This window comes from Phoca vitulina, unplaced genomic scaffold, assembly GCF_004348235.1.
Source record: "Phoca vitulina isolate PV1807 unplaced genomic scaffold, GSC_HSeal_1.0 scaffold47, whole genome shotgun sequence".
In the NCBI taxonomy this organism is placed as follows: Eukaryota; Metazoa; Chordata; class Mammalia; order Carnivora; family Phocidae; genus Phoca; species Phoca vitulina.
In genome coordinates this window covers 10,914,899-10,985,896 of record NW_022589750.1, presented here as the reverse complement: position 1 = coordinate 10,985,896, position 70,998 = coordinate 10,914,899, and the positions used below count along the sequence as shown (strand labels likewise).

The following is a 70,998-nucleotide window of genomic DNA, read 5'->3' as shown; positions in this document are numbered from 1 at the left end:
TCTTCCTGTCAGGGTTCTCATAATGCATATATTGATACATTTGATGATGTCCCACATATCCTTTAAGCTCTATTTTTCATCATTTTTTCTCTGTACTCCTTAGATTGGATAATTTCAATTGTTCTATCTTTAAGTTTGTGGATTCTTTCTTTTGCCTGATCAAATCTGCTTCTGAATCCCGCTAGTGAATATTTTCTTTCAAGTATTGTACTCTTTAGCTTGCCCCAGTACCTTAGGTAACTGACAGATTAGTCAAAACATACAAGCACAGTATTTGGAACAAAGCCCCTGGTCTAGCAAGTTACGACAGGAACATGGGCTGCCATCCCCACAGCCAGAGAAATGGATGATGGTTGGTGGGAAGGAAAAAAAAAAAAAACCACAATCTTTTTATTTATTTATTTATTTATTTATTTATTTATTTATTTATTTGTAATTTTACCCATCCCCCCACCCGCATCCCCTCTGGTAACCATCAGTTTTTCTCTATAGTTAAGAGTCTGTTTCTTGGTTTGTCTCTTTTTTCCCCCTTTTGCTCATTTGTTTTGTTTCTTAAATTCTGCCTATGAGTGAGATCATATGGTATTTACTTCTGACTGACTTATTTCAAGTAGCGTAATTCTGTCTAGTTCATCCATATTGTTGGAAATGGCAAGATTTCATCTTTTCTTTTTTTAAATATTTTATTTATTTATGTGACAGAGAGATAGAGAGAGAGAACAAGTAGGCAGAGAGGCAGGCAGAGGGAGAGGGAGAAGCAGGCTCCCTGCTGAGCAGGGAGTCTGATGCGGGGCTCGATCCAAGGACCCTAGGATCATGACCTGAGCCAAAGGCAGCTGCTTGACTGACTGAGCCACCCAGGCACACCAGGATTTCATCTTTTTTAAGGCTGGATAATATTCCATTGTATATATATATATATATATATATATATATATATATATATATATATCACATCTTCTTTATCCATTCATCTATCGATGGACACAATCCTTTCTTACTAAAATTTAATAATTTTTTTTTCCTTCACTTAGCACTTTCTGGTGGCTGTAAGTTCTTGATTGGATTCCAGAGCTCCAGAAAAAGTTGACTCTGTCAGTTTTTGCTTAATGGTTGCTTCAGTGGAGGGACTGACCATTTGACTTCTTACACTTCCATTTTCTTTTGCTATTTTTCTCTCTTCCTCTGCTTTTTCAAGATTTTCTCTTCTTTCTTTCTTTTTCTTTTTCTTTTTCTTTTTCTTTTTCTTTTTTTAGAGAGAGAGAGTGCATGAGCGGGGGGAAGAAGGGCAAAGGGAGAGGGAAGAGAGAGAATCTTAAGCAGGCTCTATGTTCAGTACAGAGCTCACAACCCTGAGATCATGACCTGAGTCGAAATCAAGAGTGGGCACTTAACCGACCTAGCCACCCAGGTGCCCTTCAAGATTTTCTTTCTTATTAGTCAGTTGTTTTGTTTCAAATTACTTCTTACCATGGATAGTGCTATTAAAACATCTGCAGAGAAATTACATGTTTTCTCTTTGTGAATGGATTTCCTTGGAATTTATTCCCAGATGGGGAAATTCGGGCCAAAGAAAATAACAGTTGTTCAGCTCTGGTTTAAATATTACCAATCACTCTCGAAAGATTGGCTTGACTTAACCATCACACACACACACACACACACACACACACACACACACACTCCTCCAATCTTTGTTTTTCTCTTCAATCTGTCAACAACTTTGTTATTTTTATTTTTTGAATACCTATCTTTACTGAGTATCTAATACATGCCAAATGCTTTGTCTGGTATTTCTTAATGCATCTTCTTTTTTTCTTTTTAAGATAAGAGGTTTTTTTTTTTTTTTAAGATTTTATTTATTTCTTGAGAGAGAGAAAGAGAGTGCGAGTGGGGGGAGGAGCAGAGGGAGAGAGAATCTCAAGCAGACTCCAAGCTGAGCACAGGCCAATGCGGGGCTCCATCCCACGACCCTGAGATCATGACCTGGGCTGAAACCAGGAGATAGACACTTAACCTACTGGGCCACCCAAGTGCTCCACTTAATGCGTCTTCTCAAAGTGAGTGTTTGCATTTACTAATGAAGAAACTTGGCAAGTTCCAGTCATTTGAGGTTACACAGATGAGGGTTGACTGGCCAGAACATTCCTACAGTTTCTATGAGCCCTGCGGGTCCCATATTCGCTCATGACCTGTATCACCTCAGGAATGAAGAAACTATACAGACACAAATTAAAACCCAGACGGCAGAGTCTTGGATGATGGTGGTGGTGATGGTGATATAGTATTTCAAAATCTCCAGATTCCTACATAAAAAACAGTTGAACCAGGAGAGCACAGCAAAATCTCACTGACTAGATCACAACAAAACCAGCTGACAAGGACTCAAACTACCATGAAGTTGCAAACACTCAGGGTGCAGTGTGTGTCTATGAGCCCTTCCCGGGGTGTCTGTCAGAACCTTTTGGGAGGATTAAAACGGCCCCAAATCTTTTAAAAATCCCTCTCATTGAGGGTTATGTTATCTTCCCTTGAATTAGAGTGGGCTCTGTGGTTGCTTTCTTTTTTTAAAAAAAAGATTTTATTTATTTATTTGACAGCGAGAGAGGGAACACAAGCAGGGGGAGTGGGAGAAGCAGGCTTCCCTCTGAGCAGGAAGCCCGATGTGGGGCTCGATCCCAGGACCCCAGGATCATGACCTGAGCCGAAGGCAGACGCTTAACAACTGAGCCACCCAGGCACCCCTCTGTGGCTGCTTTGATTACTAAAATACCAAGAAATGATAATGTGCCAATTTCTGGGCTCAGGCCTTTAAGAACCTTGAGGCCTCCACTTCCTGTCCCCGCCTTCCTGGGGAGAGCTAGCTGCCAATGTCAGAAGTCAGACTACTCTAAGAAAGCCCATGCTAGCCACGTGGAAAGGCCGCCTGGAGAGAGGTCAAGGCCTGACAAGCCCCAGTAGGTTTTAGCCATCCTGGTCCATGCGAGCCAAGGCCAGTAGCCTTTGGAAAATTCCAGCCCCAGCCACGAACACACCAACAGAGTGTGAAGCTACTCTGGATGTTTGCTGTTTTTTCTGTCACTTGCCCTGAGTATGTTCCTACTGCTACACTCAGGAGGGTGGGTTGTTTTTTGTTTTGTTTTTTTAAACCCACATATCATAAAACTCACTATTTTAATGCATACAGTTCAGCGGTTTTTAGTATATTCACAAGGTTATGCCACCCACACCACCATCCAATTTCGGAACGTTTTCTTCACTCCCAAAAGGAGTTAGTAGTCACACGCCATCCCTCTCTCCCCCATTCTCTACACCCCCTGCCTTTTGCAACATTTTTTTTTTTTAAGATTTTATTTATTTGAGAGAGACACAGAGAGAGAGCATGAGCAGGGGAAGGGGCAGAGGGAGGAGAGGGAGAAGCAGACTCCTTGCTGAGCAAGGAGTCTGCCAATGTGGGGCTCGATCCCAGGACCCCAAGATCATGACCTGAGCTGAAGACAGATGCTTAACTGACTGAGCCACCCAGGTGCCCCTCAAGGCTAATGTTCATTTCAATACATAGTTTACCAAATCTTTGCTGCTGTATTATAACTCCATTCTTCCCCTCTGTTCCGCTGTGATTGTCCCCAAATAAATATACATTGTGTGCCCATCCACATAGATTTAAAAGTCTTGCTTTATGTAGTTGTCTTTTAAGTTTATTTATTTACTTTTTACTAATCTCGACACCCAACGTGGGGCTCGAACTCACGACCCTGAGATCAAGAGTCCCACGCTCTTCCGAATGAGCTAGCTGAGCACCCCAGTGTAGTTTTCTTTTAAATCGATATGAAAAGAAGAGGAGTTACAAACCAAAACTGCGATCTCACTAGCTTCTGTATTTACCTATGTCATAACCAGGATTTGGAACAATGCAGAGAGGGGAGTGGAGAATGACGGGGGCAGGGAGGGGAGGGCATGGCAAACAGAATAGCTTTCATGATGATTTGGGGGTAGCCCACTTGATGCTAAGCTCGGGATGGTTGCCCATGGTTGCAGAAACACCTTCCCACCCTGGACTGAATAAGGAAGGTTGTTTCCCTGGTGACTGCTAGCTGGCAGGGAGGAAGTCATTCCAAGGAAGAAGCTGACACACGAGGAAGGGCAGAGCAGATAGAACAGCAGAGCCTGATCAAACCACTCCTGAAACTCATGTCACTGGAGCCCATAAGTCCCTTCTCTTGTTAGGATTTCTCTTGCCTGAGCCTGACCATACCCTGACTGCACCTTCTTCTTTCCCCTTCTTCTCATATCTCCAAGCCTTTGCATTTGGCCTCTCTCCACTTCGAATGCCCTTCCCTCATGCCCACCTGGTGCAAACCTAGTTATCCTTCAATATTCCTTCTCCGTGAAGCTTCCCCTGAGTTCCCAGGTGGGGTTGGCCCATCCTCAGCGCAACCAGAGGTCCCAGGGCACACTGCTATTTTGTATACACTGGGCTGTCATGATTAGTTCTTGGTCTGTGTCCATCACTGGACTGAAGACTCCTATGACGAAGGACTGACTCCAATTTTTCTCTTGACCCCCAACCTACCCAGCACAGAGCTCAGTATATACTCCTGCAGTTGATTTATCCATGTTGCTAAATGTAGCAGGAGCTCATTCATCTTCATTGCTATGTAAGATCCCATGACATCATGCCATAGTTTGTCCATTCTCCTTTACCAACTGATCATTGAAGACATTTCCATCTTTTTTGCTATAACAAATAATGGTGCCCAGAACACTCCTTTACGTGCCTCCTTTTCTTGTTACTAGGATTTTGTTTCACTGCTAAGTGATAGGGACGTGAATAACGGTGCCCTAGTTGTATGGACAATGGTCTCTGGAAGATACCAAGTCTTAATCCCTGGAACCTGTAAATATTCCCTTATTTGGAAAAAGAGTCTTCATAGATGTGATGAAGCTAAGGATCTTGAGATAAGATTTTACTGGATTATCTGGGTGGACCCTAAATGCAGTTGTATATATCCTCGATGGAGAAGGCAGAGGGAGAGTTGATGCACACACAGAGAAGGCAGTGTGTAGATGGAGGCAGAGATAGGAGTGATCTAGCCGCAATCCCAGTAGCCACCAGAGGCTGGGAGAGGCAAGGAGCAAATTCTCCTCTAAAGTTTCTGGAGGTGGGGGCTCCTTGGTGGCTCAGTGGGTTAAGCCTCTGACTCTCGGTTTCTGCTCAAGTCATGATCTCAGGGTCTTGATCCCAGGACTCCAGGATCATAACCTGAGCCGAAGGCAGACGTTTAACCCAGGTGGCCCCTGAAATGTTTAAGTAAAAAAAAAAACAATTTTTTTTTAGTGTATAAAAATCACCATGCATTATTTGTATGTTTTTTAACATGTTTGAAATAAAACAGAGAGGGAAGCTGGGATACAGTAACTTACTGTGTCCAGGGCCGTGCCCTCTGTGGGGGGGCTTGTCTGGAAGCACCCATGGGGGGGCTGATTCTAGGAGAAGACAGACTGAACACCCAGGAAGCCATTGGGAGCAGGGGCTATGGTCTAACAGACATCATGGAACAGCCCCGTCCCAACCCATGATAATGGCGGTCATACCAGAGCCAGCAAAAGGCTCCGAAGCCGGCAGAAGGGCAGTCACTTTCCGGAAAACTCCTGTCGAGTGCTGTATTGGATTGAATAATGTTCCCTACCCCTCCACACACACACGTGTGCAGAATTCATGTCCACCTGGAACCTCAGAATATGACTCTATTTGGAAATGGTGTGTCTTCGCAGGTATTCTTAGTGAAGATGAAGTCATACTGGGGTAGTGTGAGCCCTAAATTCAACATGATCGGAGGAGAGGAGACACAAAACACAAACACGAATATGCCCCGTGAGGACCAGGCAGAGATTGGAGAGATGTAGTGCGAGCCAAGGATCAGGATGGATTGCCAGCAATCATCAGAAGCCCGAAGAGGCAAGGGAGGATCCTGCTTTGGAGGCTTCGTACGGAGAGGGACCCTGCCCACACTTTGACTTCCGACTTCAAGTCTCCAGAACCGTGAAAGAATAAATTTCTGCTGTTGTAGGCCCTCCAGTTTATAGCATTTTGTCATGGCAGCCCATGAAGCGAACACAAACACCTACTATGTGCTAGACACTGTGTCAAACCCTGGAGACACAGTGAAAAAGTGGGCCAAGACCCTTGTCCTTAAGAGCTCTCAGTCCGGTGGGGGAGGCAGACGTGTGCTGGAGTCCAGGAAGTTCTGGGTATAAAGGGTAGAGACCCCTAATCAAGCCCCTGGTTGAAAAGTTCTCCAAGCAAGGCCCGGAAATCTGAGCTCTTCTTTGGAGGGACATTTTCCCCCAGGTGGTGGCCAAGCCGATTCTCCTTCCCTTCATTCCCTCTGTGGGCAATTAAAGCTTCAGAAACCCTCAACCCTTTCTGGGTCACCACACATACCATGCTGCTCTGTGTCTCCCCTGAACCACAGTCTGTCTCTCTCTTGGCTGCAAGGACCAGGTGTTACCGATTGTTTTTTTAAAAGATTTTATTTATTTACCTGAGAGAGAGAGAGAGTGTGAGCGGGAGGGAGAGGGAGAGAATCTGAAGCAGACTCCACACTGAGTGCAGAGCCCGGCGCCTGGCTTGATCTCGGCACTCCGAGATCATGACCTGAGCCGAAACCAAGAGTCAGATGCCCAACCAACTGAGCCACCCAAGCACCCCTTTCTGATTTTTAAAATCACTGATATTGCTTAGCAAAGTGCCTGGCACTTTGAAGTCCCTAAAGGCTATTGAAAACAATGAAGGGGCGCCCTGGGTGGCTCAGTCGTTAAGCGTCTGCCTTCGGCTCAGGTCGTGATTCCAGGGTCCTGGGATCGAGCCCCGCATCGGGCTCCCTGCTCGGCCAGGAGCCTGCTTCTCCCTCTCCCACTCCCCCTGCTTGTGTTCCCTCTCTTGCTGTGTCTCTCTCTGTCAAATAAATAAATAAAATCTTAAAAAAAGAAAAGAAAAGTAAACAATGAAGTTAAAACCCAAGCGAAAATGGGCCTGAGAGATCTTTCTGGAGTGATGGAAATTTTCTATAATCGGTTCATGGTGGTGGTTGCACAACTCCATAAATTTACCAAAAATTGTTGAATTGGACACATAAAAACAGGTGAATTTTACAGTATGTAAACTATACCTAATAAAGCTGTTAAAAAAAGAAAAATGCCTAGGGATGCCTGGCTGGCTCAGTTGGAGGCACATGCGACTCTTGATCTTGGGGTTGTGAGTTCGAGCCCCATGTTTGGTGTAAAGATTACTAAAATAACTAACTAATGTAGAGACTACTAAAATAAACAAACAAACAAACTTAAAAAAAAAAAAGCCTAGGGCGCCTGGGTGGCTCAGTTGGTTAAGCGACTGCCTGCGGCTCAGGTCATGATCCTGGAGTCCTGGGATCGAGTCCCGCATCGGGCTTCCTGCTCAGCAGGGAGTCTGCTTCTCCCTCTGACCCTCCTCCCTCTCATATGTTCTCTCTCTCTCTCATTCTCGCTCTCTCAAATAAATAAAATCTTTAAAAAAAAAAAAAAAAGCCTAACCTATTTGAATGGCTAAAATGGAAGAGACAGAAAACACCCAGTGCGATCAGAATCCTGTTGCACCAACACTGGGAGTATAAATCAGCTCAACTAGGTTGGAAGCAGCCTGGCAGGAGCTGCTTATGCTAAACCAATATATATAACCTATGGCCCACCAATCTCATTCACAGGCATACACCCAACAAAAATATATATAATCTCCATCAAAAGATAAGTGAAAGATTCATAACAGAGCTATTCATAATGGCCCCAAACCGGAAATCACCCAAATGCCCATCCACAACAGAAGGGAACTACAGAACCAGAATGAGCTGTGTTCATTCAAAAATACAACTACGGGGGGCGCCTGGGTGGCTCAGTCAGTGGCGGGCTTGTGACTTCAAGCCTCACCTTGGGGGTAGCGTTTACTTTAATAATAATAATAATACAATTACCCATGACAGCATGGATAAAGCTCACAAACGAATGTTGAGTGAAAAGGCCAGACCCAGGGGGCGCCTGGGTGGCTCAGTCGTTACGTTAAGCGTTTGCCTTCGGCTCAGGTCATGATCCAGGGGTCCTGGGATCGAGCCCTCCATGGGGCTCCCCGCTCAGCGGGGAGCCTGACTCTCTCCCAGCTCATGCTCTCTCTCTCTCTCAAATAAATAAATACAATCTTAAAAAAAAAAAAAAGGCCAGACCCAAAGGAGCACATACTGTATGATTCCATGAATATAAATGACAAAACAAGAAAGATTAATCTAGGGCTCTGTGAATGAGGACAGTGGTGATCTTCGCACGGGGGGAGGGGAGAGTGGGTGGAAGAGGGCATCTATATTCTGTCTCTTGAGATGAATGAATGCTGGTCACACAGGTTTGTTCAGTTTGTGAGAATTCATTGAACGGAACCCTTAAGATGCACTTTTCTGTATATATTTTATACTTCCCTAAAAAGTAAACAACATAAACCCAGACTGGTTTCTCACCTCTCCATCTCCATCTCGTGGTCACTTTGTGAACTACTACACCCAGCCCGTGCGGGCTCCTGACCGGGGCTGGGCTGAGCGTGAGGAGGGCAGGTTAATCAATACTTCCCGGAGGAGCTGAGCGAAATAAGTCAAACAGAGAAAGACATGTATCATATGACCTCACTGATATGAGGAATTCTTAATCTCAGGAAACAAACTGAGGGTTGCTGGAGTGGGGGGTGGGGTGGGAGGGATGGGGTGACTGGGTGATGGACACTGGGGAGGGTATGTGTTCTGGTAAGCGCTGTGAATTGTGCAAGACTGTTGAATCTCAGATCTGTACCTCTGAAACAAATAATGCAATAGATGTTAAGAAAGAAAAAAAGAAGAAGAATGTAGCAGGAGGGGAAGAATGAAGGGGGGGAAATCGGAGGGGGAGAAGAACCATGAGAGACGATGGACTCTGAAAAACAAACTGAGGGTTCTAGAGGGGAGGGGGGTGGGAGGATGGGTTAGCCTGGTGATGGGTATTGAGGAGGGCACGTTCTGCATGGAGCACTGGGTGTTATGCACAAACAATGAATCATGGAACACTATATCTAAAACTAATGATGTAATGTATGGGGATTAACATAACAATAAAAAATTAAAAAAAAAAAAACTTCCCGGAGGAAAAAACAAAACAAAACAAAAATCCAACCAACCAGCCAAGCCCTTACAGCATCCAAAAAAAAAAAAAAAAAATCACTGTGGGGACCCAAAGGTTGAAAAAGCTCTCAGAGTCCTCTGAAGTGGGTTGGAACCAGGTCACCAACCAAGTCACCTCCCTCTCTGCTCTCATCCCTGACGCGGCGGCTAATCTTCGAGAACCCAGCCGCTCCCAGCTCCCGCCCCTTTCCCGGGGCTCTCCGCCCACGGGGACTCCACCCCTTATCCAGGTGTGGAGCGTGTGACGCAGGGTAGGCCAATCAGGGCTAATATTCCCTGGCTGAAGTGATTGGCTCGGGCTGGGGTGGGGGGGGTGGGAGTGTGACTCAGCCTGTCCAATCAGAGTGAGCCGGGACTTTTTGCTGACAACGCTAGGGCCAAGGCTGCGGAGTGCTCTTCTGGAAAGAGACAGGTCCGGAAGCTGTTCACCACCGTCTAATGACCTGTCTACCGGCGGAAGCAACACTGACGATGAAAAGCCAGTGATGGGAGGGAGATGGGGGCGTGGCCTCATCCTCTGGTCTTTGGCACAAAAACTTGGCTGAAGTGAAATCTAGGACTATTTGGTTATGTGGAAAAGTTTCCTTTTTTTTTGGTTTTTGGTTTTTTGTTTAAGGCAGTTTGTGTGTGTGTGTTGTTGTTGTTGTTTTGTGTGCCTTGCCACAGAAGGAAGCCAACAGAGTCCGAAGGCATGTGCTTCCAGAAGAATTAGCACTTGCATTGGAGGGAGGGAGGGATCCTAGGCTCCAATCAGCAGTCAGGCGCTCGGGGACTGCGTGAAACCGGAGAGATCTGTCCTGGGACGTGAGAACCGGAAGGTTTGAACAGGCAGAGTTGACTAGTAAACCACACAGGAAATAAAAGCAAGGGGTGAATTCCTCCGTTTTAGATTTTATTTTTTCGACTACTTGTACAGAAAATTGTCAACCACAGCAGCATTGGAAGAATAGTTCGGTAAACATTTTCTCATTTCCTAGATTCAGCAGTTGTTCGCATTTGGTCCTATTCAACTTTTTTTTTTTCTTTTTTTTAATCAAAGCACTTCAAAAGAAGTTGCAGAGAGCGAAAGCCCTCAGGGCTGAACTTGGACTCCCTCCTCTAGCCTCATGAATGGATTTTCAATCTGCATTTAGATGGGGTTCTTGCAGGACCTGTCCTGTGCTGTTAAACGGACCCAAGAATGCCCCTCAATTGCTGTACTTGGCTTATAGCCTTTTTCCTGGTATAACTTGTAATTTATGGACTATAGCTTTACTGAAGAATGGGAATCTTTACAGTGCAACTCACCTAGCAGGGGACCCCAGAGCCAGTGGCTTCCCTTTCTTGAAATTGCCTGCAGCTAGAACATGCCCCACATGCAGAAATTAGAGAAGAAAAGCCATATGGAAGTTCTTTATGAAGCTGCTGCTGTGTTTCCTGCTCCATATCCTTTCTAAGAAAATGAAGTGCTGGGTCAGCCATTGCGTGTCGTGAGTTCGATTGTCAGTCCTAACCTGAGACCCACTCCTGTGGTCTTGGGCTAACTTTTCACCTCTAAATACTTAAGCACGCACCCCTTAAAAACAAGAATATCCTACGTAACCCAAGGATACTACCACGTGCAAGAAAGTTTAATTTTGGTATCTGTGCTGCCAAAGCAAGCACAAGAACATTTAGAGTTCTATAATACTGTTTCACATCAAGTCCCCTTTCAAGTTTCCTCAACTGTCCCCCAAATATTCTTTAGAGCTGGTGTTTAAACATTAGGATCAATGGAGGGTTGTTGGCAAAAGTTCTCTCCTTGATCAAACTTGACCAAACTCTTCTGAGCCTAACTTGGCCCTGTCCTTGGGCACATCCTCTAAGAGTTTTAGCAAGAATCCTGCTAAATCATTTTAGCCAGAATCTCCCACCCTGGATATCTGAGGAAATTCCTCATCCCCCATCATCGCTCAAGTGATGTCTGATCACCCTGGCCTGCCTTTAGCCAGAATCCCCCCTTAGCCCTGATACTTCCTCTTAATAATTTTCCATACATTGACCTGCCCATGCTGCTCCTTGGCTGTGAATTCTGATTTTTCCTTGTTGTGTTCAGAGTTGAGCCCAGTCCTGTACGGAGAGGTCTCTTTTTCCCTTGTTAAAAAGAAAACCCAGGCCCCAAATGGCATCACTTGGGCCAGGCCAACTCACCAAACTGGGGCTTACTACCTAACCTAATTGCAGTTTCAACCTTCCCCAGAAATGTAAGGATGTGTCTTCACCTGTCAATCAGGAATTTTCTGATAAGGACCAGTGAGGTCACAAGGGTCTCTCCATCCCCCAAAGGAAGATGGGGTAATCCACCTAATAAGACCCCCTGCCCCTTCACCTTATCTTGCGTGGAACATTCTTTTCTTTTGCTAATAACTTTCTTGCCCCACCCTCCTTGCTATAAAAACCTTTCATTCTGTGGAACTCCTCCTCAGGGCTCCCCTCTATTGCTAGATGGGATGCTGCCCCATTTATGAATCCTTTAACAAACCCAATTAGATCTTCAAACGTACTCAGCCGAATTTTATTTCGAACACCCTAGTGCAATAGTTCCCGAGTAAAACCTGTTTTTATTTTATTTTTTTTTAATTTTTTTATTGTTATGTTAATCCCCATACATTACATCATTAGTTTTAGATATAGTGTTCCATGATTCATTGTTTGTGCATAACACCCAGTGCTCCATGCAGAATGTGCCCTCCTCAATAAAACCTGTTTTTATACTTTAACTACTGGCAGGCTCTGGTTTTCTCTGGCATTTTGAGATTGGGAGATTTTTATGGGCCAAGACTCAAAGCAGTGTAAGTCACGTCTGCTCACATTTCGTGTCCAGAACACAGTTACACGGCCCCACTGCAAGGCAACTGGGGAATGTAATTTACCTGTGTGCCCCCAAGGACACTTTTATTATTAAAAACCGGGCATTATTTTTACTGTAGGAAGAGGTTGTCACAGTGGTGAATGTTGATGGCTATTGCTGGTCACTTCCCTGGTACCCATTGCTCCCCTCCTAACATGATCTCAATTTTTATACCCCAAAGGGAAATTGATGCGGGCTCTCAGTACAGCTGGGAGAGGGGACAGTGAGTTCAGATCACATCTCCTAGGTTGGAAGTTGGAGCCATTGAAATTTCCTTTACACATAAATGACACGGTAAAAATGATTTTTCAGAAAGGAACTAATCAAGGAAAATCACGCATAAAATGCCTTATGAATCTAAGACTGGGTACCTTCAGCCTGCAAACGGCCTGCGCCCACGGAGGTTTTGTGACTTCCACACCTCAAGCCCAGCTGAGTCAGAGTCAGATGACCTTCTACACTGGCTTGAGGGGCAGGGATGTAAATCAGAGATGACCACACCTGCATCCCCTTTAGGAACATGGAGGAAGAGATTAAAGGGGGGAGGGGGGGAAAGGGTCTTCTGATGCTCTGCCACTTTCTGGCTCTGTGACCTTGGCAAGTGACGTTTCCTCCTTCTCTCCAGTGCACAGTTACGTCAGACCTAATGGACAAGACCACCGTTCTGGGTGGGGTCTGCTTTACAGATGGTTGCCCCAGGTTTCCCTCTCAAAGGAAAGTGGTGGAGGATGGCATTATACGCAGTGCCACTTGCTGGAGCACTCTCTTCCCCTGCTCCAAACACCAGGCTTGGCCCCATGACTTCCTCTGGCCAATGGGTGTGTTAAAGAGAGAATGACTCATTCTGACACCCGTTAAAGAATGGTAAGGCAGGCTTTATTCAAGAGGGTCAATCGGGGTAAGTGCCGGGACCACTGTGGTGGGGTTTTGCAGTGGGGGACAAAAACTGGGCTCAACTCGGAACACAACACAGAAAAGTGGCAATTTATAACCAGGGAGTAGGGTGGGGGCCAGTGGATGAAAAATTACCGAAAGGAAATGTCAAGAGGGATTTTGGCCAAAGGAGATTTTGGCAGAAGGCGGGCCAGGGTGATGAGACACCACCAGGGGGACAGGGGAGGGTGAGGATTTCCATTAGGTATGGAGGGTGATTGCATATGGAGGATGGGGGATTCTGGCTAAACGGACTTAGCAACGTTCTTACTTCAACTGGACAATGCAAATATGAGCACGGAAGTCCAAAAGTTGAGGCCTAGTTGAAAAAGAACTTAGAGGACTCTTTTCCTTCGGCGCGCCACTGAAGATCCTGGTGTCGCCATGGGCCGCCGCCCCGCCCGGTGTTACCGGTATTGTAAGAACAAGCCGTATCCAAAGTCTCGCTTCTGCAGAGGTGTCCCTGATGCCAAGATCCGCATCTTTGACCTGGGGCGGAAGAAGGCAAAAGTGGATGAGTTCCCACTATGTGGCCACATGGTGTCAGATGAATACGAGCAGCTCTCCTCTGAAGCCCTGGAGGCTGCCCGTATTTGTGCCAACAAGTACATGGTGAAAAGCTGTGGCAAAGATGGTTTTCACATCCGAGTGCGGCTCCATCCCTTGCATGTCATCCGTATCAACAAGATGTTGTCCTGTGCTGGAGCTGACAGGCTGCAGACAGGTATGCGGGGTGCCTTTGGAAAGCCCCAGGGCACAGTAGCCAGGGTCCACATTGGCCAAGTCATCATGTCCATCCGTACCAAGCTGCAGAACAAGGAGCATGTGATTGAGGCCCTACGCAGGGCCAAGTTCAAGTTCCCTGGCCGCCAGAAGATCCATATCTCCAAGAAGTGGGGCTTTACTAAGTTTAATGCGGATGAATTTGAAGACATGGTGGCTGAAAAGCGGCTTATCCCAGATGGCTGTGGGGTCAAATACATCCCTAATCGTGGCCCCTTGGACAAATGGAGGGCTCTGCACTCATGAGAATCTCGGCACTGCCCCCTCCCGACTCATGCCCACCAATAAAACCTACTTCCTGTCAAAAAAAAAAAAAAAAAAAGAACTTAGAGGAGCCTGAGTAGAGTTCAGCCAAGGAGAGACTCTTTGTCTGACATGAGCAAAAATGACACATGTCATTTCCCAGCAGGAGCTGTTCCGGTTGATGCATAATTAGCAACAGGTGTCTTTTTTTCTCTCTGCTGGGAGATGGACAGTGGCCCAAAAAGGGGTTGTTCCTTCAGGCTGGGGCATCGAATGTGGACCATGTCGGTTAGAGCTGCCAGAGGACCCACAATGGACACGTAGTGTTAGAAAGAATTCTTTGGGGGCGCCAGAGTGGCTCAGTCGTTAAGCGTCTGCCTTTGGCTCAGGTCATGACCCCAGGGTCCTGGAATTGAGCCTGGTGTTAGGCTCCCTGCTCAGCGGGGAGTCTGCTTCTTCCTCTCCTTCTGCCCCTTCCCCTTCCCCTGCTCGTGCTTTCTTGTGCTCTCTCACTCTCTCTCAAATAAATAAATAAAATCTTAAAAAAAAAAAGAACAAATTCTTTGCTGTTATAACCAACAGTCATCTGGGGCCCATTTGTTACTGCAGCAAAACCCAGCCCAGCCTGATCCACAGAGACCTCCTTATTGCCATTCACAGTGGTGCCTCCCCAGACAGGACAGGCCTTCTGCTGGTAGCTCTGACCAGCTTCCTGATGCCGAGATGAACGCTGTTTCCTGGCAGCCTCTGCCCTGGCCCCAGTTCGGGCCTCAGTGAGGAACAGGGCCCAGCTGCTCCCTCCCATGGGACAGGCCTGCAGTGATTTATAGGCAGAGAGGTGTCTCCAGGGTCCATGTCCAGACACTTCAGAAAGAGCTTCCACTTTATTTTGCAAGCTTTTTGGGCACCAAGCCCAGGACTGAGGACTATTTCAAGGGCCTTCATTTATATTTGAGACCTAATTTTTTTTTTATTACATCCAAAAAATGTTTTAAACCCCTGCAAAGCCAGTATTAATCAGTATTTAATTAAAGGCCCACACAATGTAACATTAGACTCCATCTCCTCATCACTGAATCTAATGTTCATACATTTTTCAGGACAGCAAAACACGTGGCTTAGATTTTCTCACTTTGTAAAAATTTCCCATAAAGTAAGATGAACGCTAATTGCTTAGATATCACAGATATTCGGAAGTTGAGTGAATCCCTTGCGGCCAAATGACTTCAGAAACAAAATCATATAAAATCCTTCCAAGTTTTATTTTACGGCAAAGACTTCCGTATTTTCTGCCATATGTGGGCACATTTTTATATATTTGATGGAGGATGTGGAGTGAGCATACAAAGACAAAGCCTTGGAAGAAGGTCTTTTTTTTTTTAATTTTTTATTGTTATGTTAATCACCATACATTACTTCATTAGTTTTTGATGTAGTGTTCCATGATTCATTGTTTGTGCATAACACCCAGTGCTCCATGCCGAACGTGCCCTCTTTAATACCCATCACCAGGCTAACCCATCCTCCCATCCCCCTCCCCTCTAGAACCCTCAGTTTGTTTTTCAGAGTCCATCGTCTCTCGTGGTTCGTCTCCCCCTCCGATTTCCCCCCCTTCATTCTGGAAGAAGGTCTTAATGTTGTTAGTGGTCCTTTGCAGGACATGACTTGGGGCCCCTTCCCGTCTGTGATGGAGATGGCTAGTAGCTCACCAACATCCACTCTTCTCCTTCATCCTCAGAGCTCCCAGACAGTGGTTCTCAAAGTATGGCTGTTGGACAGCATCGACATCCCATGGGAACTTGGGATCAATGTCATATATGGTGATATAATATCATTTATATATTTACAAAATTTATATTCTATATTTATTTACGAAGGTCTCACTTGTGTAGTATCATTTCCTGGGTGCTAAAGCAGGCACTTGGCAACCACTTAGCATGCAGGGGCTTACCTACCTCTTGGTCATCTCGTAAGGCAGGTGTTTCATCATTCTCTGCTGCGGCCCAGCTCTCTAACTGGGCCTGGCACGTGGTGGGTACTCAATCAATATTTGTTGAGTGAATGAATGGAGCTGAAGGTCAGCTAGCAAGGTGGCCAGGGAGGTACAGGCAACTTGATATGGACAAGTAATTTTATTTTATTTTATTTTATTTTTTAATTTTTTTTTAAAGATTTTATTTATTTGTCAGAGAGAGAGCACAAGCAGGGGGAGCAGCAGAGGCAGAGGGAGAAGCAGGCTCCCCGCTGAGCAGGGAGCCCAACGTGGGACTCGATCCCTGGACCCTGGGATCATGACCTGAGCCGAAGGCAGCCGCTTAACCGACTGAGCCACTCAGGCGTCCCTAAATAATTTATTTATTCATGAGAGTCAGAGAGAGAGAGAGAGAGGCAGAGGCAGAGGGAGAAGCAGGCTCCCCGCCTAGCAGGGAGCCCGATGCGGGACTTGATCCCAGGACCCTGGGAAAATGACCTGAGCCGAAGGCAGACGCTTAACCATCTGAGCCACCCAGGCGCCCTGGACAAGTAATTTTAAAAGCCCAGGAAACATTGACCATCCACTGGGCCAATTAAAAAAAAAAAAAAAAAAGGACCGTGCTTGGTGTGGGTGGGGATGAGGAGAAAAAATGGACACTCTTCATGTTTTTGGCAAGAATATAAATTAATACAAAATTTCTTGGGGACAAAATTTGAAAAGTGCATATCCTTTGATCAACAAGCTTACCTGGAGAAATTTAACGTGAAAAAATACTTGGGCAAAAGCGCAAAGACAGGTTGCGTAGATTAGTAAAAAGTGCTCAGAATTAGAGGTGGTTTAAAAACATCATGGTCCATCCATATTACCGTAGTTCATAGTAAGTGCGGCTAATAGAAAGTGGTTGACAACTGTGTGCCAGATAATAAGTCACTTGGTCATCACGACAACCTACTGAGGTAGATGTTGTGATCATTCCCCTCCTATAGCTGAGGAAGCAGGGACAGAAAGGTAAAGGTCACACGGCCAGTGAGTAGGGGAGAAGGAATTTGGACAGAGGTCATCTCGTTCCCAAGTCTATGCTGTTTAGTCCACGGTACACATGACGATGACCTTGACTTAAGTTCATTAACATGAACTGTCTGCAATCAATTGGTAAGTGGAAAAGGGAGGTTAAAAAAAGATCAGGAGTGGGGTGCCTGGGTGGCGTAGTCAGTTAAGCGACAGACTCTTGATTTTGGCTCAGGTCGTGGTCTCATGGGTGGTGGGATCAAGCCCCGTGTTGGGCTCCGCGCTCAGCAGGGAGTCTGCTTGAAGATTCTCTCCCTCTGCTCCTCTCCCCCGCCTCAAATAAATAAATAAATCTTTAAAAAAACATATCAGAAGTGAGCATCTCTCCATGGTAAGATAATGGCAAACACCTTTTTACTTCCCTTTGTGTGTTTGAATTTTTTTACATGTAAATATTAATAATCACGAAAACTATGAAGCTTTTTTCATTTTTGGGGGGGGAATAGAAAAAGAAAATCCAAAGGATAAGGGAAAGGGCTCGATGATGGAAGCTTCCAAGGTCCCCCTGACTACTGACCAGGGCACTGGTCTCTGTTGCCTCCCACAGTCAGACCAGCTGCCATCCTCCTCCACTTGGAGAGGAAACAAATCCATTTATTCCTGATGGCCAGAGATGCGAGGGTGGGCCAGCTTCCCCTGGTGGCCTCTTACTCCTGGACTCCACGGAAAGGTCATTCCCTACCCCGAATCCCCGTATAGCTGCTAATCTGAGTACCCATTTTTCAGGTGAGGAAACTGAAGCTCAGGGCGGTGCCCTCACTGCTCTGTCTGAGGTCATTTCTGCAATGAGGAGGCAGGATGCAGACTCTGGTCCTAGTGACTGACAGTCAAGTCCCTGAATTTTCATTTTAACATTTATTTGAAGGAGAAGTCTGTGTTTTCTGCTCTACCACCCTTCTGACAAACTTCTAAAAAACTATAGCAAAGATTCTCTTCCTTTAAAAAGAAAAGGTTGGAGGGGAATGTCTTAGGCTTGGTGTCTTGATTCATATTTTATGTGCAAAAGTTTGACCCTTGAATGTGGTCAATGAAGTGATGCAGGCAGGCTGATCACTTCCATAATATATAAAGACTTGGAAACCTCCAAGTGTGCAAGGGATTCTCAAGCTTAGCAATAGACTAACCCAAAACTGCATTCAAGTGAAACTGACCACAGTCTTTAAATTCTGGTTCTGCTCCTTTCTTGCTAATTACCCATCGCTGTGTAACAAGACATCTCCAACCTCAGTGACCTAATCCAAAAATGTATTATTATCTCTCAATGTTCTGTGGTTTGACTGGGCTCAGCTGGGTGATTCTCACTTGGGGTCTCTCCTACAGTTGCTGTCAGGTGGTGACTGGGGCTGCGGTCACTGCTGGGTCATCGGGGCAGGATGTCCACCACAGCTTCCCCCCATGGCCTAAACCCCAAGGATAATGATAATGGGAGATAAGACATCGGCCCCAGGGATTTCAAAAGAGTCTTTGGAAAACGGAAGGCAGATGGACAAGTGGTATTTGATATAAAAGAGCAAAGGAAACCAGAAGATAAGTGCCTGCAATGAGGGGAAACTGATGAGAAACTAACCATTTCACTGGAATCCTGGAAGCAGTGCTATATCGGAGCAAGCCATACTGGCTCAGGAGAGCCGATCTGTATAATTTCCAGAACATTCTCTCTGTGTGGTGCGAGTATTATATAATTCTGTGCTATTGCCCACCTCCTTTCCACCAAGGGGGTAAATCTGAGGTCACCCATTTTACAGACATTTCTTGAGTACCATACTTGTGTCAGACACTGTTTTGAGTACTGGGAAATAGTGGTCAGCAAAAGAGACAAAGGGCCTGCCCAAACGGGACTTACAGTCTATGGGACCTGGGGTGGAGATATTTATGAAATAATCATCCAAGTAAAAACAATTAGCAATAATTAGCAATCATGATAAGCTTAATGAAGAAAAAGTACTTGAAGTAGATGGGGGGTGTTTAGGGAAGGCTTGAAGATGACAGCTGAGCTGAGATGCAGTTTCAGTAGGAGTGGATGGAGGAAAGGACTGCAGGAGGAAGGGCATTCCGGGAGGCAGGAACAGCACGTGCAAAGGCCCTGTAGTTCATAGATAGAGGTGAACTGGTGAGAAAGAGGCTGGTGAGAAAGAACAACAAGTAAGCTGGGGGAGAACCCGCAGGCCCCTGCGAATGAATGACTGAAACCCAGTCCGCAATGACTTAAGAGGGTGGAGGGAAGAAATTTATTGGCTCCCATCATTGAAAAGTCCAGGGAACTCCTGACTTCAGATTCAGCCAAACTCAACGGGGCTCGTCTATATCCCTCCCCCTTTCTTCTTCTCTGAGCATTTCTTCTTGTCGGTTCCCCTCCAGGTATCCTGACAGATAGCAAGAGAGGAAGACTCTAGCCTCAGTTCCCCCAGGAGGCTGGAGATTGTGTCTCCTGGGCTCCCGTTGGCTCAGCGGCCTAACCTTGGAGCCAATCAGCAAGCTGAGAGAGAGATGAGCTGTCCTGATTGGTCAGATCCATTCATAGGGCAACAGGTGTCGTGAAGGGTGGATCCCACGCTGCTGGCCAAGGCAGGCAGGTGGGGTTGGACGAGGGTTAGATCACAGTGCAGAAGAAGTGAAGAAAACCCAGCAGAGTTCCGTTTGGAGAGGATTCAGTTTTGTGCCGCGGATGTATCAGTGGGCTCATGGGCCTCGCTCTTTGCAGAAGTATGTCCCTGTACAGTTGTCAGGCAAAGGAGATGTCTTAAATGACTCCATTTCATGAAGTATCACCCAATTTATAACTCATAAGTTGAGATGCTTGTATTCCGCAATTGTAAAATAAGAGGTTGGCTGTTTCTAGCTAAGCTGCCCAACTTTTGATGAATGATTTCATGCCTGATGCTTGTGAAAAATCCAAAGCAGAGTTGGAGATGCAGTGCGGTATACGGGTCAGCTTAGTGCAGAGTTTGGTGCCGGGCATCCTGGATTGCAATTCTTGTCCACTTAGCATTTGTCAAGTCATTCACCGTCGGTGTTTCAGTTCCCACAGCTGTTAAAATGCCTACTTCAGGGCGCCTGGGTGGCTCAGTTGGTTAAGCAACTGCCTTCGGCTCAGGTCATGATCTTGGAGTCCCAGAATCGAGTCCCGCATCAGGCTCCCTGCTCAGCAGGGAGTCTGCTTCTCCCTCTGACCCTCCCCCCTCTCATGTGCTCTCTCTCTCTCAAAATAAATAAATAAAATCTTTTAAAAAAAAATGCCTACTTCATTCTCTTGTGAGGATTAAATAAATTACGGTTAATATATGTTAAGCACTTAAGAGGACTCGGTCTGACACATGATAAATGCTACATACGTGGTCGCCATTATTATGTTATATATATAAAATAAAGGCTAAACACACTTAAATTATAAGGAATTCAGGAAACGGATACCAAAAGCACCAATTCCTTTATAACAAAAGAAGAAAGGAAATAATTACAGTAACAACGGAGCATTTACTACTTGCCAGAAACGGAGCTAAAAAGCTCTGCATGTGCTATCTCATTTAATCCTCACAACCCCATGACATGGATGCTACTATCATTTCCATTTTTCAGATGAGGAAATCGAGGCTCGGAGGGGTGAAGTGACTTTGCCCAAGGTTACAGGCCAGTAAAGACTCGAACCCAGACATCTGTGATTCCACACGCTCGCTCTCGTTCACAGCCACCTGGGGGATAGCCACGTCCAAGGGGCCCAATGAGGCTCAGCCCCGCCCATCTCCGCCCCTCGTGCCGGCCTGGCCCCACCCCTCCAGCCCGGCCCTTCGGCCTCGCTCCTCCGCTCGGGTGGGCTACGCCCACGGCCCCAAGCCAGGTGCCTCCGCAAGCCCGGCTCCCGGCCCCGCCCTCTGCCCCGCCCACAGGCCTCGCAGTCGCCGCGGACGCCGTTCTTGCGCATGGAGTCGCCATTTTGCTCCTAGAGAAGCCGTCTGGAGAGCCGGCGCTTTCTTCCTTCGGCAGCCGAGGCTGCGGCGGGGCCGGGGCTGGGGTCGGGGCCAGGTAGGCGGGCGGGAGCCAGCGACGAGTGGCGGCGCGGACCGGCGGGCTCCGGCACTGCGGGGCGCAGGTGCAAGGGGCGGGGAGCCCCGCGGCGCCGGCTCGCGGACGGGTCGCGCGGTCCCGGGGCGGCGGCTGGGGGGGTACAGCGGGGCGACCCCGGCCTCGCGCCCGCAGCCGCCCCCTTCCTCCCTCCCTCCTTTCCCGTCCGGGGTCCGCAGGGCTCGGGCCCGGCGCGCGGGCCCCGGGGTTGCCCCGCTCCAGGCGCCGTTGGGAGTCGAGCCCTAATTATGGGACCTGCGGCCGGGCGGCTCAGAAAACAAGCCTCCAGCCCAGCCATCTCCGGCCCCTAATCTGCCACGGCCCCTGATGTTAAGTTGACTGGCCTTGCTCGTCGCAGACATTTGTTACCCTCTAGCCGGTTTTTTATTTTTTATTTTTTATTTTTATTTTTATTCCGCCCAGAACTCACCCAGGAGGGAGGACCTTGATGTAATTTTTAGGTCTTATTTTACTATAAAATGTTTCCCCCCAGTATATTACATTGATGAGAAGGATTTTTCCCCCTTTATTCTGATCCTGGCGCAGTTTAGGTTGTTTAGCTTTTACAAAGAATAAGGAAATGCGGAATGGGGATTTGGGGCATGAGGAAGTGTGATTTCTAATGTTAAAAAGATTTAAACGCGCAAATAAAAATAATTCAGTCACATTATTGAACTCCACTAAATCATACCCTTATTCCTGTCCGTATTCCTATCCTGACCTGGTCTATACCATTATCACCCAGTTTTGATTAGAGGAGATGAAATTCTGCTCTTACTTAACCTAGGGACTTCTGCATAGTCCCAGAGATTTACCGTTTTTATTGTGTTGAATATATATTCAGAATTTTATTTAATTACCCCATTAGGGATCCTTTCCACATGTCCAGTGTTGCTCTTAAAAAAATCTTGCAGTGACCATCATTGAGCACATATGGCTTTTTCTTTCTTCCCCTTGGTATAAATTCCCAAAAGGGGAAATACTGAATCAAAGTTCTGTGTTGTGTTCTTTCTTTAACACTTGATATCAGTTGTTTCCTAAACAAGCACGTTTGCTGTAGACATTTTTCAAAATCTGGATGTTTGTCCGATCCTGCTCGCTGTAATGCCAAATTCAGCAGGGGAGTCCAGTCATTTTCTGTGCTGTTGAGAGACAAGCTGTGCATACATAACTGTCTGTGCTCCAAGTCAGACTGAAACTGAGCTAATGTCTGCTGCTCGGGGGCCATGCAGGCTTGAGCACGTTTCTTCATCTCAAAGCCTCGTTTCCCCATGTGTAAAATGGGTCCTCATCTGGTGCCTGCTTTATTGAGTTGTCATAAGAATTCAAAGCACTCAGAAAATGATGTTTGCTGTAAGAAAACGTGCTGATGGAGAGACGGGCAAAGTGCCTGGGATCACAGAGGCATAGAGGATTAATTCAGCTTAGGCTTTTGCCCTACTAATTCTCTTCAGCACTGATATAAAAAGCATTTTTTTTTTTTTTGAGTGAGGGACATCACTAATAAAAATAATCATTCTTTGCACTTTATGATGCCTTCTAGTTCCATTTGTTAATCATTGCAACTCAACCAGGTCAGACTTTACTCAACAAATGTTTGTTGTTTGACAAATATCATTGAGCTTCTTCAATGTGCCAGGTACTAGGCTCTGGTCATACAGCAGAGGACATAATGGTGAGAAAAAAAATCTCTGTTGTCCTGGACCTTAAATTCTGGTGGAGGAAGCTGATTTTACTAAGCATCGATCTCTCTTGTCAGGAAGGGAGAGGCACAGGCCTGGCCAAGGGACCTACCCAAGGACTGGTAGCTAGGGACCGTGGAAGACAGACCCAAGACTTCACCCTCCTACTCCAGCATCTTTAGATAGGTGTTTGTACAGTGGGCTCTTTGGAGGGAAAGCATCACGCTGTAATGCGAGCCTTCCTCATCCAAAATATGGAGAAGTGGTTCTGAAATGATTGCTGGCAACAGCCAAAGCAAGTGGTCTTTCAGTGTGGATTCATTCACGAGACCTAATAGGTTGTCAAATCTCATTCAAAGAGGAGTAGGATTTGCTTTTTGAGAGGGGCCGAGAGTCTCTGAAGAGGGTGTGTTTTCATACGTGGTATAAATAATTCTCACACATTTACATTCTCGAGTAAATGTAGGATAAATGTAAAAGCAACTGTAGTTTGTGGGTTCCATTTCACACTGAAGCTTTGTGCTAATGAGCCTCCTGCCAGCCCCATCCTGGTGATTATGTTTCTGAGGATAATCTTTTAAAACTCACTTTTCTTGAAGCTTGGTAAAGAGCACAACTTCCATTTCCAGTAGGGAAAAGGAGAACCAAAGCTAGCAACAGCCCTTAGGTTTGAACATCTTATAGAATGAATGGTCACAGAACGTGACTGTATCGATAACCATTTCCACATGGACTCCCCTTCCGGTGCCATCTCTGAGGGTAGTCTCAGGTTAGGTTTCAGTTACAGAAACCTGGTACCTGAAGACGGGGCCTTAAGAGGCCACAGTCAGTGGTGAAGGGCATTTAAACTATGACCAGTAAGGAAAGGCTCCAGGAAGTAGCTTGGAGAAGAGAATACACAGAGCTAAGAGAGCCATCTAGAGATAGGTGGAGCCCTGCCCTGCGGCGAAGGAATTTGATGTTTGCTGTAAATTGTCAAGGGAAGGACAAGGACCAGGGGCTGGCGACTGCGGGGAGAGGAAGTTTAGCATGTTCTAAAAAGAGTTTGGAATGGATGGGCCCTCAGGATGTGGGCATCAGTCTCTGGAGCTCTTCAAGCGCCTGGAGTGGTTTCTTGGAGTGCTGTAGATGGGCCGATTGACCTCTAAGAGCTCTTTCTGCCCTCAGATGCTTTCCTTCTGAGTGTTCCAAGCCCTCTCAAGACCACTGTGGTACTTTAGGAATCTTCTTATTTGAGGTTTGTGGGATATAAAAAGAGGGCCACCCTATGTGTATTACTGTACTTGTTCAGGAGAAAACCAAAATATTAACAGTTGATTCCTATGTAGCTTCCATTTACCAAGCAGATCCTCTATGTGGGACACTTTGTTAAGTGCTGTACAGAAATTAATTTTACAGTGACCCTGTAGGGGCCATATTCATGTATGGATGAGGGAACTGAGGCTAAGAGAGTAATTTATGCAGGGCCTTGCAGGGAACTAAGTAGGAGACAAGATGCACACATGAGTTTGACTCCAAAGCCTATACTTATAACTACAGGAAAATGAGTTTCCTCTTCCAGATGTGTACCCTGTGTTCCTGAACACACATATATTGGTTGAGAGACAGTATCGGAAGATACTTAAGATCTCTTCCAACTTCGAGTATTGCGAATGTTCTTTCATATATACCAGCCATTCTACCCCACACTATGCCATAAAGCAGGGGTCAGCCGACTTTCTATAGAGGATCAGATGATCAGCTCTTTTTCGCCTTTATGGCCGGCACTCAACTCTACCATTGTAGCCATAGACAGTTTGTAGGCGGTGAGCGTGGCTGTGTTCCAATACAGTTTTATGTACAGAAATAGCATTAGGAGGGACCTGGTTTGGCCCGTGGACTGTAGTTGGCTAATCCCTGCTCCCGAGCCACCTTCCATGGTAGGCACCACCAGTCCTCCTTGGTCTCCTTAGAGCTTTGGCCATTTGTGCCTGCCTTTCTGTTTGTAATTCACAGGCTGTAGGTAAATTTCATTGCCCTGCTCTGCATTTCCCTTAAGAGGCACTCTGTGGGGAAATGGGCTTTCCTAGCCTGCTGGTGCTGCCGTACCTGTAAATTGCACCATCCCCAGGTCCCAGTGGTTCTCTTGCAGTTACTGCAGAGAGATGCACACATGCACTAGGAGGCCTGTTTAGGATGGTGACCCGCTAAATGAGCCATCTCCAGTACCAGGGAGTATTTGCAGCAGTTAAAAAGGACCAGATGGGCATCTATTTTGTAACCCTGGGTTGTTAGAATATATCGTTTAACAAAAAGGATGATAGATACATTTGTACGATGATTTTTTTAATGTTAGAAATGTATTTTTGTCCTATCTTTTTATGAGGGGAGGGCCACGAGTGAATGCGTAAAGGTCTGATGGTGTCCGTATCAAACTAATAAGAACTGTCCATTCTGGGAGGGTGGGTGGGAAGGGGCCTGGGATGGGGGCTGGTGACTTTAGTTTAAACGGTCCTGGTTCCGATTTTTCCAAGGAGAATGTGTTTGTGTGTTACTCTTATAATTAAAATGGAAGAACAGCAAAAAAGAGCCGCTCAGCTTCATCTCTTTTCGTAATCTCCACCGGCCTTCCCTGGTGCCATCCCAAGTAAAGCTGCAACTGAGGAAGCACAGTGTGCTTGCTGGGAACGTGCCCCCATGCCCCCGTGGCCTTCGAGATTGTTGCTGGGGCACCTAAGTCCTGCACCTTCCTTGGGTGATAAGGACACAGCCCAGAGAAGGGAAGGTGGGAGGGCACGTGAATGTGGGATGACCGCCTCACCTCTGATGACTTTGAGGCCGGGGGCTTTTCTCTCTGTGCCCTGCTGCCTTTCATTTGGGCGGTCTGCTCACTTCCCCTCAGGGTTATTTTCTGGTCGGCCTTTTCTTGCAGTTCAGGAGAATGCAGGTGGCAAGGTCCACCTTAGATGTGGCTCAGGGCATTAGGCAGCTGACAGGCCAGGGGAGGGCTTTGGGGTAAATAGTTATTATAGGAAAATATAATGGGCATAGATGGGTTATTCATTATTTAAGGGTCCATCAGTCCGTGTCCTTGCTAATGGCTCTGCCATTTTTCTGTGTGTTAATCCAGGAGGACTTTTGTTGTCAGAGAATAAAAGGAGGTTGTCCATAATTGACTTTAAGCAGCAAAACAGTAAAACACTGAGCTCTTCAGCTCCACCTTTCTTGTAAGTTTATCATTTATTCCCAGTGGTCATGAAAACTAACTAAATCATATAACATATTTCCATAAATTCGGAACCCTAAAATCCAAATGAACTTTTTATTTGTCCATACATAGATGTAACATAAGAGACTCCATGATGGTGAACACTAATCTCCTTCAGCTTAAGTCATTTGCTATTTAAAAAAAGTAAAAGTTCATTCAGGTGAATTTAATATTCTCTGGCAGTTGTTAATATACTTTTAATCCCCCTAGGCTCTGAGAATTGGAAAACCAAGAAGGTTTTGATGTTTTGTGTGGCGCCACCTGAATTAGAAACCAAGATGAACATAACCAAAGGAGGTCTGGTGTTGTTTTCAGCAAATTCTAATTCATCGTGTATGGAGCTCTCAAAGAAGATTGCCGAGTGAGTTATAATCGTACCATTAAGATCCATATTCATTATGTGATGTTTTAAATTTGATGATTGCAAGAGCACTGATTGTTCAACTCGAGAGCAGATATTTTGTAGTTAATCTGCGTGTCATCTATATATTAAGGGCTAACCTTTTTGTTAAATATTTTATTTATTTATTTGACAGAGAGAGAGCACAAGCAGGGGAAGTGGCAGGCAGAGGGAGAAGCAGGCTTCCTGCTGAGCAGGGAGCCAGATGCGGGGCTCGATCCCAGGACCCTGGGATCATGACCTGAGCTGAAGGCAGACGCCCAACTGACTGAGCCACCCAGGCGCCCCAAGGGCTAACCTTTTTGTCAAACTGTCGTAACCCCCTACGTGTTTGTTAAACAGACATTTATTGAGTCCTCATGAGTGCCAGGGATTGTGTTCGGAGCCACCTGTGTTTAGAATTACTTGACTATAAAGAACAGTGGAGTGTATTCTCTATGAAAATAGTTTATCTAGATTACAGTCCAGTATAGTCTTAGTTATTTATTAAATAAAATTTTGCCAGAAACCAATATTGCACTGTATGTTAACTAACAAAATTTACATTAAAAAAAACAATAAAGATTGAACACCCTCCTGGGTGGGTACTAGGCCTTGATCCTAGATGTTGGGGATTAACGGTGAACAAACCAGTCAGGATCCTTCCTTTTTATATTTAGCTGTGGAGCCAGGCAAGAAGGAAGTCAACAAAACAAAATTTCTGGTGGTGATAGTGTGAAGAAAACAGTGTGAAAGAAACAATTTGGGCAGTTTGTTCTGCTTTAGCTTGGGGGCTTGGGTGCCTTTTAAACCTAGGGGATGGTATGTGACTTGAGAAACCCTCCAGGCAGAGGGGACAGAAGGTGCAAAGGCCCTGAGGTGTGCAGCAGGAGGTGTTGGTATAGACCAGGGGCACAGCTGGACGGCAGAGGGCACAGGGAGATGGTCGGTGAGGCAGGCTGAGCAGGACTCTGGGGGCCTTCTTGGGGTCGGCGTGGGGTGGCCGTGGGGGGTTAGGTAACGGAGTGACAGAACAGTAGCATATCCACTTTCAATTTTATAATAAGAGTGCCTCTATTTTATTTTGCTTTATCTTCTTTTTATGAATTTCTGAAGCATCCTCAAATTGTAAAGATGTTGGATGGATTATGTGTGTATTATCTTTTCAACTTTCCCCCCCTTTCTCTTCTCTAGGCGGCTGGGGGTGGAGATGGGCAAAGTGCAGGTTTACCAGGAACCTAACAGAGGTGAGCTATCTTGGACGTGCGTTACGTTGATCTTTTTGTGGAATGCGGCATGCTGGCTCGGTCCCTCATCCTCCACTCTTGAAATAGTTGGACCCAGTGGCCGGTTAGTTCCACACGAAGCCGGGTGGGCAAGGTGGTGAGAGTGGTGCTTTAGCTCCTACTGATACCAAGTGGATATAGAGTGTGTGGGGCTTGAACTCCAGCTCTCAGGCCTCATCCAGTAAAAACCACAGAGATGCATGCAGCTGGTCCACTGAATGGAAATTCAGCAGTTGTCTGAGTTTATGTCCCCTTGGGCAGAACGAGAAAACCCCATGTGGCCACAGTATTAATTGGTTGTTATTCCTTTTTTTTTTTTTTTTTTTTAAGATTTATTTATTTTAGAGAGAGAGAGTGCACAAGTGGGAAGGGAAGAAGGAGAGGGAGAGAGAATCTCAAACAGACCCCGTGCTGAGCTCGGACCTTTCTAAACTGCAGATGATTTAATCTGCCACTAAAGGGGATTGCATGATATCCTTTGTGTAGTCTGGAAGAGAGGGTAAGGGAGAACCGGTAGCAGAAGGCCCACGAGGAGGTTGGTCCATCCTTCGCGTTCATGAATGAAGGCAGAGAAAATACTTGGTGTCTATTGGGAAGGAAGGCAGGAACTGACATTTGTGGATTTCTCGCTGTTAGCAGATACTGAAGAACTGCGCTCAGGGGTGATAATAGGTACGAAGTCCCCAAAGTAGCAGAGCCAGGATTCAAACCCAGATCTCCCCGACTCTAAAGCTCATTTTCTTTCCTTGGTACCACATTCCTTTGTAAACACGTATTCTGTTTTTTCCAACATTTTGAATGAAAATGTTCAGACCTGTAAAAAAGTTGAGAGAATAGTGCAGTGAATATCCATATGTATGTCTGCTACTTGGATTCAGCAGGTGTGATTTTGCAATATAGATATGTGTGTGTGGAACCTTTGGAAAGTAAGTAGCAGGCATCAAGCCCTGAATGCTTGACCATGCTTCTCAAGAATAACCACGTTCTCCTGCACGAGTACACTCTTGTTGTCACACTTACAGAAATTAACGACTGTTTTCTAATTATCTAATATCTAGTCTGTATTCAAATTTCCCTAGTTGTCCTGGAGAGCCTTTTATAGCTGGGTTTTTGTTTTTTGTTTTTTCAAACCAGGATTCTTGGCTCAAGCAATATGTTTTTTTTATCTCTTTAGTTTCTCCTAATCTAGAACAGTTCTTTCTTCGCATGACATTGACTTTGAAAAATGTCCCATTCTGCATTTGTCTAATTGTGGCTGATCGCACATTTTTGGAGAGTAGGGATGTTGGACCTTATTTATGTTTACTCTCACAGCATTATTATAACATTGCTTAATAAGTTCTTTTTTTAAAAAAAGATTTTATTTTTTTATTTGTCAGAGAGAGAGAGAGAGAGCGCACATGAGAGCACAAGCAGGGGGCGTGGCAGGCAGAGGGAGAAGCAGGCTCCCTGGGATCCTGACCTGAGCCAAAGGCAGACACTTAACCGACTGAGCCACCCAGGCGTCCTGCCTAATAAGTTCTTAATTGTGCTGGTTTTATGAATGAGTATGTGCTCAGCGTGGTACAGCACTCACTCCCTATGTGAGAGAAGTAAGGGTAGATTTACTTTTTCCAAGTCAGAAACGGAATTCTTTTTGAAGCACGTAACGTAACCTGACATGTTAAAAAGTGTGGTTAGGGGCACCTGGATGGTTCGTTCGGTTGAGTGTCTGACTCTTGATTTTGGCTCAGGTCATGATGTCAGGGTCATGAGATCGAGCCCTATGTCAGGCTCTGTGCTGGACGCGGAGCCTGCTTGAGATCCTCTCTCTCCCTGTCCCTCTGTCCCTCCCCTCCCTCTCTCCCCCTCTCTAAAAAAAATAAAAAGTGTGATTAATGCCAGTGTGTTCATTATCCTTTACAGCACCTAAAACCTCATGAGTTTCTTTAACAGTTCCAGTTTCCATATTTTATAATATTGGGGATGAAACAGATTTTTTGTGTATTTTAAAAAACATAAATTTATATGTCTTTTTCATCCCTCCCCCGCCTTTTTTTTCCTTTTCCTGCCAGAAACAAGAGTACAGATTCAAGAATCCGTGAGGGGAAAGGATGTTTTCATCATCCAAACTGTCTCAAAGTGAGTCCTTATCCAACAGACGCAGTGTCGCTCTCTGGGTTTTTCTTTCTGGGCACGAGTGTTTAGAGTAATAAGAGCTGACTGGACAGGAAGAGTTATGAGCATTTGAAAATTGGTATGTCTTATTCTACTAATTTTTCTGACATAACTGTGGACTTTTACGTGTTCTTTCGTGTTCTTGAAGGGTGGAAGTAACCAAGTCTTGGAGTAGAGGTTCTTAATGAGAATAGAACCCATTACATTGCCTCTCAACAGCCAGAATTTGATAAAACTCAGAGGGAAGCTCTGCTAGTTCCCCAAAAAAGGCGGGAGGAGAGGTGTTTACTTACTTGGGGTTCTTAAAGCTTTGACTGCAGGCAATTTAAAAAATGATCACCAGTTCTTATTTTGTTGTGTAGATTAAATGAGCAGAGAAGATAAAAGAATAATGTATTGAAGGAATATGTATTCCTGTGTGGTGTGACGTTTGACAAACGTGTGTTCTGGAAATTGTCAAGGCTGCAGCCGTGTGAGCTTGGTGAGGAGTCAGTGCAGTGAGGTGTCATGTTCGATCAAGGACCATGCTGTCCACAGACGTCCCCACATGCCTCTGTATATGAAAGTGCTTCACTCGGTTTTTAATAATGTCTGGAAGTCAGTTTGTACAGGGCATCATTTTTTGGCTTAGAGATTCTAAATTTTGCTGCATGTCAGATCTGTGTTTATACGTATAACAAATACCAAGGAGGGGGAAGAAGAGCCACGTTTGAGGAGAATTTAGACATGGAACACAGATACTTTCACTTACATTTTGAACATCTGTCCTGGTCTTTGGTTCATGGAGATGAAATCTCGTAGCCACCTGGCTCTTCAGGAAAGACAAGTTGAAGGGGACCTGTCGTTGCATCCCAAGCCTTCCCAGGAGCGTGTGTGACCTGACAGAGGGAGGGGGTGGCTGGCCTCTGCTGAGGTTCCCTTGTTTCATTTCCTCTGTGCCACTTAGCATCCTCGGCAGAGGATGCTCCTGGGCTAGGAGGCACCGAGTTCTTGCGGCCCCTGCCACCGCTGTCCTCTTTCCCCCGCCAGCCGAAGGGCCGGGGTGCTAGTGGGGAGCTCCCCTGTGCCCACACCTGCCCTCTACCTTCCGGCACTGGGGTGGGGAAAGCGCAGAGCACAGAATGACTTACAATTTATGTTGCTTCTGGCTCCTGAGTGTCTGCGGTACTTTTATCTCCTTACAGACACATGTGAATCCATTTGGATAAATGCACAGAAGTCGCTTGCCTTACACAAGGGGATAAGTGGGCCTTGAAGGCCAAATTGGACTTAGGATTCAGGGCTTCAACAGCGTGGCTCATGTCATCCTGCCTGTTTCCAGGTCCTTCCATCCCTTTTCTTTCTTTTTCTTTTTTGTTTTTTAATTTTATTTTATTTATTTATTTTTTTTAAGATTTTATTTATTTATTTGAGAGAGAGAGAATGAGGGATGAGGGAGAGAGCACATGAGAGGGGGGAGGGTAAGAGGGAGAAGCAGACTCCCTGCCGAGCAGGGAGCCCGATGCGGGACTCAATCCAGGGACTCCAGGATCATGACCTGAGCCAAAAGCAGTTGCTTAACCAACTGAGCCACCCAGGCGCCCTGTTTTTTGTTTTTTTAAAGATTTTTTTATTTATTCATTTGAGACACAGAGAGAGAGAGAGAAAGCATGAGCAGGGAGAGAGGCAGAGGCAGAGGGAGAAGCAGGCTCCTCGCTGAGCCAGGAGCCCGGTGTGGGGCTTGATCCCAGGACCCTGGGATCATGACCTGAGCCGAAGGCAGACGCTTAACCGACTGAGCCACCCAGGCGCCCCTGTCCCTTTTCTTTCTTTTTGGTTTATTTCAACACTTATCATTCTGCCCCGCCTCTTGTTGGTTTCTTATTCCCATAGCTAAAACTGTCTGCATGTCTCATTTTGCATTGTCCTGAACCGTGACCTTGTGTGAACTCAGGGATTCTTAGTCTTGCCAGGTTGCCGGAGAGCCTGGCCATCGGGGTCTTTATGAAATAGTTAACGTTGAGATTTGATGTTGTCAGATACATCTTATCTTTCATTTTAGGACACTAAAAGTGTTGCTGGACAGGAGTTGAGAAGAGAACCTTGGCCTGGGACTGTGACCTGGAGTCTCCTCCAGCTTCTAGAAAGCTGTGAAACTAGATGAGAAGCCCAAGGGCTAAGGGGAGGCCAAAGGGGGCGCACATGAATGAGTGTTGGGCAGGAAGGTGGGGAGGAGGGGAACCAGCCAAAGAAGCCAAGTAGGGCAGAACAGGAGAACAGCGAGGAAGTTCTAGGAGCCAGGTGGGTCAAGCAGGGTGCGCAGCTGTGGGAGCTGCTGCCCGCAGCTCAGGTGAGAGGAGCAGGAGAATCGTCCTTGGATCTAGGCGCATGGAGGTCATGGATGACCTGGATTGCCACGTGTTTGGGAGAGAGCGAGATGGTGAGCGTAGACAGCTCTCTTGAGATGTACACACAGGGGAGCAAAGAAATAGGGCAGTGGGAAGAGTGGCCACCAGTCGTTTCTAATGGAAGAACAATGTTTCTAAGCCGTTGGGTACAAGCCAGGGGAGGGTACCAAGCTGATGGCGGACACAAGAGAGGGAGAATGGCTGGAGCCCTATCTTCCAGTAGCCTGGCGGGGGGAGTGGGGGGGCGGGCGCTGGTTAGGGCGTCATCGGGAGGGCTAATTGCAGAGTAACTTTGGTGTGGAAAGTCTGTCTCTGATGGCGGAGGACAGGCCGACTTGTGGGGTGCGGCTGCACATGGCGGTGGGAGCCCGTAGAACCTCTCCCTTCTGACTGGGTTCTTCTTTCAGGGAAAAAGGAACTAGGGTCATCGGCGTGAGGGAATGTTCATGCCTTGTCTGTGTCTCGAGCCTTAGGTCCTGGTAGGGGCGCGAGGAGCACACTGCTGCCACTTTGTGGGGACAGGGAGATATTAATCACGTGTCTTATGTTCTTGGGATGCAGGGACGTGAACACCACCATCATGGAGCTCCTGATCATGGTGTACGCATGTAAGACCTCTTGTGCCAAAAGCATTATCGGCGTGATACCCTACTTTCCTTACAGCAAACAGTGCAAGATGAGAAAAAGAGGCTCCATTGTTTCTAAATTGCTGGCTTCGATGATGTGCAAAGCTGGTGAGAACAGCAGATACTTGACATTTACTGGGCCTGGGCATTTGATTTTTACCTTAGACATTGTAACCCCTTGTCTTAACTAAATTAGAACGCTAAGCAGAAAAAAGACCTTTTTTTTTTTTTTAAGATTTTATTTATTTATTTTACACAGAGAGAGAGACAACTAGAGAGGGAGCACAAGCAGGGGGGGCGGGAGAGGGAGAATCAGGCTCCTGGCTGAGCAGGGAGCCCGATGTGGGGCTCGATCCCAGGACCCTGGGATCATGACCTGAGCCGAAGGCAGACGCTTAACGACTGAGCTGCCCAGGCGCCCCGAAAAAAGACCATTTTTAAAGACAGCTAATTTATAATGAGAAAGCAGTGCAGAGAATTCTCTCCTGTTCCCAACTCCCTAAAACACAAAGTTAAGGAGAACAACTTATTTTTCCCTAAGGTCTTTGTTTAAAAAATTACATTGAAATGACAAGTTAAAATTGCATTGAAGTCGTTTTTGAAGGGGAAAAAGGCATTTTTGGAACCAAGCAATCTAACACGGCAACAACTTTTAGTCTCGTCCAGGATGGATTGGCATATTTTGCAAACCATATGTGTTATTTTGTGTTGTGTATTTTCAGGTCACATCCTAAGTGTCTCCCCCTTGTTTCTATAACCTTCAGAAGCGTTACTGTGTGTGTGTGTGTGTGTGTGTATGGGACTCTAGAGTCCACGTATCCCAGAGCACTGGCACAGAGAGGAAAGGACAAGACAGCCCCCATATCCCTGCATTTGAACACACACTTACTGTGGAATAAAGTTTCTACTGTAGCGTTCCAAAGCAGGCAAAAAAAAAAAAAGAAAGAAAGAAAACCCACACACCCAAATTTGATGGAACCCGAACCCCAGCGACCTCAACAGTATATAACCTGTTGAAAAGTCTTCAGAGTTTTAAAAGCTGGCTGAAGGGAGCAGGCTAGCTCACCGAACCTTCCAGAAAGATTCTGCTCTTCTTCTCTCCTGGCCTTCATCCTGGCTGGGCCACCAGCTTGACTTTCCTGCTCTTTTGGGCAGGTTTTGCTTTTTTAAAACTTTTCCAGTTACAAGAGACATTTCTTCATTACTATTATCTTTGCTATTTTAAGACTATAAATTGATGTGAAAATCATGTATCTTGGTGTAAGAAAATCACTCAGTCTTCCCCTTTTGAGTAGGGAAAAGCCCATTCACCTCCCAAGTGTCTCTTCTACTCACACACAGATGTCACTTCTGACACTTCTGGTCACCAAGTGTGTAGGGGGTTTTCCCTACACGTAGCAATTTTCCATGAGAATACCAGCTAGGTATCCTGTAGTTTAGCTAAATTCTGGAGATAGTGTCAGATCCCACAGGTTAAGGGCTCCGTCCCACGAGACAGCCCCTCCCCCATGCCAGCTGCAAGACCAAGTTGGCACCTGTGTGTCTACCAATCTGCTGTAAATCAGAGGTTCCCAGGACCCACTCCTCGGATTCGATTAATTTGCCAGAGCAGCTCACAGAACTCAGGAGTAACTGTTCACTTACTGGTTGCCACTTTATCGTAAAAGCATACGGTAAAGAATACAAGCAAACATCCAGATGGAAGAGATAAGGGGTACAGGATGTGGGGAGGGCTGCGGAGCCTGTGACCGCTCGACATGCACCAGTCTCCCAGCATCTCCACCTGTTCACCTCCTACCTAGCAGCTCCCCGAAGCCTCTGCTTCCTCAATCAATATTAACTTCATTTCCAGCCCATCTCAGCTCATCAGAATAAAAGGTGCTCTTAGCGCTCTTATCACTTAGGAATTCACAAGGGTTCTAGGAGCCCTGTGTCAGGAACCAGGGGGCAGAGACCACTATATGTATTTTCTGTTCTCTCACAGTCTCATTGAACTAAAAAATCTGAGAAATAAAGATACTGAGTCTTTTTGATGAGAGAGCAATTTTTTAATAGCTATTACATATTGTATCATATTTTATATATGCTTAGTTCATACCCTGTGACTGGTTATTTAACTATTCATGTGTTGGTGTCTGCTTTGTTTCCAAAGGTCTGACTCATCTCATTACTATGGATTTACACCAGAAGGAAATTCAGGGCTTCTTCAATATTCCTGTTGATAATTTAAGAGCTTCTCCCTTCTTACTGCAGTATATTCAAGAAGAGGTAAGCTAGCTCAAACTTCAGCATTTTAACATTCTGTTTAAGGTTGAAAAGATACATTTCCATTTCCTTGGGCCGTCTGTAAAGGATTAAAACTTGGTGTATTCTGCTTAAAGTACTATTTCCTGGGGTGCCTGGGTGGCTCATTGGTGAAACATCTGACTCTTCATCTCAGGATCATGAGTTCCAGCCCTGTGTTGGGCTCCACGGAGCCTCGCATGGAACCGACTTAAAAAAAAATAATAAAATAATAAAGTAGGGGTGCCTGGGTGGCTCAGTCAGTTAAGTGTCTGCCTTCGGCTCAGGTCATGATCTCAGGGTCCTGGGATCGAGTCCCCTGTCGGGCTTCCTGCTCAGCGGGGAGTCTGCTTCTCCTTCTCGCTCTCCCTCTGTTCTCTCTCTTTCAAATGAATAAAATCTTAAAAAAATAATAAAATACTATTTACTTTAATAAATGTAATTCAGTGTGTTTTAAAATTCTTAATCTGTAATTTATTTCTTTTGCTAAGCTCTTAAAATTTCTGTGTTTTCTTTGGGGCCTTAGGTACATAGAATTGGACTAGTGGTGATCATGACACATAACTCTCACCCTTGGTCCGTGCGTGGACCTGGCCCTCGTTTGCGTATCCATTGCTCTTCCTCTCTCTGTGTCCATCCATCTGTAGTGGTCAGCATCCGTGATCCCACCACCCAGCAAGAAAACTGGATGCATCATAACTGACATCCACTCACTGGTCCTTTTCCGTCACATCCCCCCCTGCTTCCTCCCACCTGAGGGAGCCGCTGTCCTGAACCTCGTTTTGTCCTTCTCTTAATTTCCTTTGTATATGGTCTTATCTCATACGTACATCCACATAGAGATACTATTCAAAGACAAAAACACAAAATACGTATTTTTTTAACTTCATAAAAAATGAATCAAATCGTGTTATTTTGGGGGGAATTTTTCGCTTGATGTGACATTAGTAAGCTTCCTCTATGTCGTGTGTCACAGTGCATCCATTTGACTACCGAGAGGTACCGTGCAGCTCTATCACAGTTTATCCGTAAGGTTTTTGCTGTCGTGGTAGAGCTCCTGTGAGCGCTCTTGTCTGTGTGTCCCGTGGTGCGGCAGCAGACGTGTATTGCCGCCATATACCTAGTGGAGCGTTGCTAGGTGGCATGGCGTGTGTGTTTAATTTTTCCCAAAGCAGTTATGCCAACTTACATTCCCAGCATCAGGGCAACAGGGTAGTCTGTGGATCCATGTTGTTTCAATACTTACATTACCAGAATTTACGATTTTTGCCAGTTGAATGGCTATGGTGTGGTGTCTTGGTGTCACTTCAATGGATAGATCTCTGATGACATAAGGAGTTGAGCATCTCTCCATATATTTCCTGTTCTGTGAAAAGGCCCTTAATGCACTTTTGTTTGTTCTTCACTGATTTTGTGTGTGCTTCTTTCTGAGCTACAGGCATTCTGGTTTTTATCCTGGATTCTGGCCATTTGTTAGTATTGGTTTCATATAGATCTCTCCTTTTGTAACCTGTAGCTTTCCTTAGGGAGACTAGATAAGCAGGCATATTCAGTTTTGTTTTTTTTTTTCATTGAGGTGAAATCCACGTATCATAAAAATTAACCAGTTTAAGACAGTTTGGTGGCATGTAGTCATGCAGTGTTGTACAACTGTCACCTCTGTCCAGAGCTTTGTCGTCACTCCAGAAGAACATCCTGTACTCGTTAAGTAATCATTCCCCATTCCTGCCTCCCTCAATTCCCTGGCAGCCACTCATGTGCTTTCTGACTCTGGATTTGCCTGTGCTGGACAGTTCATAATACAGGGGATCCATATGATACGCAGCCTTTTGTGTTTGGCTTCGTTCACTTAGTGTAATGCTTTTGCGGTTCATCAACGTGGTAGCATGTACCAGGACCTCATTCCTTTTGATGGCCGAATATTATTCCATTATACGTATATACCACTATTTATCCATTCCTGTGTTGATGAACCTTTGGGGCATTTCCATCTTCTGACTGTTGTGAATACTGCGCTATGCACATTTGTGTACAAGTTTCTAAGTGGACATAGGCTCTTATTGTGGACATATCTTTCATTTCTTAGATACATACTTAGGATTGGAATTACTTGATTATATGGTAATTCTGCATTTAACATTTTGAGGAACTGCCAAACAGTTTTCCAGGGTGGCTACAGCACTTACATTGTAACTAGGAGTGTATAAGATTTTCAGTTTCTTCACAATCACATCCTTACTGACATTTATTTTTTTGATTATAGCCATTCTAGTGGTTATAAAGTGGTACCCCATTGTGGTTTTGATTTGTATTCCCCTAATGACTAGTGATGTTGAGCATCTTTTCATATGTTTATTGGCCATTTGTATGTCTTCTTTGTGGTTTTTTAAAAGTTTTTATTTAAGTAATCTCTGCATCCATTGTGGGGCTCAAACTCACGACTCCGAGATCAAGAGCCACACGCTCTATGAACAGAGGCAGCCAGGTGCTCTTGTATATCTTCTATGGATAAATGTCTGTTCAGATCCTTTGCCCATTTTTTAATTGGGCTGTTTATCTTTTTATTGAGTTGTAGGAGTTCTTTATATGTATACTGGATACTAGTCTTACCAGATATATGACTTGCAAATATTTCCCACCATTCTGTAGTTTGTCTTTTCACTTTCTTGATATTGTCCTTTGATGCACAAAAGGTTTTAACTTTGAAGAAGTCCAGTTTATGTTTTTTTTTTCTTTTGTTACTCATGCTTTTGCTCTAAGAAAACATCATCAAATCCAGAGTCATTAAGATTTACCTCTGTGTTTTCTTCTGAGAGTCTTACAGTTTTAGCTCTCATATTTAGGTTGACCCATTTGGAATTAATTTTTGTATATGGTGTGAGATAGGGGTCTAACTTTGTTCTTTAGCATGTGATATCTAGTGGTTCCAGCACCATTTGTTGAAAAGACTATTTCCCCATTGAATGGCCTTGTCAAAAAAAAAAAAAATTGGCCATAGACATTTGTGTTTATTTCCGGTCCCTCAGTTCCATTCCATTGGCCTACGTGTCTATTCTCCAACAGTTAACCATGGCCCTCAGTAGTGAAATTGAATTTAAGTATTTTTTTTTTAATTTTTTTATTGTTATGTTAATCCCCATACATTACATCATTAGTTTTAGATGAATTTAAGTATTTTTGAAAGACAAAACTATGGTCTGTTTTCTTTAAAGTTACACACAAGAAATGTACAAACTCTAAAAAGTTCAGGAAACAATATAGAGTAGAATTTACCTGAGCATGATTTCTCTCTCTCAGAGAGAGAGAAAGGATGGGAGAGCAACAACAGGTGTGTTGATGGGGCAGGAAAATGGGGTCCAGCCAGAGAGAAGCACAAGAGGATGAGACTTGGGTATGTGGGGGAGCATGGTCCAGATAAGAACTAGTCACGTGAAGGAACCTATAGTTTTGGAAGAAATGGAGGAGTCAACGTAGACTTTTATAGACTGATGTTTACATCTTATGAGTTTTTAGGACGTATCCACTCAAGGTACCAGGCATGTTGTGTGTTGACGTGTGGGACACACCCATTGGCCTGCTGAGTCCGGGCTGTGGCCCCCTGGTGCTGGTCCAGAGGCCAGGCTCCGGGCTCCTTGAGCTGCCCTAGCCATGGCCCCTTGGTGTGGGCTTCTGCCTCGGTACAAGGCTGCCTTCCACTTGAAAGATCCCATTTTAGGCTTCATTGTTGGAAAGGATTGAACTCTCAGGGTTGAACTCTCTCTTACACCATTCGCGGTTCAGCAAACAAGGAAAATGGTTCTTTGTTTTTGATGGCAAGCTAATAGGGATAATGCCAAACGTTGTAGTTTTAAGATTCTGTCCTTCATTCACAAACATAAATTAAGACAGGTTATCAAAACTGAAATATTATACGGGAGCTCACTGTTTGAAAGGACTTTTGTTCACCTTGCCTTTTATAGCGTACTTGTTTTAGTAGACCGTATCGTCCTGAATCGAAGATGCCATCAGTTAAGGTTTATGTTATTTAGATCGTCAGGAAAGAAGAAAACACTGTGGATTATAGTATGACACAGTGCCTTCGTGTCACTTAGTGATTCTGTTCTGCAAGACTGATGCTGACATCTTCCGATTTGACAGCTTACACTCTGTTTCTCTTGAGTCGTCCCTGGAATTTACGTGCTTTCTGCCAGAGTTGGAAGGAATGTCCAGATAATTGGATGCTCACTGCCTTGCAGCTTTGGTGCTCTCTCCTGGGAGTTTGGTAGTTTCTCCTGCCCACAGTTGCACTGTGGTGCGTGTGTCTGGGTATTGATTAAATACAGTGCATGTTTTTAAAAAATGACTAAATATTACAGTGACAATCCTAGAAATCATTGGTCTGCACCAGGATTTTTTTTTTAAAGCTTTTATTTATTTATTTGAGAGAGAGAGAGCACATGAGCCGGGGAGCGGCGGGTGGGTGGGTGGGAAGGGGCAGAGGGAGAGGGAGAAGCTGACTCCCTGCTGAGCAGGGAGCCTGCCTCGGGGCTCGATCCCATGAGCCATGAGATCATGACCCCCAAAACCAAGAGTCGAACGCTCAACCAACAGAGCCACCCAGGTGCCCCTATCTGCACCAGGATTTTTTAAGGAAATGATGAAGAGGGGACTACAAGTATATTTCTATGGTGTATGTAGAGATCCTATCCCATTAATTTTTTAAATAGGAGCTTCTAGTGTTATCTTGTTTCTTATTCTTGAGTTGCTTTTGTTTTTTTTTTCCTCTGTTCTTCTTAGTGTCTTTGTATCGAGCCCCTGTCATCACAGAAATGAGATATGGCGGGGACTGAGAAACTAGGGACAAGGGTGGGCGTGTATAACAAGGGAGCGTGGGGTGTAGGGCAGTTGGATTCTCTGTGGTTCCACGGTAGCCCTGATGATGTTTTCCCTTAATGGTTTGGGGGACAATTACTAGAGTTTGGAAGCTGGACTTACATGACATGTGGTGTGTTTTCCCCTCCACTCCGATAGTAAGAGTAATCTTCTAACAAGTGAAAAATGAAACTTCACGTTGACTGTGGAAGTGTAGGGACACGTGCATGTGTGTCTATAGTAATTCTGACAATAGTGGTAAAGCCCTGGCTTCCCTGGGCCCCAGCCTGGTCCTGGGCCCTTCTGCAGGGGTAACCCTTATTACCAGCTTGCTTTGTGTCCTGTGTCCTCTCAGACCTTTCTGTTTTTGCCTCCTTGTCTACATAGTTATAGATGTTGATTTGTGGGTGCTTTTGTTTTTAAGTAAGCACTATCCCCAATGTTGGGCTCGAAGTTATGACCCTGAGATCAAAGAGTCACATGCTCTACCCACTGAGCCAGCCAGGCGCCCCTGATTTGTGGCTGCTTTTTTGAAAAAACAGTTGCCATATTGTTTGCCTTGTTCTGCAACTTCTTTTCTTTGCTGTGCTGGTATGTGGAGGTCTTTCCATGCTAAGATATGTAGGTTTATTGCTTTGGTTATAATTGCTACGTAATCGTCTTCAGTTTAGATCAGTGATGTCCAGTAGAACTTCCTGTGATCATGAAAATGTTCTAGCGGCTGTCCACTATGGTAGCTGCTTGTTGCATGTGGCTAGTGTGACTGGAAAGCCGAATCATCTTCTTTAAGTTTAATTAATTTAAGTTTATTTATTTTTATTTATTTATTTTAAAGATTTTATTTATTTGACAGAGAGGGACACAGCGAGAGAGGGAACACAAGCAGAGGGAGCGAGAGAGGGAGAAGCAGGCTTCCCGTGGAGCAGGGAGCCCGATGCGGGGCCCGATCCCAGGACCCTGGGATCATGACCTGAGCCGAAGGCAGACGGTTAACGACTGAGCCACCCAGGCGCCCCAATTTAAGTTGAAATAGCTGCGTGTTTAAATGTTTAAAGCACAGGTTTAAATGAGCCACTGTTTTTTCCAACCATTTTCTTCTTGATTAGATATTAGGTTGTTTTAATTTTTCATTCTTTTTTTTTTTTTAAGATTTTATTTATTTGAGAGAGAGAACACGCAAGTGGGGGGCAGCGGGGGCAGAACGAGAGGGAGAAGCAGGCTCCCACCTGGGGCTCAATCCCAGGACCTCAGGATCATGACCTGAGCCGAAGGCAGACACTTAACCAACTGAGCCACCCAGGCGCCCCATAATTTTTCACTCTTTTAAGTGAAATACTTTATTTTAAAAATTTATCATAAGGAGCACCTGGCTGGCTCAATGGGTAGAGCATGCAACTCTTGATCTCGGGTTGTGAGTTTGAGCCCCATATTGGGTGTGGAGATTACTTTAAAAAAAAATTATTGTAGGGCACCTGGGTGGCTCAGTTGGTTGAGCGACTGCCTTCGGCTCAGGTCATGATCCTGGAATCCCGGGATCGAGTCCCGCATCGGGCTCCCTGCTCGGCGGGGAGTCTGCTTCTCCCTCTCCCGCTCCCCCCTCTTGTGCTCTTTCTCTCTCTCACTCTCTCTCTCAAATAAATAAATAAAAATCTTTAAAAAAAAAAAAAAAAAAAAATTATTGTAAGTGAAACTGCATTGAAAATTCTTGTACTTACCTTTCTGATTACTTGTGTGTTTTTCTGAAAAAATATTAGGAGGTGCAATGAATTGCTTGATTGAAAAGTATCTGTTTTTAGTACTTTAATAGATACTGCAAAAATTGCAATTTTCTGAAAATCTAATATTTTAATAGATATGAAAATTGCAGTTCTCTGAAAGGGCTGTATCAGTGTATACTCCCACTCACAGTACATGGGATAGTATCTGTTTCCCTTTGCTCTTCATTTTGCAAATTGAATGAGCAAAACAATACTGTGTTATTTGAATTCTTTCCTTTCTCGATTTCTAGTGTGATTGAGCATCTAGTGTGTGTTTTTTGGGGGTGGGCAGGAATTTCCCCCATCTAAAGTGGTGGTGTTTCATTTTTCTGCCATGGTTCTGAAATTTCAGCATGATGTGTCTGGGGTAGATCTTGTTTCCATTCATCTTTGTAGATACTCCCTTTCGTTCTCTGGACATTTTTTCCCCCTATAATTTGAGTGTCTCATCCCTTCTGTTTTCTCATCCTTTCCTGTTAGATGTTGAAAATTTTGGATCTAGTCTCTGTTGTTTAACTTTTTTCCCCCAAGTTTTGCATCCTTATATACAGCATTGTGGGAAAATCCCTCGGCTTCATTTCCCAGGCTTGTTCTTCATCTGTGTCTATTCTGCCGCTCCATCAGCCAGCTGCTGAGTTTCTTAATGGGACTGTAATGATTCCCACCTTCTCGATTTCTTTCTGGTTCTTTTTCTTAACAAGTTGTTGTTCAGGTGTACAATTTCCTGTTTTAGCTCCTGAGGAGAAAATAGACCTGTTGTCTTTCTTTCTTTCTTTTCTTTTTTTCCTTTTCTTTTCTTTTCTTACCTTTTCTTTTCTTGTAAACTTTACGCCCAACATGGGGCTCAAACTCACGACCCTGAGATCAAGAGTCGTATACTCTACCGACTGAGCCAGCCAGGTTCCCCCAAAATGGACCTGTTTTTATTAGAGTCTTTTCTTTCTTTTATTTTAAGATTTATTTATTTATTTTAGAGAGAGAGAGCATGGCGGGGAGAGGCAAAGAGAGAGGGAAACTCAAGCAGACTCCGTACTCAGTGCAGAGCCGATGTGGGGCTCGATCTCACGGCCCTGAGATCACAACCTGACCTGAAACCAGGAGCTGGACACTCAGCTGACTGCACCACCCAGGCGCCCCAAAGAGTCCTTTCTTCTAAAGCCTCCTTTTATTTGCTTTAGTAACTGTTTCCTTCGTTGTTACTTCTCTTGGCTTGGTTTGGTGCTGTTTGATGATATTTGGTGAGACAAGTACATAAAAACAGTTTAGAAAGACTTCCGGCAAAAATAAGAAAAGCGCCTAAATGAGAATATTTTTTGCTGCTTTACTCCCTAGCATTGGATGAGTTAGACTGTCCTGTAAAGACATCCAGTCCATGTAGTTAGGCTGGATACATCTGCGTTAGAGCTGTCTTCAAATTAATCAGTTTTTTGTTCATTCACTGAATATTATTTAGTGCTTCCCACATACTAGGCGTTGTACAAGGTGCTGAAGATTATTAATGCTTATATGGAAAATCATTATCTAGCATAATTGTGAGATAAAAAGCAATTAGGATATATTGAAGGATATATCATATAATTTAGTGAAGTGTTTAATTGTCAAGAACATAATCTGGAAATATGGCTGGGATGAAGTCAGAAATAGTCCACTGCACAGCTTAAAAAGAGTTCCGTCTTCTAAACTCTTAGAAGTTGCTAATGAGGGCGCCTGGGTGGCTCAGTTGGTTAAGCGACTGCCTTCGGCTCAGGTCATGATCCTGGAGTCCCTGGATCGAGTCCCGCATCGGGCTCCCTGCTCAGCAGGGAGTCTGCTTCTCCCTCTGACCCTCCCCCCTCTCCTGTGCTTGCTCTCTCTCATTCTCTCTCTCTCAAATAAATAAATGAAAAATCTTTAAAAAAAAAAAAAAAAAAAAAGAAGTTGCTAATGGGTATCTTCAGTTACGATCATCACTAGCACAAATCAAATGTTCAATAGTAAAAGACTCCAAAGTAGACTGATATTTTAGTTATTTTCTTTTTTTAAATTTTATTTTATTATGTTATGTTAGTCACCATACATTACATCATTAGTTTTTGATGTAGTGTTCATGATTCATTGTTTGCCTATAACACCCAGTGCTCCATGCAGGACGTGCCCTCTTTAATACCCATCACCGGACTAACCCATCCGCCCACTCCCCTCCCCTCTAAAACCCTCAGTTTGTTTCTCAGAGTCCATAGTCTCTAATGGTTCATCTCCCCTCCGATTTCCCTCCCTTCGTTTTTCCCTTCCTACTATCTTCTTCTTTTTTTTAACATATAATGTATTATTTGTTTCAGAGGTACAGGTCTGTGATTCAACAGTCTTACACAATTCACAACACTCACCACAGCACATACCCTCCCCAGTGCCCATCAGCCAGCCACCCCATCCCTCCCACCTCCCTCCACCCCAGCAACCCTCAGTTTGTTTCCTGAAATTAAGAATTCCTCATATCAGTGAGATCATATGATACTTGTCTTTCTCTGATTGACCTATTTCGCTTAGCATAATACCCTCTAGTTCCATCCACATCATTGCAAATGGCAAGATTTCGGGGTTTTTGATGGCTGCATAATATTCCATTGTGTATGTGTCTGTGTATCACATCTTCTTTATCCATTCATCTGTTGAAGGACATCTTGGCTCTTTCCACAGTTTGGCTATTGTGGACATTGCTGCTATAAACATTGGGGTGCACGTACCCCTTCGGGTCACTACATTTTTATCTTTGGGGTAAATACCCAGTAGTGCAATTGCTGGGTCGCAGGGTAGCTCTACTTTCAACTTTTTGAGGAACCTCCATACTGTTTTCCAGAGTGGCTGCACCAGCTTGCATTCCCATCAACAGTGTAGGAGGGTTTCCCTTTCTCAGCATCCTCGCCAACATCTGTCGTTTCCTGACTTGTTAATTTTAGCCATTCTGACTGGTGTGGGGTGGTATCTCATTGAGGTTTTGATTTGGATTTCCCTGATGCCAAGTGATGTTGAACACTTTTTCTTTCTTTTTTTTTTTAATTTTTTATTGTTATGTTAATCACCATACATTACACCATTAGTTTTAGATGTAGTGTTCCATGATTCATTGTTTGTGCATAACACCCAGTGCTCCATGCAGAATGTGCCCTCTTTGATACCCATCACCAGGCTAACCCATCCTCCCACCCCCCTCCCCTCTAGAACCCTCAGTTTGTTTTTCAGAGTCCATCGTCTCTCATGGTTGAACACTTTTTCATGTGTCTGTTGGCCATTTGGATGCCTTCTTTGGAAAAATGTCTGTTCATGTCTTCTGCCCGTTTCTTGATTGGATTATTTGTTCTTTGGGTGTTGAGTTTGGTTAAGTTCTTTATAGATTTTGGATACTAGCCCTTTATCTGATAGGTCATTTGCAAATATCTTCTCCCATTCTGTCGGTTGTCTTTTGGTTTTGTTGACTGTTTCCTTTGCTGTGCAAAAGCTTTTTATCTTGATGAAGTCTCAGTAGTTCATTTTTGCCCTTGCTTCCCTTGCCTTTGGCGATGTTTCTAGGAAGAAGTTGCTGCGGCTGAGGTCGAAGAGGTTGCTTCCTGTATTTTTCTTTAGGATTTTGATGGACTCCTGTCTCACATTTAGGTCTTTCATCCATTTTGAGTCTATTTTTGTGTGTGGTGTAAGGAAATGGTCCAGTTTCATTCTTCTGCATGTGGCTGTCCAATTTTCCCAATACCATTTGTTGAAGAGACTATCTTTTTTCCATTGGACATTCTTTCCTGCTTTGTTGAAGATTAGTTGACTGTAGAGTTGAGGGTCCATTTCTGGGCTCTCTATTCTGTTCCACTGATCTATGTGTCTGTTTTTGTACCATACTGTCTTGATGATGACAACTTCGTAATAGAGCTTGAAGTCGGGCATTGTGATGCCACCAGCTTTGTTTTTTTTTTCAACATTCCTCTGGCTATTCGGGGTCTTTTCTGGTTCCATACAAATTTTAGGATTATTTGTTCCATTTCTTTGAAAAAAGTGGATGGTATTTTGATGGGGATTGCATTGAATGTGTAGATTGCTCTAGGTAGCATTGACATCTTCACAATATTTGTTCTTCCAATCCATGAGCATGGAACGTTTTTCCATTTCTTTGTGTCTTCCTCAATTTCTTTCATGAGTATTTTATAGTTTTCTGAGTGCAGATCCTTTGCCTCTTTGGTTAGATTTATTCCTAGGTATCTTATGGTCGTTGTTGGTGTATAGAAATGTAACTGATTTCTGTGCATTGATTTTATATCCTGCCACTTTACTGAATTCCTGTGTGAGTTCTAGCAGTTTTGGGGTGGAGTCTTTTGGGTTTTCCACATAAAGTATCATATCATCTGCAAAGAGTGAGAGTTTGACTTCTTCTTTGCCAATTTGGATGCCTTTTATTTCTTTTTGTTGTCTGATTGCTGCGGCTAGGACTTCTAATACTATGTTGAATAGCAGTGGTGATAGTAGACATCTGTGCCGTGTTCCTGGCCTTAGGGGGAAAGCTCTCAGTTTTTCCCCATTGAGAATGATATTCGCTGTGGGTTTTTCATAGATGGCTTTTATGATATTGAGGTATGTACCCAAATCCCTACACTCTGAAGAGTTTTAATCAAGAAAGGATGCTGTACTTTGTCAAATGCTTTTTCTGCATCTATTGAGAGGATCATTTTTGCCCTTGTTCTTTCTTTTATTAACGTATTGTATTACATTGATTGATTTGCGGATGTTGAACCAACCTTGCAGCCCAGGAATAAATCCCACTTGGTCTTGGTGAATAATCCTTTTAATGTCTTGTTGGATCCTATTGGCTAGTATTTTGGTGAGAATTTCTGCATCCAGGTTCATCAGGGAAATTTTATTTTCTTAAGGGTTCTTCATATCTTTATAAAACCCCACTGTCATGATTATCCTTTAACAAATTGGTTTCTTCAATATGCCATGACTGAGACCTGGGAATCCTTTGTATGGACGGCACTGATTTGGAATTGGACAGTTACCTTGGATTCACGTTGGATGGGTATCATCCTGGCACTGGGAAGTTGCATGCAATGGGGATTCATGAGAGGACTTCCTGTTGACTTGATAAAAATGTCTTTATGTCCCACTATCAGTATTCGCCAACACATGGATATGAGCTAATCAGCAATTCACCCTACTTTTTTTTGTCTTCAGTCTGTGAGGTTCTCACCTTGATAATACTTTTTCCTAGGTAGGGGTTTCTTCATTTTCCAAAGGGAAAATTTACTTTGAACTTTTTCTCTTTTTGGAAAACTTTGAAGTGACCAGATGACATTTTTGAGTCTTGGAATGTTCCTTTTTATCGACTGTCAGGTTTTGGTGTGAATAGCCTCATGGAGACATGGGAGTAATCCCTGACCTCTTGTCTGTCACAGATCCCGGATTACAGGAATGCGGTGATCGTGGCCAAATCTCCAGCCTCGGCCAAGAGGTAGGCGGGAGCTCACCACTAATCCTTGGGTCCACATGGAGAATCATCTTCCTGATCGAATCCTGGACGCTCTGGATTCTACCTCAGTGGTTCCCACTGGTGTCCCTTGTTTTAATTCTATGGGCTGATAGTTAAAGATTGTCTGCTGACTCCATTTTAAAAATGATCATATATTTTCCTCTTTTTTTTTTCAATTCCAATCTGTGCCCACCAGTCAAAGACATGCAGGTGTCGGGAAGCCTGACCTAATGCTTCTCTCATTTCCAGATTGGCAGCCACTGGTGGACCTTCACATCCAAGGTGTTTAAAATCCATGGTGTTTACAGTACCAGTGAATATACTTTTAGTTGTTTATTGCCTTTTATTGCAAGAACTCAGTAATTTATTAACAGAATTGTATCCAGCTGAGAAGCCACTTCTTGGTCTGTGTTAAAAAGTGACATTTTACAGAACAAAAACACCCGGAGGCAGTGCTGAGAGTTACATGTAAGTTGGAGTAGCTGATAAATCAGTAATACAATATTTAAAGTGGTTTAGGGTTGAGAGGATTTTATATACCCATGTTTTCTGGAGAAGCCACTTTGTGGGAAAGGGAGAGAACAAAAGCAAATGTAGGAAGAAAGGAAAAAAGCTCCCCCCCGCCTTTTCTTCTTTTTTTAGATAGGGAGAGATTATTAGGGGGAAGGGAGAGAGAGAATATTAAGCAGGGTCCACGCCCAGCGCAGAGCCCAGTGTGGGGCTCAGTCTCACAACCCTGCAATCATGACCTGAGCCGAAATCAAGAGTCAGATACTTAACCGACTGAGCCACCCAGGCGCCCCTAAAAATGCTCTTTTAAAATTATGTCCTGCGATTGAATGCCTTTGCTCACTGGATCCCTGTGAAGCCCTGCAGAGTATAAGAAAACATAGGTACCTCCATCCTGGGTCCCGCAGGCTGATGATATTGAAGGATGAGGGAGAGCTTGCAGACAGTAAGCCAGTGATTTAAAGGGCATTACAAGCAGTTTTCCATTATAAATTACGAAGGACATTAGGATATTAAATAAATTAGGCTGGCACTTGTGATAAAAACATAAAGTCGCCGTGTCCGGTGCAGCCAGGGCTGTGCCCACACCACACTTCCTTCGAGAAGCTCTATCAGCGGAGTCTTGTATCGTCCATTTGAGGAAGTCATAGTAAACCATGACTCGTTTTGGAGTATAAACCTGTCAAACACTTCTCTGGGCATTGCGCTGGATCAGTTTTAATGTAGTAATTTGTTTTTCTCTGATATATAGGCTTTTAGTTGTTGTTAAGGTGAAAATCACGTAAGGTATAATTAATCATTTGAAAGTATACAGTTCGTTGGCAGTTAGGGCCTTCACAATGTTGTGCACGCACCACCTCTCTCAGGTTTCAGAGCTTTCTCATCACTCCAGAGGAACACCCCATGCCCATTAAGAAATCACTCTCCATGCCTGCCGTTCCCCCTGCTTGGGCTCTCTCTCTCTCTCTGACAAATAAATAAAATCTTAAAAAAAACACACACAGGTAAAAGACAACATACAGAATGGGGTAAAATATTTGCCCCTTCTCTCCCCAGCCCCTGGCAGCCACGAATCTGCTTTCTGTCTCTGTGGATTTGCCTATCCTGGACGTTTCGTATAAATGGAATCATACAGTACGTGGCCTTTTGAGTATGGTTTCTTTCACGTAGCCTCCTGTCTTCCAGGTTCATCCATGTCGTAACGTGTATCAGTCAGTCATTTCTTTTTACAGCTGAATAATCCCCACTGTGTGGATGAACCACACTGTTTTTTTTTTTTAAAGATTTTATTTATTTATTTGAGAGAGAGAATGAGAGAGAGAGAGAGAGAGCACATGAGAGGGGGGAGGGTCAGAGGGAGAAGCAGACTCCCTGCTGAGCAGGGAGCCCGATGTGAACCACACTGTTTATCCGTTCATGTATTGAAGGACATTTGGGTGGTTCCCACATTTTGGCTGTTATGAAGACTACTGCTGTGAACATTTGTGTACACGTTGCTGTGTTGATGTATGTTTTCATTTCTCGTGGATGTGTACCACGGATTGAAAGTGCTAGGTATATGGTAATTCTATGCTGACGTTTTTGAGGGACCGCTGAACTACAGTGGCTACACCATTTCACATTCTCACCAGGAATGTTCAAGGGTTCCAGACTTTCCACATCCTTACCAACACTTATTTTCTGTTTTTTTATTATTATTATAATTATTATTATTTTTTTAAGATTTTATTTATTTGACAAAGAGAGACACAGCAAGAGAGGGAACACAAGCAGGGGGAGGGGGAGAGGGAGAAGCAGGCTTCCCGCCGAGCAAGCAGCCCGATGCGGGGCTCGATCCCAGGACCCTGGGATCATGACCTGAGCCGAAGGCAGACGCTTAACGACTGAGCCACCCATGCGCCCCTATTATTATAATTATTATGGCCATCCCAGTGGGTGTGAAGTAGTCTCTCACTGTGTGCTTTTTTTTTTAAGATTTTATTTATTTATTTTTGTGAGAGAGAGAGAGGAGTTCTTTATATATTCTGGATACTGGGTCCTTTTCAGATAGAGGATTTGCAAATGTTTTACCCCATTCTGTATGTTGTCTTTTACCTGTGTGTGTTTTTTTTTTAAGATTTTATTTATTTGTCAGAGAGAGAGAGAGCACAAGCAGGGGGAATGGCAGGCAGAGGGAGAAGCAGACTCCCCTCTGAGCAGGGAGCCCGATGCGGGGCTCGTTCCCAGGACCCTGGGATCATGACCTGAGCTGAAGGCAGACGCTTAACCGACAGAGCTACCCAGGCGTCCCTCTTTTACCTGTCTTGATAATGTCCTTCGACACACACAAGTTTTTAATTTTTACGAAGTCTGGGTTAGCTGTGTTGTTACTGCTTTTGCTTCTGGCATCATATATAAGTAACCATTGCTAAATCCAAGGTCATTAAGTTTGCCCCTGTGTTTTCTCCCAGTGCTTTAGTTTTAGCTCTTATGTTTGGGTGGCTGATCCATGTTGAGTTCATTTTTGTATATGGAGGGAGGTCTCGGGGGCCAGCTTCTTTCTTTTCCACGTGATTATCTGGTCGTCCAGCACTATTTGTTGAAAAGACTATTCTTTCCCCCTTGAATGGCTTTGGCATTCTCGTCCAAAGTCAGTTGGCCATAGATGTTTGTGTTTATTTCTGGATTCTCAGATCTGTTCTGTTGTCTGTGTGTCAACACCACACTGTTTTGATTACTGTAGCTTTGTAGTAAGAATCAGATCAGAACACCCACAAGTAGATAGAAGTGGGAGTACTCTCCCTGTGAATCCTCTACTGACACCAAGTGGGAAGTGGCCTTGTTACCACTGGGCTGGTGAGGCTCCTGACCCCACGAGGCCTCCCCTGACACCACCTCAGAGGGGAGAGGGAAAGGCACCTTTTACTGCCGAGTGGGGTTGGAAGTCCAGGGTTCATGCTGCACTGACACTGGGGGGTGGGGGATCATTACCGCTCGGTAGGGATGAAAGTCCCAGCTCTCTACTTGGCCTTCTCTGAAATGCCCTGTTGGAGGGTTTGGGGCTCATCATTATAGCCTGGCAAATGAGGAAGGGTAGACCCCCCTACTTGACCTGTGCTTATGTCCGGAGTGGTGTAGTTGGCTTTTTCTGTGGCGGTTGGCCGGAGAAGGGCAGTTACTGTGTTAAAGTTTTCTGACTTGGGAGGCTGCCCCTTTCTTGGTCCTTTGGCTAGAGAAAGCAGGCTTTTGTTTGGGCTTTTTTTGGTATGTGCCTGTTGGCATTTTGGGGTTGCCTGCTTCTCCAGCTGCAGGTCTGTGATGATGAGACAAAAAGACCACCAGACTGACCACCTTGTCGTTCCAACAGTCTCAAGGTCCCCAGCCAGTCTTTTTTCTCCTCTCCACCTTTAGAGTATTCTTACATTTGTTTCATATATGATATCCAGGGTTTTGGTTGTACTTCGTGGGAGGAGTCTTAGCGGAAAGAGAAGTGGCAGCAGTGCATTTTGATACATTTTTGCCCCCTAAATACCCAAAGAATATGATGAATTTTCCTTTGTCTCGCCCATATGGATAGGCTTCTCGTAACTTCTGTAATACTTGCTTTATATCTAATCCCGTTTGTTGATGAGATTTTATCATTGCGGTAGCCTTTGGCTCAGTTTATTTGGCTTTTGTTAGTAGAGTTGACCCTTGAGCAACACAGGTCTTAGGGCACCGACCCCCCCTCCGTGCTTCAGAAATCCACGCATAACTTTTGACTCCCCCAGAACTTAATTACTAACAGACTACTGTTGCCTAGAACCTTACTGAGAGCATAAACAGTCGATTAACGCAGATTTTGTCATTTGTATACTGTATTCTTACTCCAGGTAAGACAGAGAAAAGAAAATGTTATTAAGAAATGGTAAGGAAGAAAAAATACATTTACAGGATTGGACTGTATTAAAAAAAAAATCCACTTATAAGTGGACCAGTGCAGTTCAAACCTATGTTGTTCAAGGGTCAACTGTACTACGGTGTTTGTCTTTTTTTTTTTTAAGATTTTATTTATTTATTTGGGGGGGGGAGCACAGAGGGAGAGGGAGAAGCAGACTCCCCGCTGAGCAAGCAGCCCGACGTGGGGCTCGATCCCAGGACCCCGAGATCACAACCTGATCTGAAGGCAGACACTTAACCGACTGAGCCACCCAGGCGCCCCCAGTGTTTGTCACCTATCCATTCAGATGTTTATTGTGCCAGGTCTGATGAGGCCTAAGAACACTCCCTGAGGGAGCTTATGTGTAGCGTCAGATGTTTTCGCTACTATTGTGGTTGGAGCGTGTGTGTCCCCTCCCAAAATTCATCTTGAAATCCTAACCCCCAATATAATGGTATTAGGAGGTGAGGCCTTTGGAAGGTGATTAGGTCATGAAGGTGGAGCCCTCATGTCTGGGATTAGTGCTCTTGTGAGAAGAGTCAGGTGCTTGCCGTGGTTCTCTGTTCTCTGCCCCATGAGGGTACCGTGAGCAACATGGGCCATCTGCAAACCGGAAGGCAGGCCCTTATCAGGCACCGGTTCTGCCGTGCCTTCATCTTGGGCTGCTAGCCTCCAGAACTGTGAGAAATACATTTCTGTTGCTTAAGCACCCCCTAGGCTGTGTATTCTGTTACAGGAGCTGGTATGAAGACATCTATCTACGTTATCTCATCTGATCTGCTCTGGCTAGGAGGTCAGCATTTATTATCTCTCATAGACGAGAGGGGTTGAGAAAGTGATCCACGGTGATTCAGCTGTATGTTGTTTACTGGGAGGTAGTGGGGCCACTAATCACTTCTTAGGGTGTTCTCCACACCAGTGATTATGGGATTTTGGGTGTTGGCCACATAGGATTGAGATGGACTTGCCCATCCACTCAGTACATGTGTAAGTGCTACTTAGACTTTGAGAAATAACAAAGTGGGAGATCTAACACTGAAGTTAAGTCTTACTGTAAAGCTGAAGCGACTGTGATTATGTAGCATTGGGGTAAAGATAGAAAAATAGAGTAGTGGAACAGAATCGAGTCCAAAAACAGATCTATGTGTATCTAGAATACTGGTTTCCAGCAAAGGTGCAAAGCAATGCAACAGAGAAATGGTAGTCCGTTTCATGAATGGTATTGGAATGATTGGATGTTCACGTACAAAATAATGATTTTGAGTCGTACTTCACATCATATACAAAAATCAACTGAAAGTGAATCCTGTAACTAAATGTAGAACCTAAAACTATAAAACTTCTAGGGGAAAACGGGGGAGAAAAATCTTTGTGACTTTGCTGGACAAAAATTTTTTAAATAAGACACCAAAAGTACATTTTATAAGAAAAAAATTGTTAAACATCATCAAAAGTAAAACTACTCGGGCGCCTGGGTGGCTCCGTTGTTAAGCGTCTGCCTTCAGCTCGGGTTGTGGTCCCAGGGTCCTGGGATTGAGTCCCACATCGGGTTCCCTGCTCGGCGGGAAGCCTGCTTCTCCCTCTCCCACTCCCCCTAAAACTACTCTTCAGAAGACGTTACTAGGAGAATGATAGGAGAAGGCTCAAATTGGGAGAAAATATTTGTAAAGCATGTGCTTGATAACGAACTTATTATATTCAGGGGCACCTGCCTGGCTCAGTCGGAAGAGCGTGAGACTCTTGATCTTGAGGTCATGAGTTCAAGCCCCATGTGGGTGGAGAGATCACTTAAAAAATTAAATAAATAAACTTAAAAAAAAAAAAGAACTTACATTCAGAGGATATAAAGAATTCCTAAAACTTCGTAAGAGAACTAGCAGCCCAACTAAAATTGGCAAAAGATAAACAGACCCTTTATCAAACTATATATTCAAATGGCAGATAAGAACATGAAAGAGGGCGCCTGGGTGGCTCAGTTGGTTAAGCGACTGCCTTCGGCTCAGGTCATGGTCCCGGAGTCCTGGGATCGAGTCCCACATCGGGCTCCCGGCTCAGCGGGGAGCCTGCTTCTCCCTCTGACCCTCTCCCCTCTCATGCTGTTTCTCTCTCTCTCTCTCTCAAATAAATAAATAAATAAAATCTTTAAAAAAAAAAAAGAACATGAAAGATGTTCAGCACTGTTTGTTATGAGGGAAATCCCAACGGAAAGCACAGTGAGGTACCACTAGGCACCATTAGAATGGATAGCATTTGAAATCGCCCACACCATGTGTTGGTGAGAACATGGAGGCCCCGGGACCCTCATGCACTGCTCAGGGGAATGTAAAATGGTATACCCAGTTTGCAAAACAGTCTGGTTGTTTTTTAGAGAGTTAAATATATGCCTTACCTTATGATCCAGCCATTCTGCTCCTAGGTTTTTACCCAAGAGGAAGGAAAGCGTGAGTCCATGCAGAGATCTGTACATGAATGTTCAAAGCAGTTTTGTCATGGTTCAGAACTGGAAATAACTCAAATGTATCAAGTAAATGAACAAACTCTGGTAGACCCACATAATGGACTGTTGCAGTGTGACGGGGTGACCTGTTGATAGGCCATATAATGTGGACGAATCTCCAAAATGTTATCCTTAGTGAATGAAGTAAGACAAGAAATGATGACATACTCTGATTCCACTTAGGAAATTCTAGAAGAGGTCAAACTCTGGTGCCACAAAGCAGATTGTTGGTTGCCTGGTGCTGGAAGGAGTTACTAAGGGGCACAAGGACATGTCTGGCAGCGATAGATATCTTCATTGTCTTCGTCATGCTAACGGTTTTCATGGACGTGGCGTACATCAGAGCTTATGAGATTGTACGGTTTAAATATGCACAGTTTGTTGGGTCTCACTTATATCTCAGTAAAACTTAAAAATTGACGCTTATGGCTTTGAGGAGTATTTAATGCCCTTTGCCTCCTGTGGTTGTTCTCACTGTTAAGTGGGTGGCGAGGTGGCTTAGCAGTTAGAAGCGAGGAAGATGCGGCTTAGCAGTTAGCGAGTGCAGGTGCGGCTAGCCCGCTGAGCGCAGACCAGGCTGCTGTCCGGCCACTGGTGCCCCCTGCGAGAGGGACGTGCTCATCACCTGGGGTCCCCACGCTTTGTCCCGGATCCTAGGACTCGAAGATTATTTTCTCTCTCTTTTCATTAATGCTCTCGGAAACTACACTGGTTGTTCTCGTATGTTCCTCCCGTGAACGTCAGACAATGGAAGCCGCGTGCTTTCTGAACCGTGTCTCATGCTCTCCCTCAGGGCACAGTCTTTCGCCGAGCGCCTGCGCCTGGGAATCGCGGTGATTCACGGAGAAGCACAGGACGCCGAGTCCGACCTGGTGGATGGACGGCACTCCCCGCCCATGGTCAGGAGTGTAGCTGCCATCCACCCCAGCCTGGAGATCCCCAGTAAGTGTGCCGGCCCCTCTTTGTCACTCTCCTCTTTGCGTTTAAGGCTGCTTGAATGTATTGTCTTCCCACTGTGAATGGCCTCTTCTCTCTTTGTTTTTTTTTAAGTGGGCAAAAACGGATTAATACCCAGTTGTAACAAGTGCATTTCTGATAGCCCTGTGGATCGTAGAGCCTTCTAGAAGCAGTCTGTGTGATCATAGCAAGAAGTAGGAAAAGGCTCAGTTCTGCCATTTCAGAGAATTTCATCCATTCACTCAGCAATATATCCTAGAGGAGAGTTTAACACGAGCAAAAAACTTTGTGCATACTATTCACTAATAGTGTTACTTTGAATGCAGAATATTAGAAACGTCTAAATGGCTTAGCAGAGGGTAGGCCCTGATAAATTATCTTGTATCAGCACAACTAATTATGCAGCCCACTGAAATAATTAAGCCTAGCTGGATACAAGAGAAAAATCTGGAATATATGGGAATCGGCAGAATACAAGAGTGTATACCTGGGCTTGTGTGAGGCCCCGGAGGGAATACTAAAGGTGACAATATGGTGACGGGGTGGGGAAGTTATGTGTGAATTTGTTTGTTTTTAAGAAACTTCCTTCGTGCTTTACTAACATCTTTTCAATTAAAAACAAAAAATACTGCCTTTGAGTCTGTTGGGGAGGAAAAACTTTTCCTCTGCCCTCTTTAGATTCAGGTTTACGGGCCTGCAAATCTCACAAAAGATAGATTAGCACAAGAAAAGACAGGGTTTAGGATTGGGGGGGATCTTAACAGGGGAAGCTGGAAAACAGGTGACTTTTAGGAGAGGGGAAGGGCCCTTAGCACAGAAGGGAGTAGGATGGTTTTGTGACCGCGTCTGTGTGGTGTGGTGCTGACTTCTAGTCTAGGTGGTAAGTTAGTCTTCCCTGGCTGTTCCTGGGAGGGGACTTATGACCTTTGAATTCTTTCGAGTTCTTTTGGGGGGTTCTGCTTTTAGACCGGAAGGGATTTCAGGAGCTCCAGTGTCTTCAGCTCAGAATCATTTTTATGCCACCGTGGCATATTCTGGACCCCTTCGTGTTCTTGCTTTGCCCAGGAGTTTGCTTGTTTGCAAATAGAAGACACTTGAGGGGAGGAAAGCTGAATTGGGACTGCACCTGCGGATCTCGGTGGGCTGAGGTGGAGAGAGGCAGCGTTCAGGCGTCGGTTAGATCAGGATGCCGGGACAGCCCGCAGGGCAGAGGGCAGGCTCTGGAGGCAAGGGCTGGGGCCTGTGTCTGGCCATGGTGTGACCAGGAAGGACACCACCCTGACTGGAAGGTCCTGGGGGAAGAGATGGGGGTAAGGTGGCAGGAGTCTGCTGGAGCGGAAGGGAGGATTTTATTTATTTTTTTATTTTTATTTTTATTTTTATTTATTTTTTTTTTTTTAAAGATTTTTTTTTTTATTTATTCATCTGAGAGAGAGAGAATGAGAGACAGAGAGCATGAGAGGGAGGAGAGTCAGAGGGAGAAGCAGACTCCCTGCTGAGCAGGGAGCCCGATGCGGGACTGGATCCCGGGACTCCAGGATCACGACCTGAGCCGAAGGCAGTCGCTTAACCAACTGAGCCACCCAGGCGCCCTTATTTATTTTTTTTTTAAAGATTTTTTATTTATTTATTTATTTGACAGACAGAGACACAGTGAGAGAGGGAACACAAGCAGGGGGGAGTGGGAGAGGGAGAAGCAGGCTTCCCGCTGAGCAGGGAGCCCGATGTGGGGCTCGATCCCAGGACCCTGGGATCATGACCTGAGCTGAAGGCAGACGCCTAACGGCTGAGCCACCCAGGCACCCCGGAAGGGAGGATTTTATTTTATTTTATTTTATTTTATTTATTTTATTTTTTTAAAGATTTTATTTATTTATTTGAGAGAGAGAATGAGAGAGAGAGAGCATGAGAGCAGGGAGGGTCAGAGGGAGAAGCAGACTCCCTGCCGAGCAGGGAGCCCGATGCGGGACTCGATCCTGGGACTCCAGGATCATGACCTGAGCCGAAGGCAGTCGCCCAACCAACTGAGCCACCCAGGCGCCCCGGAAGGGAGGATTTTAAATGCCAGTTCATATACTTGCATTACAAAAGGCTGCAAAGTTCTCAGGAGCTGGGGGCAGGTGTCTTCAGAAGTCCAGGCCTGCACTGGGTGTTGGGATAGATTGCAGGGAAGAGAGGCAAGAGATAGGGAGGACAGATTTGGGAGGCTGATGAAGTTACACAGATGCACAGTGGGAGGGCTTTGATCTCGGGCTGGGCTGTGCTGTCCGACCCAGCGGCCGCCTGCCCGCTGGAGTGGGGCGAATGGGAGCCGAGGTGTGCCGGGACTGTGAGGGACACGCACTCTTGATGTGAAAACCATGATGTGAAAGATCTTTGTTAATCATGTTTTTATTGAGTACATGTTGAAATGATATTTTTGATTAAATAAAATGTATTAAAATTAGTTTCACCTATTTCCCGATACTTTTGTAATGTGGCTGCTAGAAAATTTAAAATTACATCTGTGGCTTACATTTGTGACTTAGCACACATATATCACTGCTCTGGGAGTCTAGCAATGGGCTCATTGGACGGGAAGGCCTATGCCTCTCCCATTCCATCTTGGGAGATGGCCCTCTCCCACTGTGATGGGAGTTTTAAAGAGGAGAGAGAGGGGCACCTGGGTGGCTCAGTTGTTAAGCGTCTGCCTTCGGCTCAGGTCATGATCCCAGGGTCCTGGGATCAAGTCCGGCATCGGGCTTCCTGCTCAGTGGGGAGTCTGCTTCTCCCTCTGACCCTCACCCCACTTGTGCTCTCTCTCTCAAATAAATAAAATCTTAAAAAAAGGAAAAAGGAGAGAGAGCTAGGGATGGAGCCAGGGTTCGGGATTTGCTAATCAGGCCCCACATTAGCGCGTGCACCCCACTGCAAGGCTGCTGGGCTCTCAGGCCTGTGGCTGGCCTTCCTTTCAGAGCCGGTATCTGCTCAGTGAGGGGCTCGTGTTAGGCAGGGCTCTACAGGGATGAGCCCTTTCCCTGAGCTCAGGGGGAAAGCACGTTCCTATTCAGCTTTGCAATTACTGTCAGCTACGTTCAGGAACGTGTCAGCAGTCTTCACATGAACCAGCTCCTTTTAACTTCTGGGCTTTAGCTTTTTTTTTTTTTTTTAATTTAAGATTTATTTATTTATTATTTATTTGAGCGAGAATGAGAGAGAGAGTCCATGGGGGGGGAGGGTCAGAGGGAGAAGCAGGCTCCCCGCTGAGCAGGGAGCCCGATGTGGGGCTCGATCCCGGGACTCCAGGATCATGACCTGAGCCGAAGGCAGTCGCTTAACCAACTGAGCCACCCAGGCGCCCCTGGGCTTTAGCTTTAAGTGTGGCCTTAGCTAGTCATTTCTGGACTGCAGAGACGGAGCTGGTGGTCTCCCATATGAAAACGAGGGGCCAGGACTCTCTGACATTTCCTTTATGTACTTATTTGCTCTCTATGTTTCAGCTTGTTTAGTTCACGATTGTAATTATAACATTTCTGTTTGTACATTTTGACTCAAACAGTGAACACTAGAGGATTTGGGGGGGAATACAGCAGAATTTTAATTCCACAGATCCCAAATGTTGAACTTTTTTTACACATTTGCTGGCCTGGCCCTCTAGACTTGTTTAAGTTAGTAGCAAGTAGATAGATGCAAATAGACATATGGAGGCAAAAGAAAACATTATTCCTATGGAATCTCACATATACTTGTTAAGATTGTGATGACATCAAAAGATTTTGATATTTATCATTAGATTTAAAAAATTAGTTCGTATTTTTTGGTTTCTTACAGAGGGAAAATGCCAACTAAAAAAGAAAGCAGTACTTTTCTATGGGACTCCTGGGTGGCTCAGTTGGTTGGGCATCTGCCTTCAGCTCAGGTCATGATACTGGGGTCCTGGTATTGGGTCCTGTGTCGGGCTCCTTCCACAGCGGAGAGCCTGCTTCTCCCTCTGCCTGCTGCTCCCCCTGCTTGTGCTCTCTCCCTGACAAATAAATAAAATCTTAAAAAAAAATAAAAAATAAAAAAGAAAGCAATACTTTTCCAGAATAGGAGCCCATTATATAAATATTCAAAACATTACAGCACTAGATCCAGAGACACAGCATTTTTATCTTCTGGTGGGCCTCTTCCCATGGTTTCCTTCCTTGGGTTATGGAGCTGCGGTGTAGACGGGGACAGAATGCACGTGTTGCTCCATAATACACCTTCTCCCAGGTGATTGAAAACTTGCATGAACAGCATTTTTAATGGCTGTTGAATGTGGTTGAAACCTAAGCCCAACCAGGGTCTCGCAGGTATTTGTTTTTACCTGTTTTGTTTTTTTTAAGGTTTTATTTATTTTAGAAAGAGAGCAAGTGGGGGGGGGGAGGAGCAGAGGGAGAGGGAGAGAATCTCCATCAGACCCTGCTCTGAGCGCAGAGCCCCATGCAGGGCTTGATCTTAGGACCCTGAGGTCATGACCCCAGCCAAAACCAAGAGTCAGATGCTTAACCGACTGAGCCTCCCAGGCACCGTGATGTTTTCACCTGTTCTTTGCCAGTATAATGTTGTAACGCACATAGGTGGGTTAACGCTTTTTCTGTATCTGGGCTTATTCATTGTAAGTTTCTAAAAGTGAGATTTATGAATCCAAAGGTAAAACTGTTCATACGGCTCTTTGTCAGGTTGATTCCCTAAAGTCTACACTGTTATACTCTTTCCCCAGTCCTGGGGTTAGGTGCCTGGAAAAGGAAGTGTGGAAAGTGTACAAAATTACTTCAGTTTTGGGATTTATCTTGCTTTGTTTGGTTTTACATTTCTGTCGTCCCCCCCCCGCCCCCCGCCACCTAGGATCACGTTACGTTCAGTTGTCCTTCGTCTTTAGCCTCTTTTAATCCACAGCATTGGTTCTCAACTGGGGCGTGTGGGGCAGGGATGCCATGGATTTTGTCCCATTGAGCACACTTGGAGACATTTTTGGTGGTCACAGTTGAGGGGGCCAAGGATGCCGTAAACATCCTGTAAAACACAGGACAGCTCCCACCACAAAGAATTACCTGACTGAAAAGTCAATGGTGCCCAGGTTGAGAAGCCCTGATCTAGAGCACTCCTACTTTTTTTCATTAGTGACACTGACCTTTCTTTAAAAATTGAAGTGAGGGATGCCTGGGTGGCTCAGTCGGTTAAGCGTTTGCCTTTGGCTCAGGTCATGATCCCAGGGTTCTGGGATTGAGCCCCGCATCGGGCTCCCTGCTCAGTGGGGAGTCTGCTTCTCCCTCTGCTTGCTGCTCCCCCCTGCTTGTGCTCTCTCTCTCTGTCTGACAAATAAATAAAATCCTTAAAAATAAAAAATAAAAATTGAAGTGAAAGTCACATAACCTAGAATCAGCCGTTTTAAAGTATATAGTTCACTGGCAGTAGAAAGGGGGCAAAAGCATTACTGAATTCACAGCATCTCGTTACTACAGATTTTGTTAATTAAGGAATAAATTCATGGGATATCTTTGCATTTATTTATGTTTCCTTTAATTTTTTTCACCAGTATATTATACTTTTCAGTGTACAAGTCTTTCACCTCTTTGGTTAAATTTATTTTCAGGTATTTTATTCTTTTCAATGCTTTTACAAGTGGAGTTATTTCTTCTTCAGATTGTTCATTGCTTGTGTGTAGAAAGAACTGATTTTTATGTGTTACCTTGCAACTTTGGTGAATTGATGTATTAGCTTTGGTAGTTCTTTGTGGATTCTTTAGTATTTTTTATATGTAGGGTCATGTCATTTGCTAATAGAGGTAGTTTTACTTCTTTCTGTCCAATCTGGATACCTTTTATTTCTTTTTCTTGCCTAATTGCTGTGGCTAGCACATCCAGTACCGTGTTGAGTAGCAATGGTGAGAGCAGGCATCCTTTGTCTTGTTCCGGATGTTAGGGGAATGTTTCAGTCTTTCATTAAGTATGCTGTCAGCTGTGAGTTTTTCATATTTGCCCTTTTTCAGGTTGAGGAAGTTCCCATCTGTTTCTAGTTCCTTGGGTCTTTTTATCATGAGACATTAACTTTTTAAAGGCTTTAATATAGAAATTTTTGTGTGTGTTTTATTCTGACCAGTGCTGATTCCTAAAGAAAAGCCCCCAATCACAGTTGTTGGCGATGTTGGAGGAAGGATCGCCATCATTGTGGTATGTAGATCTCTCTTATTATTGTTAATTGTTGTATTTGCCGTTGTTATTCTCTTGAATTATTTGTTAATTGTGTGGATAGCGGTGTGGCCAGGTAAGTCTCCTTTACGTTGGTACCTTGTGCTACATGTTTACTTTGGTCCAAAAGCAGAAAATTGTTATCATTAGTTTATTAAGAAATTGTAACTACTTAGTTTACTAAATGTTGTGTGGCTGTTTGTCATACATGAGAAATTGTTTTGTGATAAAGGTAGGGTACAAAATTGATAACTGTTTAAAACACTCATCTTCTTGTGCTTCACAAAACCAGTGCACAGAAGGAGTACATTTAATGCCTGTATCGTTAAAACAACAATAATATGAACATGTGGGCGCCCCACTGCTCAGCTTGGAAACAGAACGTCGTCCTGTCCCCGTGAGGCCACGTTGGCTCTTCCCTGGTCTCTCTTCTCTCTCCTACCCCCAAAGGTTGTCAGCAACCCGGAAGTCACCATTCATGCCCTTGCTTGCCGTGAATGCATGTATCCCTAATGCTAGGTGGTTCTGTTTTTCAGGTTTCTGATGTTTGTATAATGAAGTCTTTGTGTACTTTATGACTTCCGTTCGATGCTGTTCTGAGATTTCTCCATGTAGTAACATGTGGTTGCACGTTATTTCTCTTTACTGCTGTTCCTGGTACAACCATGACACAGCTTATTGATCTGTTCTCCAGGCACCGAACATACAGTTTCTCTATTTCCAGATAATACTGCTCTGAACAATCTTGTGCCTATTTTCTGGAGCATACGTGTAAAACTTTCTTGGCACCTGGGAGTGGGGTGGTTGGGTCAGAAGGCACACACATTTCCAACTTTCCTGACTGGTGCCAAACTGTTCCCAGAGTGGCCGCACCAGTTAACCAAGACTCCATAGTGGGGGCCCCACGTTCTCCCCAGTGCTTGTGATTTTGCTTGTGAACTTCTGAATTATAAAATCTTTTCTGAATTACAAAATCTCTGACATCACCCTCTAGGGTACTAACTGCCCATGAATTTATTCCTTAATTAACAAAATCTGTAGTAACAAGATGCTGTGAATTCAGTAATGCTTTTGCCCCTTTTCTACTGCATTAAAAAGAAAAAAAAACCCTTTTTATTTTGAAGTAATTTTGATTCATAGGAAGTAGGCCCTCCCCTCCCCCAAATTATACAGGGAAGTCTTGTGTTCTCTTGATCAGCTTCCTCCTCCTTGCTCAACTGTGGTGCAGTAACACAATCTGGAAATTCAGATCACCACCACCCACACAGCCGCTCCTGATAGGACCAGTGTGACGTGTGTGTGTGTGGACGTGTGCAGGCTTCTCACACGTGGAGCTTTGTGTAACCGCCACCTCGGTCAGATACAGAAGGACACCATCACCTGAGCGGAGCTCCTTCGTGCCCTGCCTTTATCGCTAGGTCCCCTCCTGCCCCCCCGATCCCTGATGGCTAATCTGTCCTCTGTCTTTGTAATGGTGACTTCAAGAAAGTCATACAAGTGAAGTATACAGTTGGCCAGGCTTTAAGATCGGTTTTTTCCCCCTAGCATGCTTCCCTGGAGATCCATCCAGGTTGTTACGTATATTTAAGTACACCCTTTTAGGATGAGCTGTTTTCCATGCAGGTTGGTACCACAATTGAACCGTTCACCGACTGAAGGACGTTTGGATTGTTTCCAGTTTTCTGCTATTAGAAATAAAATTGCTATGCACATTTGTGTATGGGTTTTTGTTTTACTTTTTGTGGGATAAATGGCCAAAGGTGCGATTGGCGGGTTGCATGGTGATTGCAAAGAGAGTGTTATAAGAACCTGTCAAACTATTTCTTTTTTTTCTTTTAAAGATTTTATTTATTTATTTGACAGAGAGAGACACAGCGAGAGAGGAAACACAAGCAGGGGGAGTGGGAGAGGGAGAAGCAGGCTCCCCGCTGAGCAGGGAGCCCGATGCGGGGCTCGATCCCAGGACCTTGGGGTCATGACCTGAGCCAAAGGCAGAGGCTTAACGACTGAGCCACCCAGGCGCCCCTATAGTAATAGTATTTTAACAAACTACACAGTCCAGTGGTGTCCGACCCATGCACCACAGACTCCCAGTGTGACAGGGTAGAAAATATATATATCGGTCTCCACCCAGAGAGCACACAGAGCTCCTAAAACCCTTGCAAATTTCTAAGTGATGAGAACACTAAGAACATCATTTGTTCTATTTGTCTTTGACCCTGACCCTGACACAGGGCTCCCAAAACCCTTGTAAATTCCTAAGTGATAAGAGCACTAGAAGCATCTTTTATTCTAATGAGGTGACTCCCGGTGGGCTCCTGAATGGGGGCTGGTCACCAGAAAGACTATGCCATGAGAAGCTTGGAATTTCCAGTCCCCTAACCCCCATTCTCCAGAGAGGGGAGAGGGGCTGGAAATGGAGTTAATGATCCATCATGCCTATGTGATGAAACCTCCATAAAAATCCCAAAAGTACAGGGTTTGGAGAGCTTCCGGATTGGTGAACACATCCACATACTGGGAGGGTGACGTACCCCAGCTCCACGGTGACAGAATATTCTGTGCTCTGGACCCTCCCAGACCTCGCCCTATGTATCTCTTCATTGGTATCCTTTATGACATCCTTTAATAAACCGGTCAATACAAGGGTTTCCCTGAGTTCTGTGAGCCGCTCTAGCAAAATTAATCCAACCTGAGAAGGGGGTCATGGGAACCTCTGCTTTGTGGCCAGATCACACAGAAGCTGTGGGTAAGCCGGGGCCGTACTTGCAAATGGCATCTGAAGTAGGGTGGGAGCGGTCTTGTAGGACTGACCCTTAACCCGCGGGGCTGCGACACTAGCTCTGGGTAGACAGTGTCAGAACAGAGTTAAACTGGGGCGCCCGGGTGGCTCAGTCGGTTAAGCGTGTGACTTCGGCTCAAGTCATGATCTTGGGGTCCTGGGATGGAGCCCCACATTGGGCTCCCCAGCGCTCTCTCTCTGCACCCCTCCCCCGCTCATACTTTCTCTCTCTCAAGTAAAAGCTTAAAGAAAAAAAAAGAAGAAAAAAAAAGACCTGAGTTAAATTGTAAGACAAGCAGCTGGTATCACAGAGAAAAACCTCCACGCATTTATGTGAACTGTAAAGGGGATATGCAGGTGAGAGACATGGGAGGTGGAAAACGGAGTCTTTCCTATCACACCCAGGCTACCAAAGTTATTTTAAGCCCACTAGGGTATCAAGCATCGTCTAGACTTGAGTAAGTATTCACACATTTATTTTATATGCATATATATTATTCCTTTCAAATGTATACTGATATTACTGTGATCAAAGAAGAAAAACAGAGATATTACTTGAAAAGTGCTACTGGCAAAATGGTACAGCCATTCTGAAATAGTTTGACAGGGGGGCGCCTGGGTGGCTCAGTCGTTAAGTGTCTGCCTTCGGCTCAGGTCATGATCCCAGGGTCCTGGGATCGAGCCCCACATCGGGCTCCCTGCTCAGCGGGAAGCCTGCTTCTCCCTCTCCCACTCCCCCTGCTTGTGTTCCCTCTCTCACTGTGTCTCTGTCAAATAAATAAATAAAATCTTTGAAAAAAAATACTATTACTATCTTTCCCATATGTAGAAAGTATATTTCCCATGTGCCCAGTGGAGAAAATTCAGAAAATAAGGAAAACCAACAGGAAAAGAGGAAAGGACTAGCTAGAATCAAGCGCATTCTGACAATTTTATTATGCGTTTCAAAAAAACAAAAACCCTTCACGGGATGCCTGTGGCTCAGTTGGTTAAGCTTCTGCCTTTGGCTCAGGTCCTGATCCCAGAGATCTGGGATCCAGTCCCACATCGGGCTCCCTGTTCAGCGGGGAGTCTGCTTCTCCCTCCCCTTCTGCTGCCCCCTCTCTCTGTCAAGTAAATAAATAAAATCTTTAAAAAAAATCACAAAACACAAAAACCCTTTAGTGAACATTTCTGGAGCCCCAGCCTGCTGAGGGCACAGTTCCGGACCCACGAGGGATAAGGTGGAGCTGGTGGCCCCAGGGAGCCCCAGTGTGGCCGAGAGGCCTGCAGGGAATGCAGCGGGGGCACAGCGACCGGCCGTGTCACCATGCCACCCGGATATGTTAGATGGGACAGCAGATCTGCTAGAGTGGGATGACACCCTTTCTTTTTCCGGGTTGTGTGAACCCGCCTTTGCCCCCGTGTTCACGTACCTTCTGCTCCCTCTGTGACTTGACAGGATGACATCATCGACGACGTGGACAGCTTCCTTGCCGCAGCAGAGACCCTGAAGGAAAGGGGCGCATATAAGATCTTTGTGATGGCGACTCACGGCTTGTTGTCGTCAGATGCTCCCCGGCTGATTGAAGAGTCCGCCATCGACGAGGTAACCGCCACGGTCTGGGCTCCGCTGCCCCGACACTTCTGTGCCTCCTGGTCCCGGTTAGAGGGAGCGGGTGAGGGCTGCATGATTTGGTGGTTAAGAATTGATTCACACCGTGGGTTATGTTTGCGTTTCACGGACCGGAAGCCTCTGTCTTTTGCGCATGGTACTAGTTTTACTGACTCTCATAAATGGGGCACATGGCGCGCGGTGCTGTGCACACTCCCCCCGGCCCCCCCCAGACTCCATCACAGCCCTGCAGGCTGCCCATCAGCGCCACTTTTAGAGAGACAGGAAGTCCTGCATCCGAAAGGCCAAGGGACTTCTTCAGGTCACACAGCCGGTAGGCTGAGCATTTACATGCCAAAGCACAGCTCTCGCTGGTACAGACAGACGCCTGCGGTATGGACCTGGGGCAGGAGGCAAACAGGGCAGTTTCCCAAGCCGCCGGCATCTCACTCAGGCCTGAGGCGAGGCCATCAGGCTTACTCCCCCTGCTTTGTCTGCCCCCCAGGTCAGCCGGCTGATCTGCTTGTCTGCTCTGACTGCATAAATCACATCTTCATTCTCTCTTAAGAAATGGGAGGTGTTTTGCCCTGGAGATTCCTGGGTATTGAATCCTCCGTGGCTCAAACTCCTTTTACTTTTCCGAGTCCCACACTTCTACTCTTCAGCAGGCCATCTCCTTGAGCCTGGCCCTGTGTTCAAGGGTTCAAGGTGCCTTCGCTCAGACAGAGGCCAGGCTGGTGTGGCTTGGACTAGATCCAGCCTCCTTATGTCCAGCGGGACAGACATCCTAAGGGCCAAGAATACGTGAAAGGTGTTCAAGGCCACGAACTGGATACAGAATTCACATACTGAGTAGATGGAGAGGACTTTGGGCAGCTGTCACGGTCTGTCCACGTGGTTCCCACGGGTGCTGCGTGCGGGCAGATTTGAAAAAGCAAGCCAGAGGAGTGGGGGGGGCCCTGCGGGACCCAGGCCTCCTAGAGCAGAGTGGCCTTTGGAGAGGAGGCATGAAAGCAGCAGAAATGGACGCAAGTGCACCCGAGTCTTGAGGGACAGGCCCCCTCTGCGGATGGGCGCGTTTGTGTCTTGAGAGGGGCCTCGCACTGATGCCCAGAAGGGGGAGTCAGGCCAGTAACTAGTGGCTACACCAGGTTTCTGGGGCGCCTGGGTGGCTCGGTCATTATGCGTCTCCCTTTGGCTCAGGTCATGATCTCGGGGTCCTGGGATCGAGCCCCGCATCGGGCTTCCTGCTCCATGGGGAGTCTGCGTCTCCTTCTCCTCCCCGCTCGTGCTCTCTCTCCAATAAATAAATAAAATCTTAAATAATAATAATAATCAATAAACTGGGTTTCTGTGTTCACTCTGGTTAGGAAGCTCAGGTTTTTCCCGTAAACTTACAGCACAAAGCACAGTGGAGCAGTAGGGTGTAAACAGTGCAGGAGCAATGGTGGACTCTGCCGGGTAGGGGGCGGAGGTGGGGGACGTGGAGAGGCTGCTGTCCTCCTCTTTCGGAAGATAGTGCTCGGGGCTGATAAACCAAGATTTGAAGTGGGGGTTTTTGGTTTGTTTGTTTTAGTTAAAATCCTTAAATGAAATGGTCAGAATAGATAAAGGCAGGAGATCAGTGGTTGCCAGGCCTCTGGGGAATGGTGAGATGAGGAGGGACAGTGAAGGCATGCAGCGTTTCTTTCTGGGGGACGTGCTAAGCCCAACTCTGAGTGTTCTGAAGACCGGTGAAGCATACACTTTAAATGGGTGACTGGATGGTACGTGAATTATATCTCAATAACACTGATACTTTTTTTTTTTTAAAGATTTTATTTATTTATTAGAGAGAGACCGAGCACACGCAGAGGGAGCGGCAGGCAGAGGGAGAAGCAGACTCCCTGTTAAGCAAGGAGCCCGATGCGGGGCTCGATCCCAGGGCCCTGGGATCATGACCTGAGATGGAGGCAGACGCTTAAGGACTGAGCCACCCAGGCACCTCTCAAACTGGTACTTCTAAAAACTGGTTAGAACAGATGTGGAAGGGACGCCTGGGTGGCTCAGTCGGTTAAGTGTCTGCCTTCGGCTCAGGTCATGATCCCGGGGCCCTGGGATCGAGTCCCGCGTTGTGCTCTCTGCTCAGAAGGGAGCCTGCTTCTCCCTCTGCTCCCCCTACCCCCCGTTTGTGCTCTCTCTCTCTCTGGCAAATAAATAAATAAAATCTTAAAAAAAAAAAAAGAATAGATGTGGAAGATACATCCCCCAGTGAGGGTGGTTGATGCGTGAAAAACCAACCCCTACAAGGGAGCACCGTGCATGGGGCGCAGGTGTAGCACCCCCCCGCCCCGGGTCACGCCTCACACCGATTCTCTGGGGGGTGTGCAGAGAAGTCTGTGCTTGATACCAGTGGGAAGGGTTTTCTGGGGTTTTTTTTGTTGTTGTTGTTTTTTGTTTTGTTTTTTTTTAATTTGGGAACTGTTCTCTTTCACAGGCCACGATAATTTATGTGACTCTTCATGTTTCCATTTTTGCCTCATGTGCCAGGAATATCAGCTACAAAAGGAAGTCACAAGAATCAGATGAGGCTAGGTTTTCATGTCCCTGCTGCTGGTTCTGAATAATTCCTTACTGTCCACCTCTGTTTCAACAGTCTCCTTGTGTATGTGCATCTTTATTATAAGAGGTCTTGATGCTTATTTCAGAAGTAGGGAGTATAGAGTATAAATATAATTAACAAATCATTCCCATCCCTGTTTTTTTTAGGACGGCTATTTTTTTTTTCCATTTGTAGCTGTTGGAAAGTGCTTCTTTGTCTTTCTTTTTTACCAAATCTTAATTTTAAGAAAAACAGCTTTATTGAGATATAATTCACATACCGTACAATTCACCCATTTAAAGTATAACATTCACTGGTTTTTAGTGTATTCACAGAATTGTGCACCCACCATTCTCCTCCCCCCAGAAGGGAGCCCCAATTCTCATTAGCAGTCCACCCCTCTCCCCATTTCTTCTCAGTCCACTCAGCCTTAGGCATCCACTAATCTGCTTTCCGTTTCTATAGATTTACCGAATCTGGGCATTTCATATAAATAAAATCCTGTGATGTGGAACATTTTGTGTCTGGCTTCTTTCACTTAGTGTGCTGTTTTGAAAGTTCATCCTTGCCGGAGCAGGGTATCCGTACTTCATTCTTATTTGTTGCTGAATATTTCATCAAATGGATATGCCACATTTTGATTTTTCATTCATAAGGTTATGGAAATTTGGGTCGTTACCACTTTTTGACTCTTGTAAATAATAGTGTTTTAAACATTTATGTGCAAGTGTTTGAGTGGAGATATGTTTTCATTTCTCGGGTTCTGTGGCAACTCTATGTTTAACCTTTTGAGGAACCTCCAGACTGTTTTCCAGAGTAGCCAAACCATTTTTCACTCCTCTTGCCAGCAGCGTCTGAGGGTTCCAGTTTCCCCACATCCTCACTGGTAGTTCTTATTCTCTGTCTTTTTGCCTGTAGCTGTCTTAGTGGGTGTCAGGGTATCAGACCTTGGCCTAAGAGACACAAGTAGTGGGGGCACCTGGGTGGCTCAGTCGGTTAAGCGTCCGACTCTTGGTTTCAGCTCAGGTTGTGAGATTGACCCCCACACTGGGCTCCATGCTCAGCGTAGACTCTGCTTAAGACTCTCTCCCTCTCCCTCTGCCCCTTCCCTCTGCACTCACTCACTCTTTCTCTCTAAAATAAATAAATCTTTTTTTTAATAAAAGAAAAGAAACGAGTAGTGTTCACGTTGACTGAAAACATATGGTAGACTCACTGTCCTGTCAAGTAGAACCACCGAAATTTGAGAATATATCAGATTTTCAGATCCAGACAGGAAGCTACCTGGTTCTCTGATGCTGTTGGATTTCTTTCCTCTTGATTTGCAGGTGGTGGTTACCAATACGATTCCACATGAAATCCAGAAGCTCCAGTGCCCCAAAATTAAAACTGTGGATATCAGCATGATCCTCTCAGAAGCCATCCGTCGGATTCACAATGGGGAGTCCATGTCCTACCTTTTCAGAAATATAGGTTTAGATGACTGAACAGCTTTCCTTTCTTTAAACTCCCAAGGGCCAAACTGGAAGCAGAGAGTACTGTGAGGGGTCACGCCTGATTCAATGTACTTCCCAGGGGCCGTCTGTGCTTTGTTCCTTCCTTTTTGTTAATTCCTACGAAGATAGACCAACTTTTTATGTCGGTTTAGGTGTTCATGAGTTTTTTGGGCAATTTTTATAAAAGAGAAACTATATTCTCCTCCTAAATGAATTAACAGCCCTGGTTGTTTGTAGCTTAACTATTTCAACAATAACCTGGAATAAGACTTTTAAGCTCACAGACAGCCTTTTTCCAAAGTTGCTGGAGCCCAAGTGCTTAAAAAAGTTCCATGAAATCAAATGATCTATACTGTGTCATACCTGCAACTGAAAAGCCAAAAAGGTGATACTGTCGAATCCCAGCAAATGACATTTTTAGAGACGCTTTTATAGACATGCATATGTGAACGATTATTATGCGACCATTATTTATTTTCTGCAACAAAAGAAGGAATAAAAAACTTAACGCTGTGTGTGTGTTTTTTAAACTTTGTGTTTGGGCAATTTTGTAACTAAAATAAAATGAACGCTGAATACACGTGCTGTGAATGTTGGGAGTGTTGGGTCCGCTTGTTGGGTTTTCTCTTCTGCAGCTTGTCATGGTGCACAGTAGCCTCTCAGGGATGTAACGTTTCCTGTTCTGTTTGTCCAGGACCTGCACGTTTCTGATCGTAATCACTTGGCTGTGGGAGGAGAGGAATTCGAGTCGCAGGCTGTGAGCCCCAGGGGGCAGGTCAGCGAGTTGGCGTGAGCTGCCGCCTGCATCTTGGCATGGCTTTGTTCTGCTCCCTGTTCAACAGCACAGCCATGCTCTGAACAAAATGCTACCTCTGCATGCTCTGGAAGATGAGATGCTGGGGCGGGGGTGGTCGCAGAGGGCAAGTGATACGACCCTTGTTAACGTCAGGCATTGAAGAACTGTCTGCCCCGCAGTTCAGAGTGCAGAACTCAGAACTTGTCCATGAGAGTTGTAGCAGGCTCTGGAACACGGGGGTCCAATGAGTTAGACCAGCATGTTCTCCTGCCAAGGTCATCTAATGGCAGTCCCATCAAATTCATGGAGGAAAAGATTAATGAAGACATTCTCACAAAGAAAAGGATTATTCTTTTACTTTTTTTTTTTTTTTTTTTTTTAAAGATTTTATTTATT

At 45.1% G+C, this 70,998-nt stretch overlaps 2 protein-coding genes across 4 annotated transcripts; both read left to right on the top strand.

Moving 5' to 3' along the window:
• The first annotated feature begins 13,373 nt into the window (after positions 1-13,373).
• Positions 13,374-14,134, top strand: LOC116649307 (60S ribosomal protein L10-like). Its single transcript, XM_032432002.1, has one exon. The coding sequence runs from the start codon at positions 13,414-13,416 to the stop codon at positions 14,056-14,058; it is 645 nt and encodes a 214-aa protein (XP_032287893.1). The 5' UTR covers positions 13,374-13,413; the 3' UTR covers positions 14,059-14,134.
• A 6,807-nt stretch (positions 14,135-20,941) lies between these two features.
• On the top strand, positions 20,942-70,319 carry PRPSAP2 (phosphoribosyl pyrophosphate synthetase associated protein 2). 3 transcript variants are annotated; one of them, XM_032431902.1, is made up of 12 exons: positions 20,944-21,118; positions 25,949-26,045; positions 26,297-26,447; positions 27,660-27,712; positions 29,806-29,872; positions 32,857-33,029; positions 35,074-35,189; positions 47,224-47,279; positions 54,996-55,144; positions 61,265-61,335; positions 65,577-65,723; positions 69,639-70,319. In XM_032431902.1, exons 3-12 carry the CDS (start codon positions 26,329-26,331, stop codon positions 69,795-69,797), a joined length of 1,110 nt encoding a protein of 369 aa, XP_032287793.1. In that variant the 5' UTR covers positions 20,944-21,118; positions 25,949-26,045; positions 26,297-26,328; the 3' UTR covers positions 69,798-70,319. The 3 variants fall into 3 exon arrangements, with proteins under 3 accessions (XP_032287795.1, XP_032287793.1, XP_032287794.1); XM_032431904.1 differs by lacking the exon at positions 25,949-26,045 and having other exon boundaries at positions 20,942-21,118; XM_032431903.1 differs by lacking the exon at positions 20,944-21,118 and having other exon boundaries at positions 25,409-26,045.
• The last annotated feature ends 679 nt before the right edge of the window (positions 70,320-70,998 follow it).

Coding starts and splice junctions, on each gene's coding strand:
- LOC116649307 (XM_032432002.1), top strand. CDS start 13,414: ATGGGCCGCCGCCCCGCCCGGTGTTACCGGTATTGTAAGAACAAGCCG.
- PRPSAP2 (XM_032431904.1), top strand. CDS start 26,329: ATGTTTTGTGTGGCGCCACCTGAATTAGAAACCAAGATGAACATAACC. Junction 55,145..61,264: donor CCCCAGCCTGGAGATCCCCA/GTAAGTGTGCCG, acceptor TATTCTGACCAG/TGCTGATTCCTAAAGAAAAG. Junction 61,336..65,576: donor GAAGGATCGCCATCATTGTG/GTATGTAGATCT, acceptor GTGACTTGACAG/GATGACATCATCGACGACGT.